This window comes from Suncus etruscus, chromosome 3, assembly GCF_024139225.1.
Source record: "Suncus etruscus isolate mSunEtr1 chromosome 3, mSunEtr1.pri.cur, whole genome shotgun sequence".
NCBI classification, from domain to species: Eukaryota; Metazoa; Chordata; class Mammalia; order Eulipotyphla; family Soricidae; genus Suncus; species Suncus etruscus.
The window spans coordinates 128,718,918-128,775,234 of NC_064850.1; the positions used below are offsets into that span (position 1 = coordinate 128,718,918).

The 56,317-nt window shown below is 53.1% G+C and overlaps 5 protein-coding genes across 5 annotated transcripts; 2 read left to right on the plus strand and 3 right to left on the minus strand.

Annotated features, from left to right (window-relative positions):
- Positions 1 to 2,067: 2,067 nt before the first annotated feature.
- Positions 2,068 to 11,333, minus strand: SPATA5 (spermatogenesis associated 5). Its single transcript, XM_049770025.1, has 16 exons — positions 11,112 to 11,333; positions 10,593 to 10,714; positions 9,912 to 10,069; positions 8,689 to 8,747; positions 7,942 to 8,520; positions 7,483 to 7,612; positions 7,255 to 7,311; positions 6,227 to 6,350; positions 5,870 to 6,125; positions 5,290 to 5,444; positions 4,669 to 4,878; positions 4,349 to 4,402; positions 3,915 to 3,994; positions 3,713 to 3,839; positions 2,436 to 2,600; positions 2,068 to 2,297 (listed from the first exon to the last, which is right to left on the minus strand). The coding sequence occupies exons 1-16, from the start codon at positions 11,236 to 11,238 to the stop codon at positions 2,121 to 2,123; spliced, it is 2,580 nt and encodes an 859-aa protein (XP_049625982.1). The 5' UTR covers positions 11,239 to 11,333; the 3' UTR covers positions 2,068 to 2,120.
- Positions 11,334 to 11,447: 114 nt separating this feature from the next.
- On the plus strand, positions 11,448 to 18,935 carry NUDT6 (nudix hydrolase 6). Its single transcript, XM_049770122.1, has 5 exons — positions 11,448 to 11,657; positions 13,289 to 13,492; positions 13,721 to 13,776; positions 16,577 to 16,631; positions 18,541 to 18,935. Exons 1-5 carry the CDS (start codon positions 11,456 to 11,458, stop codon positions 18,933 to 18,935), a joined length of 912 nt encoding a protein of 303 aa, XP_049626079.1. The 5' UTR covers positions 11,448 to 11,455.
- A 36-nt stretch (positions 18,936 to 18,971) lies between these two features.
- Positions 18,972 to 29,708, minus strand: FGF2 (fibroblast growth factor 2). Its single transcript, XM_049770184.1, has 3 exons — positions 29,476 to 29,708; positions 21,183 to 21,286; positions 18,972 to 19,157 (listed from the first exon to the last, which is right to left on the minus strand). Exons 1-3 carry the CDS (start codon positions 29,633 to 29,635, stop codon positions 18,972 to 18,974), a joined length of 450 nt encoding a protein of 149 aa, XP_049626141.1. The 5' UTR covers positions 29,636 to 29,708.
- Positions 29,709 to 36,327: 6,619 nt separating this feature from the next.
- Positions 36,328 to 38,478, minus strand: BBS12 (Bardet-Biedl syndrome 12). Its single transcript, XM_049770881.1, has one exon. It carries the CDS (start codon positions 38,476 to 38,478, stop codon positions 36,355 to 36,357), a length of 2,124 nt encoding a protein of 707 aa, XP_049626838.1. The 3' UTR covers positions 36,328 to 36,354.
- An 82-nt stretch (positions 38,479 to 38,560) lies between these two features.
- LOC126004454 (calcium-binding protein 2-like) lies at positions 38,561 to 41,408 on the plus strand. Its single transcript, XM_049770882.1, has 7 exons — positions 38,561 to 38,644; positions 39,245 to 39,412; positions 39,495 to 39,839; positions 40,345 to 40,491; positions 40,660 to 40,788; positions 41,011 to 41,148; positions 41,292 to 41,408. The coding sequence occupies exons 1-7, from the start codon at positions 38,561 to 38,563 to the stop codon at positions 41,379 to 41,381; spliced, it is 1,101 nt and encodes a 366-aa protein (XP_049626839.1). The 3' UTR covers positions 41,382 to 41,408.
- Positions 41,409 to 56,317: the final 14,909 nt, after the last annotated feature.

Consider the following 56,317-nt stretch of genomic DNA (forward strand, 5'->3'; position numbering starts at 1 on the left):
AGCACCTGGCAAAGGCTCAGACGGCTATGTAAGACCCGCATCTACATCCATTCAGAGCACTGAGGCACTAGGCAGGAAATGTCTGAGAGAGCAGGAGAGTGGGTGATGGTCCCACTAGGGCCGGAGCCACTCCCAGCTCACAGGTGGGCTCCAACCCAGCCTCCACCCTGCACTACCACACACTTCCTGCCTGTGGGGAAATGCACCAGGCACAGGAGCTGGAGCACTTCAGGGACAAGGAGCCCAGGGTGGCAGAACCACAAAGTGTCTTGGAACATCAATGCCAGACTCAACCCTGCAGAAGACACACCAGGGGAGCTGGAGTTGGGGGCAGCGGGGTCACTAGGTGCACCCAGGTGACCTTTATGGCTTATGACCAATATGGGTCCATAAGGAATCAAGAACTGCCACTGGTGGCAGCTTTCATTCCACCTTCCCCTTTGAAGAAATGCCAAAGGAGGGCCACCAGCTGTCCTTCTGTCAATGCCAACCAGTGTTTCACGTGATACCGTGATACCTTTATCCTGGGCAGGAGGGCATTTGCTGTGGTCTAGAATGAAGACAGGAGAAAGGACAGTAGGAACTTTTTTTTTTTGCTTTTTGGGTCACACCCAGGACATTCAGGGGTTACTCCTGGCTATGTGCTCAGAAATCGCTCCTGACTTGGGGACCATATGGGACACCAGGGGATCGAACTGTGGTCCATCCTAGGTCAGCATGCAAGGCAAATGCCCAACCGCTTGTGTCATTGCTCCGGCCCCGTGGGAACTTTTGACTGTTAATCTTCGCTCACAGGCCTGAAGTTTGATCTCTCCATGTGCTTCTGGCAGTAAAGCAGCTCTGCGCTCATGCTTCAGACTTGGCTGGCTGTGCCCCATCCTCCCAAGGCTTCTCTGGAATTTTCTGCCACTCACATTTCACTCTCAGTGAGGAAGGAAATCATTGTAGTGACTGGGAGACAGTTCTCTGGGATCTAGTGGCTACTTCTCGGCAGGGAGCCCCAGGTTTGGTCCCAGCACCCCAAAGTGTCTTCTATAAAATGTGTCAACTTTGTGATGTTCCAATAAAAAAAAAAAAGATCATTCCTAAGGTTTGGGTAAGATGGATATGCCCGTTGGTGGGGGTGAACATGTGCTTGCACATTAGGCTGGGAGATACCCCCCCACACACACACATCCCCCAAAAGCCAGGTGTCCCTTCTTTGTTCTCCTACAAGTGCTACTTTCAGGGCCAGGCCATGGTCATCGGAGAAGCAGCCTTTGGGTTTCCGTGGGCCTGCTTGGCACAGCAACTGCAGAATGGGCTCCCAAGCGCCACCTGGTGTTGACAGAGCATCACTGCAGGGCTTAGCAATCCCTTCCCAGGGAAATGGATCTTCATCTTGGCCTATCTAGAAGGAAATGCTGAGATGCAGGGTCTAGGGTGAGACACGATTCTAGAATGAAGGGCAGACACTGGTACTAGAGTGAAAAGTCTAGACTTGGGTTCTAGAACAAAGGATAGTCACTTGTTCTAGAGCAAGCAGACAAGGCTTAGGTTCTAGACTGGACACAGGTCTACAGTGAACAGCTGAGACTCAGGTTTTAAAACACAGGGCTAGGACTGGTTCTAGAGCAAACAGTTGAGTCTCAGGTTCTAGAATGAAGGGAGAGCTGAGATTTGGCTTCAGAAACCAGGTTTATTGTGGGGAGCTGCCTCATGTTCCCCAGGGCAAAGGCAGCTCGGAGATACTTGTGTCTCCAGACCAGGGTTCTTGGAGCCACTAAGAACTATTTCACATCCCTCGAGGTAAGCAGCAGGCAGTGCTGTGTAGCATGTCTAGACAAGGACCCTCTTCCCTTCTCTCTACCTTCGTCTTTCCCCCAGCCCTACACTGCTTGCCCACCTTGGGGAGGCCTGCCCTCCACACTGTGCCTGGATCCTCTGGCTTTGGCCAGGGACCTTATGGTGCTGAGATGGCACCGGGGCCCAGCAGCAAAGCTGCACACCAGCCTTCTGAGCTGGCAGCCTCAAGACTCCACCTCGGGAGCTGGGGTGAAGTGCAGGACAGAAGGGTACAGACTGGGCACACGCTAAGATCAATCTGTTCTACTCAGGCCCAGATCCCATAAGCGGTGGCCTCATGGTGCGTGCAGCCCACTCTGTGCACGGTAGTCCTCATAGAAGCGCTGGGCTGTGGCAGAGGTGCGTGGCGGCAGTGCGTCCAGGGCCTGGTTAAAGTGTCTGCAGAGGATGTGGGAGGCGCCCAAGTCCTCCTCCAGAGCCCGCAGACCTGCCTCCTGGCACACGGCCACTATCTGCAGAGAGAGACAGTCCTGTCAGGGCACAGCCACATCTCCGTCCAAGACAGAGAGGGGTGGGGACACGTGACCCGGTCTACCATTTGGGCACCTAGGGACTGTATGTGCCAGGACCCAATGGGTACCGTCCCTCACCTCTGCCCCTGAATAAGCCTCTGTCCGGGACACAAGTTCCTGCAGGTCCACATCGTCAGCCACTGGCATGTTGCGCAGACGCAGATGCAGAATCTCCCGCCGAGTGGCTGCATCTGGCAGCGGCACGTAGATGGCACTGTCAATGCGGCCGGGCCGGAGCAGTGCCTGCGGACCAGAACAGCTGAGGCCCTGGCCCACATCATGGCACAGGGCTCCAGGGGCTCCACTAGGGAGGGAGGGAAGGAGGAGCATCCCCAGGGACATCACTGCAGCCATTCACAATGCAACAACTGGTCCCACTGACCCCTACCAGCTGGGCAGTCACTGAGTCCCCACATCAGATGATACCAATGGCCCCAGGACTGCACAGCTGAGCCATCCAGGACCAGTGCTGGGAAAGTGAAGGGATGCCATAGGCAAGGGCCAAGCCTATCGGACACCAAAGTGGACACAGATCTGAGGACAACATGAAGTCACTCTGAGGGGCACTGGTGACAGGGGGATAATTGCCCCTTCCAAGGGGCTCCCTGGCATGTCCACAGTGGTCCCAGGGGCTCCTGCAATAATAGGACAGAAACCATACTCCCTGGGAAGATGGGGGTGAGGTGGAGACTGGAGCTCCTTGGTGCAGGCTCTGCCTTGACGTGTGGGACCAACGGCATCGCGAGACCATGAGGGACCCTGGCCCCAGTGCTTAGGAAAGAACGGATGCCCAAGACCCCACACAGAAGCCAACCTGAGACCAGGGGACCAGAGGGGTTGGTGTGGCCATGTGAGGTGGGAAGGTGCTTTTTACTTGGGTAGTTCTGAGACCCCATGGACTAGGACAACAGTTTACAGGGCCCTGTACACCCACTACCCAGCTCCAAGCCCCTTGAAACTGCCCGGTCTACTCCCGGGTCCACCAGCAGCCACTGCAGCCTCATCAGGCCCGTATCTAACGAGAACTCAATTGCCAGAATCCAAAATGTCTCCAAAGAATTAGAGGCCACACACGTCTTTTTTTTTGTTGTTTTGTTTTTGGGCCACACCATGCGGTGCTCAAGGGTTACTCCTGGCTGTCTGCTCAGAAATAGCTCCTGGCAGGCATGGGGGACCATATGGGACACCGGGATTCGAACCAACCACCTTTGGTCCTGGATCGGCTACTTGCAAGGCAAACGCCGCTGTGCTATCTCTCCGGGCCCGACACACGTCTTCACTGGGCAGCATCTCTGGAAGTTTCCAAAGGCCAAGTCAAAAACTGTGGGAGCTGCTCTCCCATCTCCCTGACTCACCTGGTCTATCCGGTCTGGCCGATTCGTGGCTGCCACAACAGTCACGTCCCTCAGCTGCTCCACACCATCCATCTCTGTCAGGAGCTGGGCCAGAACCCGGTCTGCCACGTCTCCTGCACCTGAGGATCTGAGAAGGCACACAGCACAGGCTGAGTAGAGCTCCCACCCATGCCGGGGCCATGAATCCTGGCAAGTGTCTCACCTGCCCCTTTCAACAGCCAGGGCGTCGAGCTCGTCAAAGAAGATGATGGACGGGGCCACAGCACGGGCTTTCCGGAATATCTGGGAGGCGCCATTAGTCCAGGTCAAAAATGACTGTCTCTATCCTCCCTGTGGCTGTCCTCCCTCTTGAGAACAACTCTCACAGTCCCCCCATCCTCCCCATGAGAAAGCACCATCCTCCTACCCTCCCAGGAAACTGGGCTGGCAAAGATATAAAGTGGGCAGCATAGTGAGTTTAGAAACAGTGTCTCACACACAATCAGAACTGCATCAGGAACAATAAACATTTGCCTAAAGAAACTGCAAACCAGTGAACAGCTCCCACCCCCACGGCCCCTCTTACACCCCAAGCATGGTGGAGCAGGCACAGGAGGACACACATGCTAACTTTCTGGCCCACTGGGCCAGTCTCACCTCTCGCACAGCTCGCTCTGACTCCCCGACATATTTATTCATTAGCTCGGGCCCCTACAAGGAAGACAGTGGCCTCAGTATCTCATCAGTGCCCCTTATCTCCTCCAGGGAGAACAAACTACACAAGGAAAAGGGATCCATGCAGCTAGACATGTTCCATCCCAGTACCCAACAGGGTCTGAGCCCCTCCTGGAGTGACCCCTGGGAACACCTTCCATCTCCCCTCACCTATCTCCAGGGCACAGCCCAGCACCCAGCTCAGGATCCCCAGAGGCCACCTACACCACAGTGATAACCCAGGAAACCCCGCCCTCTCCCACCTTCACAGCAAGGAAGTTGAGTCCACTCTCGTTGGCCAGTGCCTTTGCTATCATGGTCTTCGAGCAGCCAGGTGGCCCATACAGGAGGACCCCTTTTGGGGGCCGGATGCCCATGCGAATGAAGGACTCGGGGTGTTTCTGGGGCCACTCCACAGCCTGTCTCAGCTTCAGCTTGATCTCTTCCAGGCCTCCGATATCTGACCAGGACACCTGCAAATGAGGCATCCATATGCAAGTTCTGCTAATGGAGGGACAGAGAAATAGAACCCCATGAGGGAGAGCAGGAAGGACAGGCAGAACCAAGGCAGCGAGGACATGGCACTCCCAGGCATCTGTCCAGAGAAAACTCATGCACTGGCTCGAGCGTGCCCCTTCAGCAGTTTCACTGTGAACTGCCTCCGTGGAAAGCAGGGCTAGATACTCCTCTACCCCCACACCCTGTGACAGTAAGGAACAAACTGCTGGCAACAAGGTTGCCCGAGAAGGAGCCCCATGACTGAGGGGAAGTGACAGAATTCAGTCTTGGTCCAGACAGGTGTGTGGACAGATAGACATAGAGGGTCAGAAGAAAGAGCCAGTCCCGGGACAGATTCAGGTTCCATTCCAGGAGGAGGCACTCACATTGGGAACGTCCACGGCCACCTCTCTCATGGCACTGGGCCTGACCTCATTCATGGCCTGTAGGAAGTCCTGTAGGGTGACGGTCACTGATGCTGCCAGCTTACTGTCGGACACGTTCGGCCGCTTCCCCAGGGCCCGAAGCAAGGCACACAGACCTACAGTGACAAGGACTATAGCTCACTCTTGGCCACAATGCTGGCACCACCAAACATTACGAGCCTGGGAAGGCTGCAGATGGTCCCAGCTCAGGAGCAACAAGACCTGGCAGGGTGCACCCTGTCACAAGAGCCTTTCCATGGGGCTCACTCACCTGGGGGCCTTTCAGACTGGGGATATAATGTGTTTGCACATATGAGGAGGTGTGTGCAATGTCTGTGGCTGGTATGTGAGAGGACATGTATGAAGGTGTATGTGCAAGTCTCTGCGGTATGCATGTGAAGGTGTGTATATAAGTTAGTACAAAGGATGTGTGTTATGTTTGTGTATGGACAGTGCTCCAGCCTACATGTGGTCACTTGCATCCCTATAGGACTCGGCACCCGTCTCTGTCCCCATGAGAAGGAAGCACCACCTGCCTCACCTGCCTCATGGCAGAGGGCCCTGAGGTCGGCACCCACATAGCCATGGGTGCTGCTGGCCAGCTGCTGCAGGTCGGTGTCGCTGAGCTTATGGGGGACAGCACGGAGCAGCCTCCTCAGGATGTCTAGTCGGCCTTCAGCACTGGGCACACCGATCTCCAGCTCCTGGTCAAAGCGCCCAGGCCTGCGTAGTGCTGCGTCCAGTGCCTCGGGGCGGTTGGTGGCCCCCAGAACCAACACCTGCCCTTCACTTCCTTCCTGGCGAAAGGAGACCACATGCCAGCGTCCCCTCCTGCAGGAGTGGCCAGTCTCACCTGCCCCACACTGCCCACTCAGCCCCGGGTACTGGTGGGACTCACAGAGCCAATGCCGTCCATGAGCGTAAGAAGTGAAGCCACCACCCGCTTGTCCACATCGCTCTGAGCCCCTGCCCTCTGTGGGCACAAGGCATCCAGCTCATCGATGAAGATGATGGATGGGCGCCTGTGGACAACAGGCAGGAGATACTCTTTAGAGACCAGTGTATCAGGAGACTGAGGGGATCATCTCCCCAGACCCCAGCCACATGCAGAGCCAGGAGCAGACGCTGCAGTCAACCCACCAGTCACCGTTCAGTGTCATCTGCTGGCCTACAGCAGAAATGCTGACTTCAGACCCTACACTGGGTCCAGAGCCCCACACCCTGGCCTCAGGTTCCAGGACCTCACACTGTGTCAGATGAAACCACTGACAAAGTGGGGGCTGTGTAAGATGACACTCAGCTATCATCCCAAAACAAAGGCATTCACCCAATTTTCTTTTTTCACCTAGCCCTTCAATATGTAAAAGTCCACCTGGATCTAACTCCACCCTCACCCACTCAGTTGAATTGGTACTAATAAAGAAAAAGCAGTCTGCTTTGGTGTACTCGGAGACACCAAGAGAGAGAAGCCACTGACTCCATGACTCTGCTGACTGGTTTGGTGTATTAATTTCTCAACACTACCCTGCTTCTTCAGACTTGGGGTTAGAAATACAATATATGGGGTGATTTCACAATTTAGGGATTTTATAGAACTCCTTGGCTAAGGGGCATATCACCAGGGGCAGCCCAGGGCTCTCCCCACTAGCCCCACTCCTGACATGTATCATGCCTGCCTTGACTGATGCATCCTGCAAAAGCTGCTTGGAAAGAGTAAAAATGTATCCTGGGGATTAGGGCAGGTGAACATCGACTGTCCCAGACTGCAGAGGTGGACCCCCAAGGGCATTCTGGGCTAGGCACACCAAGGCAGCAACTCTGAAGTGGTCATTATTGTCTCAGGACAGCTGCTCAGACACCTATCTCCATGAATGAGGCCAATGAGCCGGCCCTGAACCCAAGCCCAAGCCCAAACCCAGCATGTACCTACGAGAGGCTTCTGCGAAGATCCGACGCAGGCTTGCTTCCGTCTCTCCATAGAACCTGTAACAAAGGAGACTCGAACCCATTACACGGCTTTGTACATAAAAGTCCATCTGACTTCTCCAATATTCCGAGACATTAAAACTCACTTCCAACATTTACCCCAAACCCAGCTCACATCCAGGCAGGCTTGAGCTCTGTCCAGTCCCATCTTCTCCCTCCAGCACTTACTTGCTTAGAATCTCAGGGCCGTTGATGACAAAGACAGACGCGCTGGTCTCACTGGCCACAGCCCTGGCGATCATGGTCTTCCCAGTCCCTGGGGGGCCGTATAGCAGCACTCCTCTAGGGGGAGGGACCCCTGCAAGAATGTCAGGACTCAACATACTGGCCCCTCCCTATAGCCCAGCCTGAGAGGTCAGAAGGACTCGCCTACACCATGAGCTTGTGTTTACAGCAAGAGGCAGCAGGGACAGTTCTCTCCCTTAAGAAAACTTGACTTCAGCTGGGGCCCCGCTGGCAGGAGCAAGATTATTAACAGGAGGATGCAGAGGAAGAGATGTGAGTACCATCTCCAAGACGCCTCTGAGCGGCTAGAGCAGCACCAGAGGGAGAGACATGATACAAGACAATCTGGGCCCATCAGGCCCCGAGGTGGCGAGCTGGAGACACGCTCAAGCCCTGACTCACCAAGTCGCTGAAACAGCTCTGGCTGTGTGAGTGGTAGCTCGATGAGCCTCCGCAGGGCCGCCAGCTGCGGGCCCAGGCCGCCGATCATGTCGTAGGTCACCCTGGGCAGGTCCTGCTCATGGGACTCCACACAGCCACGGCTGAAGTGGATGCGGGTTGTCGAGGAGATGAAGTAAAAGATGTCTGTGTTCCGCTTGGCTCCCAGGTCCACAGCCGAGCTCAACCACCCCTCCCAGTCCTCAGCAGCCCTCATGTCCAAGTCCAAGCTGCCTTCTGCAGGGTTCTGGGCCACATTTGGTGAGCCATTGTGCCTTGGCTCGGGCGTGCAGGGGGAGCTGATGGCCACTGGCGGACTGGGTGAGCCCAGCTCCAGCTGGCTGAGCTGAAGGGGTAGGTCTGTGGCGCTGATGTCTGTACTGGGGGGCTCAGAGGCAGAGCCCTCCGTTTCCTTGTCCCTGGGACTCTGGCGCACTCCTAGGACACCACCATCAGCCCCTTTGACCCCCAACACATGAAGCTCCAGAGGCCGGATATAGAAAGTGAAGTACAGGAAGTTGCCCGGCAAGATGACCCTGCGGTCTGGGAGGAAGGGGAAGGAGATAATGGTGCCTGTGAAGGGGTGACTGCACCCATCACTGCTCCCCCATCAGCGCCTGTTAGTGAGGAACCCCACACTCCCTGTCAGCACCTGTCAGTCGGGGACCCTCCACTCCCCGTCCTGCAGCTCACGCCCCAGGCTCAGCTTACCGAGCTTCCTCCGCAGACACTCGGCCAGCGGCTCCTCATCCAGGTCTGCGTCCACATCTCTGCAAGGTGGGAATAGTGTGAAGCCACCAAAGGGCAAACCCCACATAGCGGGGGCTGAGGCTACTGGCCTGTCCCTGGTGCCTTTGTGACCTTTAACATAGAAGTATGACTGACAGCGTGCACACTGGTGGATGGGGAGTGGGTGGACACACTCAAACCAATGGAAACTAGCTTTTAGTGGGGCATGAAGGGGAGGCAGCTTGAAGCCCCACAAAGCAGCTGTGAGCAGCGGCCCAACATCCCTGAGAGCACAGAAGCCAGAAGCCAGCAGAGCACTGCATACAGGATGCCCGGCCCAGTGCTGGAGGTGCTGAGACAACACACCCCAGCATAAAGGCTCAGCAAATGTGAGCACTGGACACAGGGCCACCAGTAAGGGCTGTCTCAGGAGAGACCCAGAGCAAGCATAGACTGAAGACGAAACTCTCTACCTCTGTGGGCAGACTGACTTCACACAACTCTTGAGCCAGGCACCTACAGTGCAAATTTACACAACTGTCAACTGTATGTACAGAAAAGAAGAGCAGAAGGGATGAAGCACACAGATCCCAGTCCCAGAAAATTTTAATCACTTCTGCCAAGAGGCAATTGGACCCAACATGGCAGTTCGTGGGCAACAGACTTGGTGGAAGTCAAGTTTATTTTCTTATTTGTGGTGCCAGGCAAGAAAGCAAGCCACGCTCTGGCACCCCATGCCTGTGCCCAGACTTTATGCCTTTTCCTCGGCCCCCCAAAGTACCTTCTTAAAATATAAACAATTTTGTTTGAAAAAGTTAAAGCTATCAAATAGGAGCAATAGCACAGCAGGTAGGAAGTTTTTCTTCATGTGGCTGACCTGGGTTCAATCCCCGCCATCCCAGGGAGCCCTCTGATCCTAGCAGGAGTGATCCCTAAGTACACAGCCAGGAGTAAGCCCTGCACACAACTAGGTATGGTCCAAAGTCAAAAGAGAACAAAACATTAAAGCCATGATGACACTTGGAGACACTAATGGAGAAAGGCTCTGAGGGGATTCACATGTCTCCAGGTCTCACAGGTTGTTTAATGACAAGCTCTCTGCTGCAGTGAGGACAGACAAGTTTGGATCATACCAGGCTCTCTGGGCCCCTCTGGCCTGTGCCCACAGCTGTGACACTTGGCTCACCTCCAGTGCCCAGACACACCTGAGGACCAGGTCCACCTCCTCAGCTGGCACCAGGGCGCCCAGAAGTGGCTGCACCAGAACGGTGCCGCCCACCTTCACGCCCACATTCCTCTGGGCGGTTTCACTCAAGCCCACCTTCCCGCTGGGAAATGAAGCTAGTGGCCAGGCTATGGCGACCTGCGGGAACAGAGAAACGAGTCAGCCTTACCACAAAGAAGACACATGGGCCTTTTCCAGAAACACGCCTGTCAGGCAAGAGGGAAAGACTTGGGTGTGAGCAAGTGGAAGACAAAGCATGGAGAAGTCTGAAGTTAGGTATAGAAACTCCAGTGTTGGGCCTGGAACACCCCTTAAGAAGGAGGCCCTGGACCACAAGAGAAACAAGAACAAAACATCCCAGTAGGGAGCAGGGTGGAGCTCAAAGATGCCAATTCCCTGGCCTGAAGCAGGGGAGAGGGAAGGACACAGGAAGGGAGGAGAGGGATGGGGAGGTGCCGGGAGAAGGGAGGCAGTAGCCCAGATGGGCTTGCAAGTGGAGGCTCCAAGCAGGTCCAGACATAGTGCAGGATCAGTGAGCAGAGCAAGAAGCTGTGGTCAGTGAAATGGAACCAGGGCCAGTGTGCCCACTAGATTATCCAGCCTGTGCCCTCTGCAGTGTGGCCATCAAGGACTGAAGAGCTGGGTCCTCTGAGGGCCTTACCTCTTGCTGGCCGCCAGGCCCAGTAAGCAGCACTGGGCGGCCAATGCACAGGCCTGCGGCCTTCAGGGTGCCCAGTGCCAGCTGCACCAGGGAGCTCTGCAGCCGTTTGGGGACGCGGACATCTGCGGGAGGGGAAAAGCATGGGTGTCCCATTTGCAGGGGTGATCTGGGACTATGCTGTGCCCCACCCCCAGTCCCACAGGCCATGGGTGGGGTACACGGGTGTCCCACAGTAAGGGGATGAATCTGCAGGTGAGGTGCAACGTGATCCCAGAACCCCACAAGGCACCAGCCCCACATCCCAGTCTTATCATGGCCCCACGCAGCAGCTGTGATTCTGCACTTGGAAGACCTCCAGTCCCCATCACACAGCCCCACTGAACCTCAGTACCAGCATCCCTGTCCTGCAACCACATGGATTCCTGCACCCCGAGAGGCTTCCTACGCTCATGTGGGCCCCTGCAACAATGTGGGTCCCTGCACCCCGAGGGTCCCTGCGCCCCAAATCCGCTTGTTCACCCTTGTCCTGAGCGCCGGTGACCGTCAGCAGCGCGGCCCCGCGGACGGTGCTGCAGGCGCCAGCGGGCGAGCCCGGGAGACTGTCCCCGCCGCGGGAGGGCTGCCGGCGGCCCTTGCGAGAAGACATGCGGACGAGCGCTTCCGGGGCAGAGGTCAGGCTCGGCCGCGAGCTCGAGGGAGCGGCAGGACCGCCGCGCGCGGCACGGGGATCTACAGCCCCGACTCGCCGAGCAGCGTGCGCGGCCGGAAGCGGAAGTACCGGAGGGGGCGGGACCTGGGCGGAGCGGGGCCGGAAGCGGAAGCGCAGGGGCGGGACCGAAAGCGGCCGGGGAGCGGGGCTGGCCATGGCGCTGCGGGCCGTCTCGCGCCTGCGGGGGGCGCTCGGCTGGGTCCTTCGCGCTCGGGCGGGCGCGTGTCAGGCGCGCGGCGCGGCGGGCTCCGGGCTCGACGAGCTGCGGGCCGAGCCTGACCGCTTCGGGGGCCTGTGGGTGCGGCTGGCGGCGCGCCCGTCCGTGGATCCCGCCGCCTTCCGGAGCCGCCTGCAGGGCAAGTGGGGTCGGGGACGGACGGGGCTGTTGGCGCGGCCAGGCCAGGCCAGGCCCGCTGTCAGGGTGTCAGCACCGGCCCACTCCTCGTCTGAGCTGCAGGGACACCCCTGCCCCCATCCCCGGGACCCCCGCATACCAACCCCACACATTCTGCCAGGCGGGGGTTGGCAGGTCTGGCCGCCGTGGTGGTTGACAGGTCTGACTGCAGCAGGTGTGGCGTGGGGGACTGCAGGGACCAGGCCCGGGCAATGCTTGCGGGGTCACACACTGAGGAGCTAGCGCTGTGAGCCTCCCCAGACACTGAAAGCGCCACACCGCACCCCTGTCAGCGTCCCCAGCGGTCCCTGACCCTGACCCGCTGCTTCTCAGCCTCCCACTGCGTCTGTCTGACTCGGGCAGTTTGGCCTGCTGGCATGCCCTCTGCTGGAGGCAGCGGGATCTTCCTAATGAGAGGCCCCAGCTGTGTGTTTGTACGTGTGATCTAAGGTCCCCCAATAGCTGCCGTGTTTGTGTGGCAAGCACGGTGCAACTCTTGCCAATGATGGTCCGCAGTGACTTGGGACAGAACAGGGGCCCATGTGTCCCACGTCCCCAGCGGGCAGCTTCCACTGCTGGCCTGATCCTCACCTGATTAGTGACCTCAGCAAGCCTGAGCTTCCTCGGGCAAACAGATTCTTCCCAACTTGTCCCTAAGTAATGAAGACACTTTAAAAAAGAAAGTCTCCCCTCTTTTTCAGTCTCTGATATGAGACCATGTGAGTGTCCAAGCCAGGGGAGTTCACAACTTAAATGGTTCATCCAAGAAGAGTTGCACCATCACTGAAACTATGTTCATTATAAGAATATTGGTGGAGGAGGGGGCTCAGTGGCGGAGCACCTGGCTGATGTGGGAGGCCCTGGATTCGATTCCTGGCATCGCGTTTTCTTTCAACACTGCCAGGTGCCACCAACTCCCATAAAAATCAATTTAATAAAACTATAAAACTTAAAATTAAAAAAGTTGTAATAAAAACATTTTTAAAAATACATTTAAATGTTAGTGGTGGGAGAGCTTGAGAGATACAGCAGATAAGTTGCTTGTCTTGCATGTAGCTGACCCAGGTTTGATCTCCAGTTTGAGTCCCACCACAAGTGACCTCTGAGCACTTCATGAAGTGGCCCTAGCCTCCTCCCCCTCCCCCAAAAAACATCAAGGATGTAAAACCCAGAGGTATATTGACAAATGTTTGACTTTTCTGTCTTCAATCTGGAGGAAAAAAGTTCAAAAAAGTTTAACTTTTCAAAATTTTTCTAGAACCTGAGGGTTATTTGGGAACCGAGTTGTTTTCCCACCATGAAATATGAAGTCTAGTGAGAGGTTGGAGATCATGGGCTGAGGGCTCAAACATGTAGGAGGGGCCATACGGGGGCTGAATCATGTGTGGGAGCCTCCCTCCAGCTACTTGGAGCATCCATTCAGTCTGGGGGCAAAGTCACAATCTGCCATGGTGGTTCCAAACTGTGCTCTAGATGAACCCACCACCACCACCAAATAGCAAGGAAACTACATTGTGGAAGAGGTGCCCTTTAGGCAAGCAAGACCTAAAGCCTCTCCAGGAAGACTTATAGAACATTTCTTCTGCATTTCAGCCATGCTAGAGAACTGGCGGCGTGAGGGCAGGATCGCGGTGTGGCTGCATGTCCCCATTCTCCAGAGCCAGTGCATCGGGCCTGCCTCCTCATTGGGTTTCCGCTTCCACCATGCAGAAGGGGATGCAGCCACACTGGCTCTGTGGCTGGCTGATGGGCCCAGCCGGCTGCCAGCTTTCGCCACGCACCAGGTCGGAGTGGCAGGTCTGTCAGGGTAACAGTATCACCCCTGCTGCCTTTTTGCAGCTCAGTCCTGCCCTGGCCTTGCTAGAACCTTCTGGCAGCTAAGGGGAGGTTTGAACATAGCCCCTGGGCCTCCCTGGGAACTGTGTGAGGGGAGGTTTGGAGCAAGGCTGGGGCTCTGGCGGGCAGAGTATGAGCATGAGCTCGAGGCTAGAGCTGAGCATCAGGTGAGCCCTGCTCTCCCCCCAGGAGCTGTGTTTGATGAGGACTCAGGGAGGATCCTGGTGGTGCAGGACAGACACCAGGTGAGCAGCGTCTCCTCCTGCTGGGTCAGGGTCGGCCCTGGCTGCCACGGGCTCCAGGAGGGCTCCCAGGCTACTCGAAGGGCCCAAGGCTCCTCTAGTGATCAGTAGTCACTGGGATTTCCTGATTAATGTATAAGGAAGAAATTACGTGGTCTCTGGGCAGGGATGTGGTATAGGTGACACTTCCTGAGTCCCTGGAGATGTTCCCGGCCCTAGATCCCAGTGGGAGAAGCTGCTTGTCTTCCACTGTGCTCACACACATGGTACATTCTCCCCTCTGGAAGCTGAGGTATAGGAGGCCCCATGGGTGGTGTTGGATCCACTTTAGGGGGCCTAGCCCATCCTGCACTGGCCCTTCCCTGGGACTTGCTACTGGCCCAGCCCACTTAGGTGGACAGGCTTAATGGCTATAGAGGGCATACAGGGCAGCTGGCCCATGTCCAAAGGCAGCCAGCGGCCAGTGCACACATGCTCTGGTGAATCTCCAGCCCCACCTTGCAGGCAGCCTCCCTTGCAGCAGTAGTTCTGGCTCTGATGCGAGGGACTGGTCTGTGGGGCTGCCATAGTGCCTGAGAACTGGAAGTCCTTCCACCTTGTCCGGCAAGGAGAGCTGGGCATGGCCTTGGGAGCAGCACTTGGCTCCCTTCACAGACTCCTGGCCAGGCAGCGCCAGCCACACCCAGGGAAGGGCCCAAAGCTCCTCTGAGGGGCTGGAAAAGCAGCAAAGTGGAGTCAGAAAAGTCACTTGGGCTGGAGCCATTGGGTAGTGTTTGGGTGTTTGCTTTACATATGGCTGACCCAAATTCCATCCTGGCATCCAATATGGTTCTTGAGCACTGTCAGAAGTGATACCTGAGTGCAGAATTAGGAGTAAGCCCACTGTACCTCTGGTATCGCCCAAAAACAAAAGAAAAGAAGACGACTCATCTTGGAAGCCCTTATGTGAACTTGAATAAAATTTCAGGGTATGCTCCCAGGGCCACCACCGCATGACATTCAGGATGGCTGTGGTAGTGGGCCAATGGTGGGACCATCGGGAGATTCAATGGAGCTAGCTCCTCCTCTCAGTCAGTCTCTAGTCGGCCCATTTCTTGGGCACAGTTCCTGACTTTAAGGGCCAGGGCAGACACCCTTCACTCTGGTCTTTCCTTTTTTATCCCCTCGCAGGCATGTGCCATGCGTACACACATATGTGTGCAGGCATGGGCAGTGGTGGATTAACACGTGCAGTTGTGCAGTGCACAGGTTTGTGATGTGTGCACATAGGTGTGTGCATACCTTGCTCTGCTGGCATGACCCTCCACGTAGGTGAGTGGGTGCTACCTTCTGCAGCATGTGCACCCTGGGGCCAGTCTCAGCACCCGAGCAAGAAGGTCACTCATGAGTCACAGCTGGCAGGCGTGTAGGTCACCTCCTGGAAGAATCTTTCCTCAGAGGAGTGGAAAGTTCCTACCTCAGACTGAGTGAAAGGTGCATGGAATTTTACATGTGAAACACAGAGCTGTCCTGTCCTCGGACGCCCGAGAACTAGGACGGGCAGATGTGGCCCTAGCTCAGCCTCGGGCCTGCCCTGGTGAACAGCGACCATGGGACCAGCCCTGGGACTTGCGGGTGTGCCACCAGAGGAGATGCTGGGATACCCCCAAGCTGAGCAATGCTGGAGTGTGCAGGACACGGTCTGAGCCCCCAAAGGTGCCCTCTAGCCCTCCTTGCCCCTGCCTGGGTGAATCTCACAACCACTGCACCATCAGTACCAGGATTCTCTTTGGGGGTAGTCAGGAGCACTGGGCCAGCCCTGCTGAGAATGGCCTGTCCACGTGAGACAGGAGACCACCAGGCCTGTCTGAGGTAGTCTGTGGGGCCTTGTCTGAGTTGCCTCTTCTTGCCCTCTTCACCAGTGAGAAGTAGCCTCTGGGCATCCACCTTCAGCAGGGACACTGGGGAGGTGGCTTCTCCCGGAAAGAGAAAACTGCACATGCTACTAGCTGACCCTGCGGGAGGGAGTACAGACCTGGAGCCCGTAGTCAACAGGGAAGTCAACAGGCCGGGAGTCAAGCTGGGAAGCTCTGCCTTTGAGGTGCTGCAGTTTGCCAAGAGGGTAGGGAGCCCAGGGCAGGGCAATTTCCTGGCACCATGCAGCACTTCCCCAGGACCTCTGGGCTCCCCTTCTATCCGTCTCCATCTGTCCCACAAGCACAGACACATAGACTATGATTCAAGCTACTCATTTATTCTCACCATCAGCTGAGCCATCTCAGGGGAACAGCACAGACCCGAGTTATTCTGTCCATTACCACTAGGTCACTAAATATACTAAAGTATAAGGAGTATAGCACTAGCGTACTCTGTTACACAGAGGGTAACATTACTGTGTTACTCTGCCTATTGCTATGTGGTGTATTATTACTAGAGGACTCTGATCAGACATAATACAGAAAATAGGTGTGGCCCCTCAGAACAGCCTGCCTTAGTGATTGGGCTCCTGATGTTCCCTACATTGTCTTTATAGCAGCATGGGAACATTCATTTTTGTTCATTTTGTATGATTTCATTCATCAATAGTTAACTAGCAGCACATTTTTAAGATCACACGTGCAGTAGGTGTTTATCTCTGCTCCTTCATTCCTGCGGAATGTACCACATTGACCAAAGCAAGCCACTTCTGCTTTCTGCAGAAACAGGTGGGGAAAGGTGGTCTAGGTTGCTGACCCTTCGAGGAGAAGGAGCAACAGGGACGGGAAGGAGCTCACAGGCAGGCGGGATAACGAGGCGCTGCTCACTCTTCTCATTCTACCAGCAGGTAAAGAACATGTGGAAGTTTCCGGGAGGACTGTCAGAGCCAGGAGAGGATATCGGTGCGTACCTTAAACTCAGTGGGATGGAAACTTGTGGGCTTGCTTTCTTGCACAACTGCTGAGAGTTCAGCTGAGCTCTCCCCAGGTTCAGCAGGTCACTGGGGTCATGCGTAATCAGTAGCAGACTCCAGCCATGGCACCACATCCCAGCCCAGTGACACCAATGGTACAGACAAGAGACAGCCTGGCTCCAGCTCTGCTATGGGCTCATCTGAAGTTGAGCATCCAGTGTCCGTGAGTGGGATTTGGCTGGAAAACCTGCTTTGGGCAGGATTGTTACTGAAATAAAACAGCCTGGTTGGAGCCGTGTCTTCAGTGTGAAAAGCGGCTCTTAAACTGGAAGGTTGCTGTCATTTCTGCAGCCAGGCAGATGCAGTCAAGTATAGCATCTGAGCTGCTCTGAGCTGGCACTGTCCAACGGGGCCCTGAGGTCAGGGCTGAGCAAAGACAGGAGCTGGGGAAACAGGCTGTGGGATGCACCTGAGGGCTTGTGGTAGCTGGTCCTGTACAGCTCTGTCCAACGTATCGCCCCCCCCCCACCTGCCCCAGCAGGCAGGCATGGACAGCAGCTGTCTTCAGAGCTCGGCAATTCTCTCTCACCCACCACAGCAGCAGGGAACAGTGTAGGGGTCAGTGCAGGGGTCAATACAGAAGAACCATGCCTACTCATTTTTCTTAGCAAAAGTTGCTTAAGAGAAACGACAGATGGGCCAGCCTCACTGCCCTTAGTTGGCCAAAGGAAAACTCAGTTTGAGGTCGGCGTATTTAGTGACCATCAAACCAGGTAGTAGAGAACACCCAGTCCCTGGTGTCTACATGCTGGGCTGAAGTCCACAGAAGATGCTCAGGCCCTGGCTGGGAGGCAATTCACCTGGTTCCCAGACCTCTCCAACTGGACCCTCCACCGTCCACAGCCAAGTCCGAAAACCAGAGCATGGAGTTCAGCAGAGCAGGAAGACACTGCGTGCAGATGAATATTCACTGCTCTTAGGAGGGTGGTTCTCTCCTACTTTCAGTTTGAAAATGAAATTTCCGCCTCCATGTCAGCCCCTACAAGTGTTGCCAAAGAAGGCAGCACATAATCCAAACACAGTGGCTCAGGTCCAGCATCCAAGCCCTCCTCAGTCTTTCCCAGAACTGCTTTCAGAAAAGGGCCTGGGCCTGAGTCCACGGCCTCACAGCGCGCCAGACATGAACACAGAAGGCTTTAAGGGCTGCATAGCGCGTGGCCGGTGTCCACAGCAGAGTTAGCCCAGCCAGGTGGGTGGGAAGAAGCTGTTCCTTGCACTCCCCAGAGACAGCAAGGAGCCTCCCAGCACTTCAGAAAGTTCACGCAGGGGCTAATGGACACAGAGAAACAGCCATGAAGCTATGTCCAGCGCACCACAGACCCTGCCTGGAAAGAGCGATGGAACATGGTAGTGCAGGGGCCATGCAGTGTTTTCAGGGCTGTGCACACCCCACCATCACCAGGAGAGGCCAGAAGACACAGGCGTGTACTAGGTAGGGGCAGTTCTAGGAGCCTTCGGGACGGTGCAGATCAGTGGGTGCAGGTTATCAGTGGGGTTCCAGGCACAGTTTTGCAGCAGAGGTTGCAGCTTCGCACCCCTACTTTCATCTTCTAGGAGATAGTAGAGGAAGACCAAGAAATGTGCCCCCAGCACCCAGGTGCAGCAGGTAAGGGTGCTGCCCAGTTGTGTGCTGGGAGAAGGCGGGTCTTCCAGAGCCCAGGCAGAGATGATGGAGCTCAGGAGGAGGTGATGGAGCCTAGGCGGAGGTGACACAGTCTACGTGGAGGTGATGGAGCCCAGTAAAGGTGACATGGAGTCAAGCAGAGATGGCCCAGTGTGCTGAGCTCTGTGCCAAGTGCTTGCAGGGACAGGCCTGGTAACAGCCTCTCTCTCCACAGGAGACACAGCAATCCGTGAGGTCTGGGAGGAGACTGGCATCCGGGCCGAATTCCGGTCACTGTTGAGCATCCGGCAGCAGCACTCCAGACCCGGCGCCTTCGGCAAGTCTGACATGTACCTGGTGTGCCGTCTGCACCCACTGACCTTTGCGCTCCGCCCGTGCCCCTGGGAGTGCCTACACTGCCAGTGGATGGAGCTGGCCCAGCTGGCAGCCACGGCACCCGCCACACCCATCACCCGCAGTGTGGCCCGGTTGCTGCTCTATGGGTACCGCCGGGGCTTCCATGAGGTGGATCTGATAGTGCAGGAGGACCCAGCCCTGCTCTCCGGTCCGAAGTTGTACCACCGGCAGGTCCCAGGCCCCAATGGGACCCCGTCCTCGATGCAGGCCTAGGTGCCACAGGGCAGAGCAGCCCACCACCTCAGCCTGTCAGCTCCTGGCCGCCATGGGGAGGAAGAGGATAGCCTTCTGGCCTGGGCCTGTCTTGGGGCCCAGCTTGTACTGCCCTGTGCGCTTGAGAGCCACATACCAGCCTGAGTACTTGCGCGAGCGGTAGGTGTTGTAGTTGTTGGACTCCAGCCGCTCCAGGAAGAAGCACTCGTCTGTCACACCTTTCTGGAACACAGAAAGAGCTGCTGCTAGGGACACCCCTGCCAGGCAGGCGGGGGAAATAAACCTGTCTGGTTGCAGGAGTCTGTCCACCCCGGCCTGAGGGTCCCTCAGACAGCCCAGACCCCTCCCTGAGTCTTGTCAGCAGGGCCTGTTGTACTCTTCACAAGGATGTGCCCAAGGGTTCAGACCCACATTTGAGGGTGAACTCAGGAAGCTGGCCCACTCTGAAGCCCCAGCCAGGAAGAGCCAACTGCACATTTGTCAAGTATAAGCCCCTCCTCCCCAGAAGCTGCATCTCTCCGGGGCTTTTTTTCTGCCCCCTCTTAATAAAACGCATTAACACCTAGCCCTCTCCCGACATTTCCTTTCATGGGATCACACCTGTCTGGACAGACCTTTCCTCCAAGGCTCTAGGATTGGCCTGCCTTCTCTGCCCCACCAGTAAGATGAGGTGGGTCTGGTGGTGCTCCAGCTGGACGGACCATCTCCTCCTGGCCCCCATCTCTACTCTGCCTGCCTCCCTCTGCCCCAGTACTCTGAGCTCAGCCCAGTCACACTCTGCTGCTTGCATTGTTTGTCCTTTTATGGCCCTTTGATGGGGCAGTTCTGGCTTGTGAGTAAGTTTGCGCAACATGAATTCAAAACTGCCTTTTCTTACACCACCTCCAAAATGGAAAACAGACACATTGTAAGTCCCAACAGCGACCTGGGAAAGTCGTCTGGCAGCAAAGCGTGTGTCAGAGCTGGTACTCAGAGTGGGTTGCCCCCCTCCCGTCAGGAGTGGAGACGCCCCATTCCCTCAGCTAAGGGCCCCAGGAAGCTGGTCTGTGGGCTGGTCCCAGGGGCCAAAATGGGTCCCATGAGAGACTGGAGAGCCCCCACATGCCTCCTGTTTGCACAGACAGGCTGCAGCAGTACAGGAACCTGTGTTCCTCCTGGGGGACTGCCGCCCCATTCTGAAGACTGCGGCCTGGCCATCTTCTCGGGGGCACCTTGTAGCTCTGGGGAAGTGCCAGGCCTTCCTTGGGGCAGGTCATTTTCCTGGGTCTTTCTTCTCTCCTTCAGACAGAGAAAATCTCTCACATTTTCTCTTCTCCGCCTTCTCCACTGGGGAGACTGGACTGGAGGTGGCTCTGAAGAGCAACACTCACACTTGCTTGGGCCTGGCCCTGTGTCTGGAAGGTGAAACAGGCAGACTCAGCCTCAGACTCTCATCTGTGGTGCTGTGAGTGACTGGGAGAATGTGGCTAGTTCCCGGTTACCTGTATCTGTCACCCCCTCATGATGGAGCTGCAACCCAGGAACTTGTTGGCTACTCACTGCTGGCCCTGTTTCTGGGTGACCAGCAGCATTGGCACCGGCCCCAGTGGGTGCCTGTGCTCAGCTGCTCTGCTAAGCCAACCCTGACTACAAGACCTAGCAGTGCCTTGTTGCATCAGAGCACATGATCCAAGAAGGCAGAGACATCCCACAGGCACCATTCGTTGTCTTCTGTACCACCCGCCTCACCCAGGTATTGCAGAGTCCTCAGCACCCAGGCTCACAGGTCCTCCTGGCTGGGCACTGCTCCCAGTCCTGCCTGGGCTGCTAGGCAGCTCTCTCTTGCAGCCTTGGTCTGCTCCACCCTCAGCTTCTAGAAGCTTCCTGACTTAGCACCCACCAGTCAGATCGAGCAGGTGGCTGATGGGCCTGCCTAGCTCCCCCTCCTGTGCCAAGGGCCTTGGGAGCTGCCTGCCATCCACAGACTGTAGAGCCTGCCCTGAGGCTATGCCATAGCTGATCTGCTAGGCCCCAATACAATCTAGCCTCTCCAGGTTTATGCACAGTTCTAGGCCAGAACCTAGAACCTTGGCCCCTCACAGAGTCCCTGCCACAGATTTGGACTTGGCTGGGGTATGGGGCACCATGTGGAGAACCCTGGCAGAGCTCAGCACCCACAGAGGCAGGACCTGCAGAAGTGGACCCCAAGCGTGGCCCCTTGGAGCTGTGTGGTGAGTCACTCACACACAGGAAGAACCCAGTGCTCACCAGAGCCAGCAGCCGTCCATCGTCCTTCATGGCCAGGTAACGGTTGGCGCTCACACCCTTGATGGACACGACCCCTCTCTCCTCAGCCTGCAGCTGCAGCTTGACTGGAACACACAGAAAACAGCCTTTGGTGTTGGGGCAAAGTGTATGTGTGTGCTTGGCCACACACATGACACAAGATGACACACATAGACACAACATGACATACAATACTAATGCACAATACATGACACACATGGGCAGACACATGACACATACACGATGCTGATGCACAGGTACACACAATATGATACATTCATGCACATGGACACACAACATGACACAGATGTGCACATTTGTACACATAATAGTGATGCACATGCATGCACACACAGTACTGATGTACAAGGAACACAACGCTGACACATGGACACAATTCTGACGCACACATACATACACACCATCACCCACAAGTGTGCACACACAGTGACCCTTATAACACATATATACATACAACAGCACACAGGTGATGAGTTTTGGCCCTGGAGTCACTGGGAAGCAGAGGGCAGGGACAAAATTCTGCCCCTGCAAATGTTCCTGCAGTAGCCCCCTCCCTACCAGGATGGTCCCAGCCCAGGATGGAGCAGGGTGGCTGGTCCGTGAGGGCTGTGTGGGTCCAGCTCTGCCCCTTCCCATCTGGCCAGCTCAGCATAGCTGTCGGGGACACACGTGCTCCAGGCAGGGGACCCCTTTGTGGACTGACGCCCCACCATGACTGGTAGGGGCTCCCTTTGCCGAATGACACCCTCACCACAGCTGGTAGGCTCTCTGGAAGCAGCTGAGCAACCCAGAGAGTGTGTTTCCCGCACACTCCTCCCTGCTTCTCCATCCCTGGCCAGGACCCAGATCCAGGAGGCCACGCTGGGGAAGCTCTTCCAAACCCTGTGTCTGCCTGCGGGGAGGGTGGCCTCTGCAGTGGGGAACAGATGGGCGGTGACAGCAGAGCTCATCAAGGGCCCCAGGGTCTGTGGCTCAGCATCCCACTGACCCCCAACTCGGGGCTATTTTTGTCCTCTGCCTGAAAACAAGCAGACTTCCAAGAATGGGAAAGCACGGACCACCCCCTGGCCTGTTTTTCCAACATCCTCCAACTCCAGAGGCCCAGGGTCTGGGTGAGGAGCTGCTATGTGTGCTCAGCTGGGGGCTCCATCTTGCAGAGGAGGCTGCTCTGTGCAGAATCAGTGGCCCACCTCTGTACCAAGGGCCCCTGCTATGAGCTCACAGTCTTCAGGGCAGCCTGGACAAGAGTGCTCTGACCTGCATTCACATTCAGCTTGGGCACAATCAATCAGGGCACCTATGGGACCATCAGGTTTCAGAAGAAGCCAGGAGCACCATCAGGGCCCCAATTCCAAAGTTCGAGGCCTCCAGTCCTCCCGGCTGATTCTTGGAAACACAAGAACAACGGTTTTCTCCCTGCTGCATACCCTCCATACCAGCTCGTTTCTGCCCCATTGTCCCTTTGCTGTCTGTCCCGCCACCCACGCTAAGGTGTGTTCTGTGCTTCCACCCACCATCCAGCCAGCTCCTCATGTCAGCACGATGGTGCCACCCAGACTCTGTTCTCTGGTCTCCAGCTGTTCACTGGGAGTCAGCTCAGATCTGTTCCTCCTCTTGCCCTACTCGGTGGGGACAGATGTCAGAGGGTAGTGGATGGAGCCACAGACAGGACCTAAAAGCTTCTGAGGAGCCGGTGGCAGTGAGGGCTGCATCACAAAACTCAGAGGGGAGATACCCTGCCTGTAGGCCCTGTCCCAGGCAGTTCTGCCGCTGCACAGAGTGGGTGGTACAGACCCAGAAGTGCAGGAGGACAAGGACCAGAAGTGAGTGTGGGATGCCTGGAGTGGGACTCCCGTGAGAAGTGGGAAAGCCAGGAAACAGAAGCCCTGACATGGGTCACCTGGAGCTGGTCCGACAGGGATGCCATGTCCGCCAGTCAACACTCGTGCTGGAGCAGTAAGGCCCCAGAACATAGGCCAGTGGGACAGCTAGGCTGGCTGAGGTCCCCAATCCCCCATGTGCCAGCTCTCATGTCCCTGAGGATCCTGTCCCTCATGGGGAGGGGGGCCCAGGGAGAAAGGAGACATCCTGTATCTGGGCACAGAGCCTGCTTTAGGACTTTATCTCTGCAGCTGCTCAAGAAATTCTACCTGCATAGGCGAGGAACTGTGTGGAACATGAGATGCCCAGTTGGCTATGTTGGGTGACTAGAGCAGCACTGTGTGCAGAGGGAGCTACAGAGAGCGGCTCCATCTCACAAGTTGAGGAGCAGCTCAGTGAGGCATGGAGAAATGGGGTGACCTGTCATGGCTGTGCAAAGCCAGCCCCACTGAGCCAGAGCCTAGCACCTGTTGCCAGGACCAGAGGGGGGGCGGGATGAGTTGAGGCAGTTTGGATCATGCATAGGAACTTCTGCCTAAGCCCCGAGGTACCCCCAACTCTACCCAGCAGTGCAGTAGCCCTGAGCCCAGCTGCCAGGGCGCTGAGACCTTGTCCATTCCTGTCTACTTAGAATCGAAGGGACATGGTACTCTGGCCACCTCCAGAAATAGGCTGTGCCACTTGACTGGTGATGCCAATGCCTTCTCCTCTCCATTCTTTCCCCAGAAAGGATACCAAGGGCCTCCCTCTGGATTTGAGTGAGGCAACCAGAATTTGGCCCACAGAGAGCCTTCAGCACAGGCTTAGGGGTTGGGACGAGGAAACTGGTGACCTGGAGTCCCACTGTCCTCGCCAAAGCTGGGAAGGGCAGGAGGCTTCCTGTACTCTGTATGATTCCCTGTTCAGACCTGCAAGGCCACTCTCCATGGGGTCAGAAGCGAACGCTGGTCTCTGGGCTTCTTTGGGGGTAGCCACACTTCCAGCTCTTGCTGCCAGGACCTGCTGTTTGCTTTGCTCCTTCTCCTTGTGGCTCTGGAACAGTTGTCCAGGAGGCGCCAGGAGCCGTGGCGCCCAATTACTCAGGAGTCTAGGCACCAAGTCTTTCCAGCCCAGCCTGGCCCTATGCCTGCTTTTCGCTCCTGGCTGCCTTGTCTGTTTCCTCACTTAACTGTGTCCCTGCAACCTCCCACAGACTCGCAAAGCTCTGGACAAGCAGCAGACACCTTTCATGCGGCGCCTCTCAGCAGACAGACTTTTGCCTTCCCGCAGTCACCTGACTGATATCACCTAACTGATAGTGTGAGAAGGGCCCAGGGTCAGGCCCTAGATCTGCGATGGTGAACCTATGGTACGCATGCCAGCGGTGGCACGCAAAGGCCTTGCAGCTGGCATGCTGGAAGGTCCGCATATGTGGCATGTGCCGCATAGTTTTTAGATACTACAATCTTATTAAAGTTTAATTGATGTGCTGACACTTTTAAGGAAATTCTTTGGTTTTGCACGGCAGTTTGGGCATGCGGGCTCAAAAAGGTTAGCCAGCATTGCCCTAGACTTTTACTACTTAAGATTCATGAAAGTGGGACTCGGAGAGATAGCACAGTGGCGTTTGCCTTGCAAGCAGCCGATCTAGGACCAAAGGTGGTTGGTTCGAATCCTGGTGTCCCATATGGTCTCCCGTGCCTGCCAGGAGCTATTTCTGAGCAGACAGCCAGGAGTAATTCCTGAGCATCGCCAGGTGTGGCCCCCCCCCCAAAAAAAAAAAAGATTCAAGAAAGTGAATTGATTTTGAATAGGTTTGGGGGTATCCTCCAACTCCAGGGATCTCCCATTTCTCATGTTTTAGGGGAGCACCTTCCTTCATGAGTCATGGAGCATGAGGTAGGCTTAGCCAAACCTGAGCCTGATCATTTCTGTGAAGGTTCCAGCCTGTGTCTGTGTCTGATGGTGTCTGAGGGTTCTAGCCAGCCTGTCTCCCATCTCAGAACCAAACCCTGTGTCAGAAGTGAGGGCTCTTCCAGAAGGAACATTTGACCTGCAGGCAGGCTGTCATCCTGTTTATTAAGGGAGTCTGACTCCACATTGTTTGCTGTTTGTGAAATGATTCACCCAAGATTGGAGGAGGAAGAGGAGAGGGAGGAGGAGGAGATGGACCTTGAGGGTTTCCCTCCCACCAGACAGACATCACATCACACAGCCATCCCTGCAGATCTCCCAGGTTGTGACGCATGCCAGTGTTCTTAGGTCAATACTTGGCATTCCCAGGCCAATAGTCTTGTCCTTTGCTTGTAGCTGGCACCAAACCCCCATCTCAGGCCTTCAAACCCACTCCAGGGTGTTCCTCGGCCACAAGAGAGAAAGCCCCGGAACGAGCCCCTAGTGGATGGCTGTGGCTCCCTGAGGCAGTGTGAGGGGTCTGGGAGAGCATGCCAGGAGGCCCACTCAGCATCCATCCTTGGAGCCCCTTCCCCACATTCCACAGATAGTCCCCAGCACCTCACACCTTGATTGTCATTCATCTGCATGTCAGGTTTCTCAGCAGAAATGAGGAGAGTGGGACGTGTGTGACAGGGGAGCATGTGTGAATGTGTGAATGTTATACACTTCCTCTCAGATGCTCATTTATATGCACACTGAGTCACAGTTAGACACTTCCTCTCAGACACTCATTCACAGAATCAGACATTTCCTCTCAGACACTCATTCATTCACACACTCAGATATTCATTTCCTCTCACTCACACACACACTCCATCAGTCATACTTCCCCTCATAAACTTTCACACATAAGCACACTCAACACTGTCACATACTCCCATACTTGTGTGCTCACATCACAATCTCCTGCTGACTGTCTCTCACTTTCACAACACCTTACTTTCACTCACTCACACTCCTATTACTCTCACTTTCACTCACACACTCGTTTACACATACTCAACACTCACTTTCACATTCACTCTCATATTCACTCATAGTCTCACATACACTCAGTCACACTTGCACACATAATCCCAACACGACACTCACTCTCATTCACATGCGGTTTATATTCTTAATTACGTTTTCAATTTCACTTGCACACACACACACACACATGCTTATTTCCACACCCATTGGCTCAAACACTCACTTGTACATGCTCACTTGCAAACTCACCTATCACTCGCACACCCTCACTTGTACTCCATCTCTGTGAAAGATGTGTGAGGACTCAGATTCCACCCACAGCCCCATGATGCTGTCCAGAGCCAAGACACGGACAAGGAGAACCTGATATCTGTTGTATATGAAAATATTTCCATACGATTATTCTTTGCCTGTTGTCCCTCCTTGACCTTCCAGGTGGGGGCGCTGTGGAGAGCCGAATAAATAGTTTCGAGCGAGGTGTTCAAGGTCATTTGCCAGAGTTTGCTGGCTGGCCCCAGGTGTGTTTTGGAGCTAGCAGCAGGCTGACAAAGGACACTCTTCGCCCAACCTTTTACCCCTTAACCCTCCTGTCCATGTGAATTATTTGCTGCAGATAATTATTACCAAGATCTCCCCCCAAAAGGGGACAAGAGGATGGGAATCAATTTCTCATTCTGGGAGCTCTTTGTAGATACACAAACAACCAACAAAGGAGTAAATGGGACTCAACAAATGGGGCAACAAATGTCCACTGGCCTGCAGGTCCAGCTGTCCCCAGCTGAGCATCCAGGAACCACAAGGCTCATGTAGTCCCAACCCCTGAACCCAGTCACCTGTCTGTGACTTCAAGGATGTGACAAGCAGCTTTGCTAGGAAGCTAGGAAGCTGCAGCCCAGCACTACACGGTGAGCCCTGGGAGAGGCACTGTCCTTGCTGAGGCCTCCCTGAACCTTCGGCTTTGCTGTGTGACTGTTGCATAACCACTGGGGCAGGGCAGGGTGGGCCCAGAGCTGGGGCGCACCCTTTCCTGGGGTGCTGGCAAACGGGGATCCTCAGGAGCAGCACATGGGCCATGGGGTGACAGCAAAGACAGCCTCGCAGAGAGGACCACTGGAGCTCTAGAGCTCTGCACAGGGCCAGTGCCTTCCCTGTCCCCACCTGGTCCCTCCCAGATCCTCCATCCACCTCCCTGTCCTCATTTCCCTCCCTTGCATTCAGTTCCCTTCAATGTTTGGGCACACGGCTCTGTGTTTGAGTCTCTGCTTAGCCTGTCTTGCTGCTGGACATGACACATGACAGATGGAGCTGCCTAGTGGCTGAGTCCATGCCTGCCTGTGCCATCTCAGGGAGGGAAGCTGTGAAGACCCTTGTCAGGTGCTCTAGCATCTTCCCAGGGACACTGGGACACGTTAGCAGTTGGCAAATACCTTTAGCTATGGCAGGTCTAGCCCCTCATTACTGCTCTTGGAAACCAATCTTAAAATCTGTTCCCCCTCTCCTTGGCCAGTTTCAGTCTGGCTACAGAGTCCTACCCCCTTGCCCTAGGATCAAAGCACTGCGTGTGCAGTAAGGGAAGCCAAGGAGGGCGAAGTGAGCCCTAGGCTCTGCTAAGGTCACAAATGCCGGGAGCCCACCAGATCCCTGAAGCTGAGGAGAGCTCCTTTCCTGCAAGAGGAGGTGATATTTATTGAACCCTTGGCAGGTCATGCAACAGACAGACCAGGGGGCGCTGTGAGAGACACATGTGTCTGTCCTGTCCTCCACTGGAGATTGTGGTCAGGAGAGGCAAGGCTGATCCCCTCTGTCATGAGAAAAGAGGTTAGAAGCTGCGTGTTGTTCACCAAAAGACAGAAGGATGCCTCTCTGCTTTCCCAAGAGCATTCCCTATCTTCCCACCGTGCAGAGATAGAAAGCACGTAGGACCAAGACAAAGAAGCCATTGGAAAGCGGGGAGAGAAGCTGAAGAGACTTCAGGGGAAGTCACAGGTGGACACAAGCCTAGGAAAGAAGGTGTGGCTGCATCGATGATGTCAGGGACACACAGGAAATGCAACAGTTTAAATGAGAGTTGACTCAAACACCCTTGGCCCCTTGGCAAGGAGGAAGAAAGAAATTGAGTGGAGGAGGAGAAAAAGAAATATAAGATGGGACCAGTGGCTAAGTAGTTTCAGGTGTATTGGTGGTGTTACTAAAGGACAGAACTAAATATCCAAGCCAAATGCAACAACAATGGAATCAAGAGACCCACACTTTATTAATCTAAGCTGAAAATGGGCCTATTATACTGGCAGGCTGGGGGGCAGGAAGTGGTGGTTTGGGATGTGCTTGGGAAACACTGGTGAAGGGAGGAGGACACTGGTGATCGGAATGGCCCTGATTCATTGTATGTCTGAAACCCAACTATGAAGGGCTTTGTAAAGCACAACGGTTTCAGTAAAATAAAATAAAATAAATTCAAAATAACAGAACCAGTCACTCACACCGGTGGGAAGGGCCTAGATCAAAATATCTAGAAACAAGCAGGACTGGCAGAGGGGTGGTGAGACACTCATTGATTGACTGCGGATGGGAAACAGCATGGAGGCTTTCCCACAAAACTTAAGTGAGAGCTTCACCAAAATGCAGCCATTCTTGTATGCAGTACATACAAGAGCATAAAAACACAAAATAGTTTCAAAGACCGCGCAGGTGTGTTCACTGCATCACTGTTCACAGGGACCAAGACCTGGACACCACTCCAGGGTGCAACCAGGGATGGGCGGGAGGATGCGTCCTGGGATGCTCCTTGCCTGGAGCATCAGCAGAGGCAAGTCTTGCTCTTTGCTACAATGTGGATGGAGGTAGAGAGGGTGACACTCCTTGAATGGAGTCAGAGGAAGAAGGCAAACAGGATGTTCTCTCAGGTGTGGGTCTAAAGACAATCAGGGGGCAGGTACTAACTAACAAAGCGCAGGGGAACAGCCCAGGGCAGAATTGAGGCCCCTGTGGGGAGGGCTACTCCAAAGCGTGTGAGGAAGAGGAGTAAGCTTGGTGCCATAACACAGTACCCTGAAAAAATTAAGTATGCTCTGGTTCTAGATGACAGAAAGAGTGGGCACTGTCCTTGGCATATCCCGGGCAGGCCCCGCTCCCATGGGTGCATAGTATGGCTCCAGTTCAGCGTCATTGCTGAAGAAGGTCCCGGGGGCCCTTACAGCTTGAGAGGGTCTGATGATGCTGCAGTTTGAGAAACGGGGCTCAAGGCCAAGATACCGGCCTGTATCTGCAAGGCCCAACGCTTGGCCTTCAGCTGGACACAGGGACTGAACCCGAGTGGGAGCGAAGCCCCCAGAAGTGACCATGACCCGAGGGACCTAAAGCGCAGGACAAGGAACCCAGAAACTCCCCTAAGTCTCCCCTAAGTCCCGCACTCAGTTTGGGGACTGAGACCTGGAGAAAGTCCCTGCGTGGCCGGCCGCGCACTCACCGTGGGGATCGCTCTTCTCGCGCACCCCGTCCACACGGCCGTCGGGGTGAATGCGCAGGAAGAAGCCGCCGTTCTTGCAGTAGAGCCGCTTGGGGTCCTTGAAGTGGCCGGGTGGGAAGGCGGCCCCGTCGGGCAGCGTGGGGACTGGCCCCGAGGCCATGGCCCCGCCGGGACCCCGCGGCCCCTCGGGATCCCGAGGCGCGCGGGGAGCCGCAGCCCCCCGGCCTCGGGCCCGGCCTCGCCCCCGGCCCCCCAGCCTCAAGCCTCTCAGGTTAGCGAGCCCTGCAGTCCCGGAGCCGCCTCTGCAGCGGGAACGGCTGGCTGGTCAGCAGCTCCGCTACCCGCCGGGCCCCGCCGTCCGCGCGGCCCCGCCCGGCCAGGCTTGGCCCGCGCCCCCCGCGCCGCCCCGACTCCTCCGCCTCCGCCTCCGCGCCGCTCTGCGCTGGAAGGACCCGCGGGCCTAGGGGTGGGGGCCGGGCGGGGAGGACTCCCCGGGGGGCCGGTTGGGGGGCCCCGGGAAGGGAGGACGGGATGGGGCCCGTCTGGGGGCTGAGCCAGGGGCGGGGCCTGGCGAGGGGCATGTGGGGGTGTGCTCAGAGCTTTGCCTCTTGAGGGGGTGTGGGGTCAGAGCTGTGACCAATTGTCCTGGAAACCGCACTCAAGGAGTCCTGGGGAACTCGAGGGCAAGACAGGGCAGGGCAAGGCAAGGCAAGGAGGGTTCTGTGGGACCCTGAGATCTGGATGGTTCAGAAAGTCCACCCTAGGGGGCCGGAGAGATAGCACAACAGTAGGACATTTGCCTTGCACGGGGCCAACCCAGGACAGACGGTGGTTCGATCTCCTGGCGTCCCAATTGGTCCCCGAGCCCGAGAGGAGCGATTTCTCAGCGCAGAGCCAAGAGTTAACCCCTGAGGGCCGCTGGGTGTGACCACCCAAAAACAAACAAACAAAACAAAAAAACAAAAGTCCACCCCAGGCGCTGTGTGAAGCCTCCAAATGATGACGCAAACCCCAGCCCCTGACCGACCTGCAGGGAGACAATGACAGTGACATTATAGGGGTTGCTGCTGACAGGGGCAGGCCATGTCCGGCCATGTCCGGGCTCTGTACTGAAGGCACCTCCATCTCCCCAGCCACACTTTCTCACCCAGACCTGAGGTGCTGCTTCTCAGCAGGGGACCCCAAGGCTCAGCCAAGTGGAGATCACAGAGACCACAGGGGAGGGACCACAGGGAAGAGACCACAGAGACCACAAGGGAGAGACCACAGGGGAGAGACCACAGAGGAGAAACCACAGAGACCACATGGGAGATACCATACAGACCACAAGGGAGAGACCACAGAGACCATAAAGGAGAGACCAGAGGTACCACAGCACAGTGACCAGAGTTGGTTCCACAAACTGATACCTGAGAATGCATTTGTGGGTCATGAATTTTCTATTTGCAAGATGGTGTCTGAGTCCCTTCAAGGGACAGAGCCCAGTTCTGTGCCCCCACCTGGGTTGCAGTGCAGAGTGGGGCGAGGACTAAGGCTGGTATCAGGAGTGCAGCATAGACGGTGGTGCAGACAGAAGGCAAGTTCCACATCCAAGTGTCCAGTGCAAATTGATGGACAAGGACAGTGAGATGGGAAGAAAGTAACCTAAAACAATCACAGGAAAGCTAAAGACTCGATTGTCCATTGATCAGAGAGCCAGTGAAGGAGTCAAATCTCAGTTCAATCTCTGACACTTATTCAGTCCCCGGAACCCAGAAGAAGTTGCCCCTGAGCACAGTGGAGTGTGACCCAAATCATAATAATATTGAAAAGTCAGTGGCCTGATCCCAGCTCACCACCTCTGATGAAAACATGTGGGAGAAGGGAATAGGTCATGTCTGGGCCAGTCACTCCAGGGACATAGCTTGGGACATGCTGGTCATGCTCAGGGATGGCAGTGAGGGGAACACCCAGCATATCAGGGCAGAGCACCCACACCTCTGTGCTCATCCCCAAGGGCTCTCTCCTCCCTTCACCTGCTGTCTAGGGTCCGAAAAGCCCCTCTGACTGCCAGTGTCCCTCCATACCAAATCACAGTTTTCCTTCCCTGGAAATGCCTACATCAAAACCACACTCCAAACATGGCCACTACAGCTCCTAGAGCCCCACAGATAGGCTGGCAGCAGCCCAGCAGCCAGAGCAGAGGGCGGGGCCCATCAGGGCACAGGATTCACTCTGTCCCCTAGCCAGAAGATGACTCTGACCGCAGGTCTGACCTCGGGGTGGAGGAGACAGTGAACTCATCACTGGTCATCCGGGAAGAGCCTTGCTTTCATCTCGAACACACACAAGGGCTGGGCTCCTCACATAAGGGAAACAAAGCATTAGAATAAACCTGATGGAAGAGCTGGAGTGAACTCCAATTCTGTGTTTTCCTGCTACTATTTGGCCTCTTAGCCCATCAACCTTCTGCAGAGTACTACACAATACTCAGCATTATATAGTACTCCATAGAACACTACTTAGTACTACTCAATACTAGAGCACTACTCATGGTACTCTGCAGAGTACTAATCATGACACTACTCACAGTACTCTGCAAAGCACTATCACAGCTACAGGAAGCCCCGGAGGAACCAGCTAAGCTGGAGTGTGCTTTGTCCCTGTAGTGGCCTCACTGACCAGGAAAGCATATGGTGATGCCTGGAGCATAGTTGACTCACTCCAGCTCTCTGTCCTGGAGTACTCAGGGACCAACCTCACTCCACTCTCCTGGGCCCCTCACTTGGAAGGAGCCAGACCACAGACCTGTTCCTCTCAGAACCACTGCATGTGATGGTTGCCTGTCAGCCATCCAGTCCCAGACCAGACAGTGAGCCTGTCCTCTCCAGGATTGGGGGCCCTCATTTCTGTCAAGCCCAGCAGGCTGGGAGAAGATAAAGTCCTGTGGAGCCATCAGAACTGTAGATCCAAGTGTCCCAAAGCAAAAATATTCAGCTGCTTGAAGTGGGGCAGAGCAGCTGGAGGAGAGGGACTGCATGTTTACAGAAGTGCCTCCAAGACATCAGAGGAGAGACCAAGCCAAACAAGTCAGGGTCCAGATGTGGAGAGCACTGCTGGAGGGTGGAGCCTGGGCGGGGGTATCTAGTTTCAGGTGCCTCTATGTTCCTAGAATGAAGACTAGAGCCTGCAAGGAGGTGGTGACTGACCAGGCTCCTAGGGCTAGGGTCTCTGCTCCAAGACAGTAATAAGGTTATCTAATCATTTCAGGGTCTCTCTTGTTCCCACTGCATGATAGTTACCTCAGGGTATCTGCTTAGCTCAAGGTGTTGTTATCTCAGGTTCTAGTTATTTCTGGGCTCTAGTTACCTCAGAGCAGCTACTTAGCTCAGGGTGCTGCTATCTGAGGTTGTGTTCTAGTCCTTCTGAGTCTACTCATCTTGGGGTGCCCATGACTTGTGAACTTCAGTAGCTGAGGTGGAAAATGTGCCCTTTCCAGGCGACTTTCCTTCAGTGGAAGCATGTGGTTTTTCATTAGAAAATAACAGCTCAATTTCCATTTTTTTGAGGAATCTCCATATTGTTTTCCATAAAGGCTGGACTGGATAGCATTCCCACAGCAATGAATGAGAGTTCCTTTCTCCTCACATCCCTGCCAACACCAATTGTTCTTGTTCTTTATGATGTGTGCCAGTCTCTGTGGCATGAGATGGTACCTCATTGTTGTTTTGATTTGCATTTCCCTGATGATTAGTGATGTGGAGCTTTTTTTATGTGCCTTTTGGCTATCTGTATTTCTTCTTAGAAAAAATACATGTTCATTTCTTCTCCCCATTTTTGATGGCGTTAGATGATTTTTCTTGTTAAGTTCTGTCAGTACCTTGTATATCTTTGATATTAGCCCCTTATCTAATGGGTATTGAGTGAATAGTTTCTCCCATTCCAATGGGTAGCCTTTGTATCTTAATCAGTTTCCTTTGAATTGCAGAAGCTTCTCAGTTTAATGTAGTTCCTTTTGTTTATCTCTGCTTCCACTATTTGGACAGTGATGTTTCCTCCTTGAAGATGCCTTGACTCTTAAGGTCATGGAGTGTTTTTTTTTTTTTTTTTTGTGGGGGGGGGTGGTCATACCCGGCAGCACTCAGGGGTTACTCCTGGCTCTACACTTAGAAATTGCTCCTGGCAGGCTCAAGGGACCATATGGGATGCCAGAATTCAAACCACTGTCCTTCTGCATGCAAAGCAAATGCCCCACCTCCATGCTATCTCTCCAACGTCATGGAGTATTTTACCTTATGATTCTAAGTCTAATTGAATTTGACCTTTGTGTGTGGTGTTAGATGGAGATCTGAGTTCGCTGTTTTGCATGTGGCTGATCAGTTGTACCAACACCACTTGTTGAAGAAGTGTTCCTTACTCCATTTTGCATTTCTTGCCCCTTTATCAAAGATTAATTTATTGTATGTCTGGGGAAATTGTCTGAATATTCACGTCTATTCCATCTATTTGAGAGTCTGTCTTTATTCCAATACCATGATGTTTTAATGACTATTGCTTTGTAATACAATTTAAAGTTGAGGAAAGTGATGCCTCCCATGTTCTTTATTCTAAGGGTTGCTTTAGCTATTTGTGGGCATTTATTGTTCCAAATGAATTTCAGGAGTGTTTGATCCACTACTTTGAAAAATGTTATGGGTATCCTTAGAGAAACTGCATTAAATCTGTACAATGCTTTGGGGAGTACTGCCATTTTAATGTTAATCCTCCTACTACATGAACAGGGTATGTGTTTCCATTTCCTGTGTCCTCTTTGCTTCTTCTTTTTTTGGGGGGGGGGGTTGGGTCACACCCAGCAGCGCTCAGGGGTTACTCCTGGCTCTATGCTCAGAAATCGCTCCTAGAAGGCATGGGGGATCATACTGGGTGTTGGGATTCAAACCACTGTCCTTCTGCATACAAGGCAAATGCCCTGCCTCCATGCTATCTCTCTGGCCCCATCTCTTTTATTTCTTGCAGTGTTTTGTAGTTTTCTTTGTATAGATCCTTCACCTCTTTAATTGACTCCAAGGTATTTGAGTTTCTGTGGCACTACTGTGAATAGGATTTTTTTTTTAAAGGTCCATCTCGTCTTTATCATTATTTGTATATAAGAAAGCCATTGAGTTTTGCCTGTTAATTTTGTAACCTGTTGCTGGAAATTGAGCTCCCATATGAGTCAGCAATACCACTCCTAGGTATATACCCTATTAACACAAAAACACAATACAAAAATGCCCTCTGCTGGCCTATGTTCATTGCAGCTCTATTTACAATAGCCAGAATCTGGAAATAACCCAGATGCCCAACAACTCATCAACAAGATGAGTAGCTAAAGAAACTGTGGTACATATACATGATGGAATACTATGCAGCTGTCAGGAAAAATGAAGTCATAAAATTTTACTATACATGGGATAGATATGGAAACTATTATGCTGAGTGAAATGAGTCAGAGAGGGAGAGATACAGCATAGTCTCACTCTTCTGTGAAATTTAAAAAAAATGACAGTATGGTAATAATACCCAGAGATAATAGAGATGAGGGCTGGAAGGACCAGCCCATGATAGGAAGCTTACCACAGATTGGTGAGCACAATTAGAGAAACAACTACACCAACAACTATAATTACAATGGTAGTGAGAGAAATAGAATGCCTGCCTCCAGGACAGGCAGGGTATGGGGGAGGAGGGGATGGGGTGCATTGGTGGTGGGAAGGTTGCATTGGTGAAGGTGTACTTTTTTTAATTTTTGGCTTACCTGGCAGCCTTCAGGAGTTACTCCCGGCTCTGCACTCAGAAGTTGCTCCTGGCAGGCTCAGAGGACCATATGGGATGCCGGGATTCAAACCGGAATACATCCTGTGTTGGCTGCGTGCAAGGCAAACTCCTTACTGCTGTGCTATCACTCTGGCCCCAAGGGGGTGTACTTTTTATGACTAAAACCCAACTACAGAATGTTTGTAACCATGGCACTTAAATAAAGATATTAAAAAAATAACAGCTGATGTGAGGGTGTCAATGGAGGGAGGAACTACTGAAATAGCAGAGAGGGGAGCATGGCCTGGTGAGGACCATGAGAACTCGCGAGCAGTGGTTTCATGGTCTCCTCAAGGAATGCCCTGAACAGAAGAGGATGTGGGCCAGTGGGAGTGGATAGGAGATGCCACAGAATAGGCATCTTAGATAGAACTGCCATTGGCGGGAAAGCTGTGGGCATGTGCTCCAAAGGCCCCCCAGGAGCAGCAGCGGGGAGGAAATGCTGCTCCTTATTGCTACATGGAAGGAGACACTTCCCAAAAATTCCCGATATTGTCATTGGGAACTTGTGAGCAGAAGTTAAGAAACAGTCTGAGGCAAATGGGTGAGAGGCAGGAGTCTGTGGGTTAGATTAGCAGCAAGCTCCCAGATTCCAGCAGGTTATAGTCCAGGAGGGATGATATAGGTAAGGACAGAGGAGGGGCTATGAAGGACCAGCATGGAGTGTGCAACCTGGTCCCTGCTCACGGCCACCTAGGGCAGGGCAAACAAAGGAGGCACCAGATGTCCAAGGTGGGTTCATAAGCCTACATCTGCACTATGTTCTGAACGGCCACCTGATGACTTAATTTGCAAGAGGGTGTATGAGACCATTTACTGAGACCAGTATCACATGAGCATCATAGAAAGCTCACTGGTCACCCCCACACCAGGGCACCCCTCGAGAAGCATAAGCCTGACATGGAGCAGAAAGGGACACAGGCTTTGGTGTCAGCATAGGAGTGGCTGGTCCAGGGACATGTGAGCCACAATTGCTTGCAGTGGGATTTGGCTTAGAGGCATTTATTAGCAGGACAGAGCACAGGGCTCTGTGGGCCACTAATGCTACAAAAATATCAGGTCTCCAGACTCCTGTGAAGTTAGTTGGGGAGGCCCAAGTCCAGTGTTGACCTCATAGTCCGTCTGGAGTACCAACAGCACCAAATCTAGTGCTCGGCGCCAAGCCTCAACCTTGGGGGTGACTAGGTCGAACACCCTGGGAACCTGGTCTGGCTGGTTCAAAGACTCCACATTCGATGCCCCACAACCAAGCTGCCCATATTTTCCCATAATATAGGCGGCAGGAGCTCCCGAGCTCACAGCCTCCTGTACTTGGCGCTGAATGCAGATGCTGGCCTCAAGCTCTGTGGGGTGTGTGGTAGTGTTGACCAGGAGGGCACACAGGTACATGTGCCAGCCACGGGCCAGGCACCGGAGCACCGCGGGTCTGTATAGGGCCTGAGTGGAGGCCAGCCAGGAGGCCGCGGCAGGCAGCCATGGCCAGGAGGTGTGGTCCTTCCTGGAGCCCTGCTCAGCCATCGCATGCAGGTGGCTGAGACATAGCAGCTCCACAGCACCACCCCCCAGGAAGACCTGCCCATCCTGGAGCGCCTGATGCAGTCGGTGGGCACATGTCCAGAACCCGTCCTCTCGAATGGGCAGCCGAGCAGCCACTGGATCAGCAAGCACAGCCGTGACCATGAGGCTGCCTTCTGCCTGCAGTGCAATGGTCACCCTGCCTGTCCTCTCCTCCGCTTCCCAGGGCCTGTTTCCTGCAAAGGTTACTCGCAGCCCTGTGCCCACGCAGTGCTGCTCCACTTGTGTGACATAGGCCAGCGGCACGGCCCCGGAAGTCTCTGCCAGTGCCTGCATCCCCTGGCCACTGATAGAGCCCAAGGCGAGGCAACCACTGTTCGTGCAGCGCTCCAGCAGGTGCTCAGACACATGCCCATGGGCCAGGACCAGGTTCACATGGCATGAGGTGAGCACCTGTAGCACGAGATCCTCCCACAGCTCCTCTGAGCCACCCTGGAGATCCGCCCCACTGACTAGCATGGTACAGGGCCATGCAGGCTCACGGAAACCCGGGTGGCGGTAATTCACGGTGAGGTCCCCCTCCAAGAGAACCACACGAATAGGCTGGGCTTGCAATTCTGCCACCAGAGCCGCCTGAGACAGCAGACCAGTCACGACGAAGCCTGGGCAAACACAAGATGATGATTTCGGAAAACCCAGCAAACAGCATGTGAAGATTTGGGAGAGGTCCAGGGAGAAGGGTGCCAAGCTGGTGCCTGGCTGCACAGGGGTGCTATGCCACTGCCAGCGTGCCACCGCACTCACCAGCTCCATGCTGCCTGGGTCCCCATGACTCAGGCCTGCTTCCAGCTCTGCCAAGTCCCCCAGGACCTCACAACTGTATATCCAGGGATGGGCCCTAGGGGCTGTGTCCACGCTTCTCAGGCCTGCAAGGTGGTGTATGTGGGGGGCAACCATCCTACGCTCTCCTGGAGTCCCGCGTGTCCTGGCAAAATGCCTGCTGTGCATCAGTGTCAACCTCCAGGGGCAGGGCTCTGCAAACAGGCCCCCCTCACTGGCCTGTGCTGTGGTCTCTCCAACTTCACCTGCCTGGACTCTGAGGGTGGGACAGGATTCAGCAGTTTTCTCAGCAAGACAAGCAGCTGCAGTTCCTGGGACATTGTCTTTCTGAAGAAACAGGTAACTGACTGCAGGTGTCCAGGAGGCAGAGGGTACATGAGTGCTGGGGTCACAGTTGGGCATGCTGAGGGGCACATGGAGGGCAGGAACCTCTTGAAGGCAGATGCTGAGGCCCTCAGACATGCCGGCTACTAGTGTGGGGATGGGCACACCCAGCTGCAGGCACTCCTCGATGGCACGGCTCCAGGCTCCCACGAGGAACAGGAGGGTGCTGGTGCCCACATGGTGTGCGCTGTGTTGGGCCTCCACTGCTTCCCACAGCAGCTGCCCCACAGCACTGCTGAGATCCAGAGCACCCAGCAGCCTCCGTGCTGACCTCACCAGTTCAACCTCCTGGCCCTCAGCCCCCATGACAAACTTGGATGCTTTGGCCGGGCCCAGAAACGTTCGCCCTGCCTCTGCCAGCATCGACAGTTCCTGAAGCCCCCGGTGGCGCCTCGGGTTAACAACGTCTCTGTGGCCACAGGCCGTCATCTGTGGGCCACAAGGATACCGCTGCTCACAGTGCCCAGGAGGGAGTTCGGCAGAAACATTGAGCTGAGTCCTCACAGCACATATGCAGGAGCCTAAAAGGAAGAAGGAGAAGTGGGTTTGTGGGCAGACTGGGGGACAGAAGGGTGACATCACGGAGCCCAATGTGGTGGGTGCCAAGGGAGGCTATGGCTGGAACAGGCACAAGTCTGACAAAAGCCCAAATGGGCGGCTCTTGCCAAGAAGACTTTAGGAAGCTGATGTCCCAGGAGCATGTGGACATGAGCAGCCCTGCTGGAAACAAAGGTGGGGTTCAGAGAGAAATGACAGGGCAAACCTACATGCGGAGGTTGCTTCAGTGAGTTCACTGAGACCCGAGCAGGGCTGGGAGGAGGGAGCTCAGGTTCCTTGGGCCAGTGCTCTGGGCAGGTCCAGTTCGAGGAGTCATCCTAGCGGGGCTTTCCCACAGTATCTCAACAAAAGAGGTAGGAGGATGGGTGGAGCTCAGGGAAAACAGGTGTTTGATGTGGGTCCCAAGGAGAGGTTGTGTCACAACTTGGTGAGGCCTGAGTTGGTGTCACTAGGTGTTGCTGAAAGAGACCAACATGCATCCTGGAATCCACATATTCAACGGCCAACAGGGATTGGATTCCTGCGTTTCTTCCAGCCCAGCCTTAACACCGAAGATGTTTCAGGAAGCCACCTTGTCCGCCCAGTTAGGTTGCCGCCCCAGGCCCACGCCTAGCGCTGCCCCCAGTCTCACCCACAGGTCCAGGTCCGCGCCCACCTCCCAGAGTTTGCGTGTGCGACCGGAGTAGAAAGTGGGCTCGAGCTCATCACAGACCTAGGGCCGCCTCTGCGACTTCCGCGTCCCGGCGGCGAACGGGTCCGGTCTCTAGGCAACTCCGGAAGTCCCGCCTTATGCTCGGGAAGAGGCGTTGAGCACCCTATTGGCGGAAAGTAGTGAGAGGGCGGGTCCTACTTCCTCTCATTGCTCAATACGGCTGTCAATCCTACAGTGGGGGCGGTACCGAAAGTCTCTGGAGAACGGCCTAGCAACGGCTAGGCCTAGAGTCCTTAGCAACGGCCCGAGCGTGGGAGACGTTGGGCCACAGTTGGCGGGGGGACATGGTGAGCGGCTGCTGCGAAGGGCTGGACGCGGGGGGGGGGACGCGACAAGGGACCGGGAGGCGGTGAGCGGGACAGGACACAAGATCCCGCCGAGTGGAGCCCGGACGGTGCTGGTGGTACCTGCAGCGACTGCCCCAAGGCGCAGGTCCTTAGAGAGGCTGCTCGCAGGACTGGAGGAACAGGGGACACTTGGTGACGGGCAGGGCGACCAGAACCGCACACTGCTCCCGCCTGTGTGACAGAGACTCAACCAATCTCCGGGTGTTGATGCATTGAAAGGTGCATGACTCCCTCTCAAATATGTCAATGACAGTGCCCAGCTGAGAGCCCACAGTGCTTGCCCAAGGGGAGAGAGGACCCAGTTGGGTTGGCCCTCAGGGTCTTGCCCCTACACTGAGGTTCTCACGGTTCTGCTCCTACACTGAGGGTCCACTCTCGTGGTTCTGGTCCACACTGGGTTGGGTTGACCATCAGGGTTCTGGTCCTGCTTCGAGTTAGGTCCACTCTCGAGGTTCTGACCCTACATTGAGCTGGGTCTGCTCTCAGCGTTGTGGGTTGACTGTCAGGATTCTGGTTCTACTTTGAGCTGGGTCCACTCTCAGGGTTCTGACCTTTCACTGAGCTGGGTCCATTCTCAGGGTTCTGGCTCTACACTGAGCTGGGTCTGCTCTCAGGGCTCTGTCCTGTTGGCCACCGCAGGCACCACTCGCTTCCCTCACCTCTACTCATTTCTCTCAGGCCTCCCGCTGCCGCAAGCTGTCCCAGCCATGGAAGGAACGCGCAGTGGAAGTCGAACTGACGGAGTCGCAGAAGCAGGAGATCCGAGAGGCTTTTGGCTTGTTTGATATGGACGGCTCTGGCACCATCAACGTCCGGGAGCTGAAGGTTCTGGAAAATCCCTGCTCAAAGCACCAGCACCACACACTGCTTGCCCTCGGCCTGTCAGCTTTGCCCTGGTGGCTGCAAGGCCTATGCCAGGCAGGCACCACATCAGGTGGGAGCAACTATGCCTGGACTGTTGCCTCTGATTGTGTGTCTGTCTGTCTGTCACAGATCGCCATGCAGGCCCTAGGATTTGAGCCCACGAAGGAGGAGCTCAGGACGCTGGAAGCTGAGCTCAACGTGGAAGGGAGCGGCTCCATTCGCTTTGAGGACTTCCTCACCATCATGAGTGTGAAAGTGGTAGGACTCTGGAGGGGCCTGACCTTCCCCCACTTCCACTGAGTCTGGGCAGCAGGGTAGGGTGGGCCTTCAGCAACCAGAAAAGGGGGAGGACAGCCTCATCCCCGCCTCTGGGGCAAGTTCTGGCTGCTCTGCCTATTCCCAAGCATCCTCTGTCCTTGGCCCAGCACCCTGGCACGAACCCACAAACCGAATCCAGGGTATGAGATCCAATTTCCATAGAGTCAGAAAGATGAAAAGGAAGAAATGCTGAAAGCTTTCAAGTTGTTTGACGATGACTGCACTGGGACCATCACCCTAACTAACATCAAGAGGGTGGCTAAGGAGCTAGGGGAGAAGCTGACGGAGGAGGCAATTCAGGTAAGGCCCTGTGCCACACCTGTAGGAGGCTGGGGTCTTGCCCCTTAATCAGAAACATGTGCTCAGTGTGTGTCGGTGCTTGTGTCCTAGTGCCACTTGCTTCCTATGTATATTCATGCATCGTATGTTATTCTGTTTTGCAGGAAATGCTCAATAAAGCCGATTGTGATGGGGATGGAGAAATAAATGAGGAAGACTTTTTGAAACTGATGAGGAAGACATCTTTGTATTAATAGGGTTCTTTTTTCCTCCTTTCTGGAAAGCAGTTTCCTTCTGAAAAGTATATTTCTACATACCTATTCTGCAGTTCTGCAGTTCTGTACCATCGTGATATATTTACACTCCATTTTCAGAGTGGTATCTCCTACATTTCAAAGATAAGTCACACCTCTACATTAAATTGAGAAGCAAAGAAAAGGTAATTTCCTCTGATCCGTGGATCCAAGAGCAGTATTAATTTCTGCAGCACTTGTTACAGTTCCAGAACCCAGGGGCTTTGTAAAGGGAATTAATTTGGCCCCACAGCCAAATATATCTGCAAACAAGAGATCATTTTCCTTTCATGCAACTTAAGATATGGACTGGATGTTTGATTTTTAGTCAGCTATTTAGATGTGTTATCTATTACATAAACGTTTCTGCAACTACATTATTTTCTGATTTTCTTCTGGATGTGAAGAAGCAGAATGCAGCCCTAAAACTGTTCTCCAGGGTTTTGGGAACTGGACCTCTACATTTAGGCTATTAACTCTTAATTTGTGGTTACTAATGTGTTTTTATTGTCCAAATTAATGAAGAATGTTACCTGTTGCTGTTTAATAATGATCCCTAATGTCAGAAATTAGCATCTTTACAACAATTTGCCAATACATACTGAAGCTTCTCCTTGTAATTTGGGGGCAGGTCACACACCCAGTGATGCTCAGAGCTGACTCCTGACTCTGCTCAGCCAGCATTCCTAGAAGGACTCAGAGGACCATATCTGGGGCCAGGGATGGAATCTGGAGTCCAGATTAACTCCAAGTAAGCAAGTGCCTTACCTGCTGTCCTATCTTTCCAGATCCGTATCTTTGCATCCTTGTAAGTTTTTTTTTGGGGGGGGGTACAGCAATCCTGTATCTGTGCTTAGAAATTATACCTAGCAGGATTGGAGGACCATATGGGATATTGGAGATAAAACATGGGTAGGCTGCATCAAGGAAAACGCCCTCCCCACTGTGCTATGGCTCCAGTCCCATCCTTGCATGTTTTTTAAGCACATCTGAGAATTCTTGGATGTCCTTCCTTTAGGAGTTCTTGCCCCCTCCTTTGAATATGGCTGTCCTCGTGACTTGCTCTGGTAGGAGAATGCAGAAAAGGGTGGTGAGGTCTGCTTGGTTTTGTTGTGCAGTGATACCATGGGAACAAGCCACATACTCTTAAGTGGGGGCTCTTGGTGAACCTGGGCCAATAGCATCTGCTCCCAGCAGGTGAGCTGAGAAGCCTGCAGTAGGCGCCAACACCCAGCCTTTGAGCTGGCCAGGTGGAGGTGAGCATCTGGTACCCAGGTCCCTGCTCTGGAGTTTCCTGGGAACCTCTCAGAATGCCTCAGATCTGCCTATAGCTTTGCCTCATGCTTCTCATGCCCCATGAAGCTTCCTGCACCTCATTCCTTGGTACCTCCTGGTCTGCACCCACTCGGGTACAACCCAATTCCCACCATGCCCTGCCTGAAGACTTGTCTCTCTCCAGGACAAGTCCTGGACATGACCCAAGCTCCTCTGGTCTGATTTTGCTGCCCATGAGCTGCAATTTGGTAGTTTGGCTCCCTAAAACCCGTGTGTGGGTGGAATATGGGGTGGGGTCTTTGAGCTCCCCAAGGTCTCTCTCCTCTCAGCTGTGCCAAGCACAAATACCATCCAAGCTTTGCAGGTAGTAACTCTGTCAGCCTTGCGTTGGCAGCCTGCACAGCTCCAGCCATGGGAGCTCGCAGGGTAGCTCCACAGCCAGGACCGCACAGGTTTCCCTGGGTACTGCCTTTCTGCCTGCTCACCCAGCCCTGCCTGCCGGGACCAGCAGACTCTCCTCCCACTCACCCTTGTTGCTGTCCACTGAGTCCTGCACACACGTGTGGTCCGGCAGCATTCCTGTTCCTCTGACCTATAAAACACGATGCTTGGGGAGTGGCTGAAGCACACACTGCCCAGAGGCTCCTCTTTTTCTTGGTCTAGGCTACTGCCTCACTGCGGCGTTACTTTGATAGAGGTCAAATTCTCGTGGCCCTGAGCTAGTTTGAGGACATGCCTGAGAGGGAATAGTGTCCTGGTGTCAAAGGCTCAAGGAAGGCAGGAGGCTGCACTGAGCGATGTGGTGGGAGGTAGGGAGGGTCTGTGCAGGTTGAGATTTGGTTCTTATTTTTAGTCGAAAGACTCTAGATGGGCAGTCAGTTCGGCTGACCAGGTGACTGGTTTAGAATCCAGGATCACATCATTTTGCAGCAGCAAGGACTGAGGGCCAGGAATCCCTTACTAGGGACCCTGCGTGGCTGCAGAAGTCCCCAGCAGAGGGCGCCCAGGCCCAATCCTCCAGTTTAACTTGAGTTAGAAGTAATTTATCAGCTTGAATCAGAGCAGGTTAGAAGTAAAGTTGTCATTTGCCTGATGCAATACAGAGGAAAAGTTATGGAAATCGTTTATATTTTAACTTTCATTTAAAGACCTAAAAAAGTGTTTCTGGGGTTCGGAGAGATAGCACAGCGGTGTTTGCCTTGCAAGCAGCCAATCCAGGAGCAAAGGTGGTTGGTTCAAATCCCGGTGTCCCATATGGTCCCCCGTGCCTGCCAGGAGCTATTTCTGAGCAGACAGCCAGGAGTAACACCTGAGCATCGCCAGGTGTGGCCCAAAAACCAAAAAAAAAAGTGTTTCTGGTGGGGCCGGGCAGTGGCGCTAGAGGTAAGGTGCCTGCCTTGCCTGAGCTAGCCTTGGATGGACCGTGGTTCGATCCCCTGGCGTCCCATATGGTCCCCCAAGCCAGGAGCAACTTCTGAGCGCATAGCCAGGAGTAACCCCTGAGCATTACTGGGTGTGGCCCAAAAACAAAAACAAAAAAAAAAAAAAAAAGAAAGAAAAAGAAAAAGAAATGTGTTTCTTGGATGGTGTGGAGCCTGAGCCTGGTACATGAAAGGCCTTGGGTTTGGATACTAAGTGTGTGCGCAGCATGTTCCTGAAGGGCCTTCCCATCCTTCACCTCCTGACCCTTTTGACCCCTCCCAGCCTCTCTCCAGGGATCCTTTCTGCCCCCAGTACTGTGGGCCTCATCCTGAGCCCATGTGGGATACCTGCAGCTCCACACTCTGTGATTGTCTGGGACAGTGGTGCTGGCAGGTGCTGGGTTCAGAGTGTGCAGCTGTTTGAGTGGAATCAAGAGAATAGTCATTGAATCACCAGGTGAGAGCATCCAGTGAGGCTGGGGAGAGAATGGGAAGAAGCTTCAGTCCAATTTTCTCAAATATTTTTTAACCAGGAGCCAGTAGCATAGTGGCTACAGCCTTGCTCTCTGTGGAGGGTCCACTGGTTTATGGTCACCAGAATCCCAGGGTTTATCACAAGGCTCTGAGAGGCAGCCAGGACATGAACCCATTGATGTCTTCCCAGGGTAAGGGTCCTGGGCTCCCCAGAGGCGTCAACGACTCTGCTCTCAGCATCCCCTCTGGCCACAGGCCACATTTGTCCCAAGAGGAGTGGGAATGGGAGTGAGGGCCTGAGAGGCTGAACAGAAATGCCTCCTCTTACTCCAGATACTGAAATTGGTGGGCCTCCACCATCAGATAAGCAGATAACTCACAACCAGACACAGAAGCAGATAGCAGTCAGCTTTGAGCAAAACCAGACCTTAACCACAGTCCCACCAGTGTGTGTATGCACATTTCTGTTTGCAAATATTAGTGTGTACCCACGTGTGAGTGCATCACAAACACATGTGCATTGTTGCTGTGCACGTGTGCACCTGTGTGTGGATGTGTTTTTCTCCTTGTGAGGCTGTTCAAATTCAGTCTCTCTGTCACTATTCTCACTGTCCCCAGCCCCCAGCTCCACCATACCCACTGTTTACCATTGTCCCCATCAACCCCAGTTTGGCATCCTTCCTTGAGGCCAGAGAAGGACTCAGGTCTCCCTGCCCAGAAAACATCAGTGTCGGTGTCATTGTCAGGGCCATCAGCAACATCAATGTGAATATCATCGCCAGCATCAGTGTCATTGTTAGTGTGTCAGCTTTAGCATCAGTGTTACTGGCATTGTCAGTCAGTGCCAGCATCATTGTTAGTGTCAGCATCACAGTCATTTCATTCAGCATCAGTCTCATTGTCAATGTCAGAGTCATTGTCAAGGTCAAGGTCATCTTCAGGGTTGGAGACATTGTCAGTGTCAGCTTTAGCAACAGAGTCATTGTCAATATCAATGTGTAAGCATCATTGTCAGGGTCAGAGTCATTGTCAGGGTCAGGGTCTTTGTCGGCATCAGTGTCTATATAATGCCAGTGTCGGTAGCATCTTCAGTTTCAGTGTCTGTCACTGTCAGCGTCAGTGGTCTATGGTCTGTGTGTGTGGTCCTCGTTTATCTTCAGGGTCTGTGTTCAGGTCCATGTTCAGCAGTGTGCACCCAGCTCACACGCCTGTGCTCAGTTGAAGCATGTGTCTGCGATTGCCTGTAGAGACAGACTTTAAAAGCAGCATCTAATATTCTTCAGAAACGGTTGAAATGTCCTTATGACCCTATTTTCTCCTCCTCTGGCTGTGTGATTGATCCCAGGAAGAGACTGTGGATGGGTGTGTGGGAGGCCAACTGAGAAGCAGACGGTGTGAATTAAAGAGACTTTTCAGAGTCACTCTATCCACATTTCCATCCCATGTGGACACTCTTATCAGGTATTTGGGGTGGGGGGTGCTCTGCAGCCTTGACAGGAGCCCCTGAATCCTGCACCAGGAAGTGGCTGTATTTACCAGGGTGCCTGGCCACAGGAACTTGCTTTCAGTGGGAATCAGCAGAGGAGCCGGCTGGAAAGCCCCTTCTCTGCAGTTTCAGGGGTCAGGACTGCTGAGAAGTCACTGGAAAAGTACCCTGGGTAGCTGCCCCTGCCTTGGAACAGGGACTTTTCTCCTGTGTGTCACTGGCTCCCTCCTGTGGCCTGTGTCTTCTCTTTGGTTCTTGTCTGTCCGCTGCCCAGCCAGCAGAAACTAGAGGCTGAAATATGTCCACTCCTTGTGTGGGTGTGGGGTACTGAACCAGTGAACCTGGCCAGAAAAGGGGAGGTCCCACAGTCTGAGTACCCCTGCGGTGGCTCATCTCAAAGATGGAATGCTCGCAGCCTGCTGATAAGACTAGTGATCCAGCTAACACTTGGGGATGATGTGGCTCACTCCTGGTTCTGAGGGGCCATGGATCCAGGCTGGGGGATGCTGGCACCCAGAGAAGATGTATGTCAGGCCCTACCTAGTGAGTCCCTGAGCTTCCATCCAGGGGAAGGTCACTCACACTGCTCCCTCAGAACTGCCAATGTTCCCAGGATCTCACACGTGGGAACAGAGATATTTTCTGAGGTGGGTGAATTCCAGGGCCCCATGGTTGCCATGAGAGAGCACTGAGATCCTTGGAGGCCCAAAGGACATATCTGACAGTGGCACTGAGACCTCTCAGGGGGTGGGAGAAGGAGAGTGTCCATCCTGTGTTTGTGGGGTTCAAGTCCCTGTTAGATCATCGGGTATTGATTTCTTATTATATGTGCCATACATTATTGGGTTATTGGTTTCCTATCATATCATGTTCCAGAATTATTGCTCTCTGAGTGGCCATCAATTGTAGACCAAAATATTACTCTGTCATGTATGATACGATTTCCTATTGTGTCATATTGAAGTATTGATTCCACATCTGGATGCTAGGAGTGTCCCTCTCCTACTGGGTCATATGTGTTATCATGGCACTGATCTATTCTGCCACATGACAATCTTGCTTTTGCTTGGTTTCTTGGGTTGGCAGGGAACATTATGGGGGTGTATCTTGTGTGAGGAGGTGAACTCAACACACCAACCTGCCCCAGTAGCCTCTCAGAGGCACCTGCATGCAGCAGGTGTGGCTCTCATTGGGAGAGTGGGACTGCACTGGGCACACACACATATATAGGGACTGGTTTCCTCAGAAGTTGTCACTGCTCACCTGCCTTTTCTAGAGTTAGAACATGCATGTGACTGCTGACTGCATGTTTGTACTATATACATATACATGTATATAGTGTGCCCATATACATGCCCACATGTGTGTCAAAACACATGTGCAACAATGTACACACTTCTGTGTGTGCTAGTATTTGTGTGTGTACATCTGTGTATCTGAGTGCATGCCTTTGTGCCTATGTATCCAAATACATGCTTGTGTGTTTGCACATGTCTGTGTGTCTCTGTATCTGAGTACATTCCTGTTTGTCTTCATGTGTCCAAGTACATCTGTTTGTGTCAAAGTACATGCCTGTATGTATCTGAGTACATGCCTGTGTGTGTCTGAGTATAAGCTGTTGCAAATCAACCCTTGATGGGCCTGACTGATGGAGGGATGGAGGATGAGGTCTTTCTCCTCCAGCTTGAAGCACGCATCTGTCACTCAGTTCAGTGGCGGTTCTGAGGTGAATGCGGTGGGTAAAAGCTAACAGGCAGTCAGGCTTCAGAAGATATCAGCTTTATTCGTGGATATGGATGAAGCCAAAAACCCCAGAATTAGCCCTCGAAAAAAAGCCCCCGCCTTCCACAGACCCTTGCTCTTATACATCAAAATCAGGTACCATCACCCTAGGGTGGGAGCAGAATCAGGTAACACCCTAGGGTCGGAGCACAATGCCAGGTCACACCCTAAGGTAGGACACAGTCACCGATCAGGGTAGGATCAGTAACATAATAATCCCATGGAAATACACAACATGTGCCTGTGTCTTCATGTGTCCATGTACATGTCTGTGTGTCTCTGTGTATCTAAGCACATGCCTGTGTGTATCTGCATGTGTCCAAGTACATGCCTGTGTCTCCCTGTGTGTGCATGTGTGCCCGTGCATGTCTGTGCCTGCCCGTGCATGTGCTCAAATGTTGGTGTTAGCCCCTCGGACCTGTTTCATGCTGTGGGCGCAGGAAAGTGCTTGTCCGGGAGGCGCTGCCAGTCTGCGCTGCTGCTCGCCCCCACATGACTCACTGAGGCACTTCCTGCCCTTGCTGGAGCTGCGCTGTTACCAGAAGCCTCTGGGGAGCCACCTCAACAACTCGGCCTCTGCTGCTACAGAGATGACAATGGGGATGAAAGGCAATAGGGACCGAAACAAAGAAACGGGATTGTTTTTCATGCTTCCCCTCAGTAGCTTGTTTGAATGTGGGTGAAACCATTCAAATGCTAACAAATTTAAATGAGAAAGTTTTCACCTTGGTTTCCAAAGGAAGAGAGGTTGTACCTGACAGAAATGGGCACAACAGAGCTTAGATCCTAAGGAAAGTTTGGCTACACAGAACAATGACTCATGCTTTCTCTCCTGCCCCTGGAGCCAACTCAGGCCACAGCTGAGGGCACCGAGTGCTTCTGTGGGGGCCCAGAGGCAGGAGAGCCACAGCCCGTCCCCCAGGCAGGGACCCATAATAAGGACAAGAACCTCTAGCTCAGACCTGGACAGGTGAGAAGGTGGCCTTTGGGCCTGCTGAGGGACCCCAGAGATTGGACCTGTCTGCTGTGGAAGACAGGCCTGGGTCACAGGCATCACAGGTGAGGGTGTGGGGCCTGTGAGGTCAAGAGCACCAGCCTGCTCTCCCCTCAGCTCCTCAGACACTGAGCAGCTCCTCTAAGGCTGAGGACCTGCTCTCCAGCAGAAAATAACTAGGGTCGGGGTCAGAGAGATAGCATGGATGAGGGCGTTTGTCTTGCATGCAGAAGGACAGTGGTTTGAGTCCCGGCATCCCATATGGTCGCCCGAGTCTGCCAAGGGCGGTTTCTGAGCGTAGAGTCAGGAGGAACCTCTAAGCACTGCCGGGTGTGACCCAAAACCAAAAAACAAACAAACAAACAAACAAAAACAGGGCCCGTATGAGAGTCGCCAGTTCCACACTCCTCCTGCTATCACTCCTAGGACCTCCTGGGGAGGCACCTGATGCAGACCTTGAAGCTACACCTGGAGCACCTGCATTCAGAGCTACTTCCACACTCCACACAGGTCACACCTGTGAGTATATGTTTATGCACATGCAGGAGCATGTGAGTCCATAGAAGCATGTACCACCACACATGTACACACCAAGCTTGGGCACAATATTTATCTATGCATGTGCCATGCACATATGAACACTGGCTCATATAGCTGAGTACTGCAATGCATTGGCACATACATATACACACATGTGAGCACATGTCTCAGGGCACCTATGTTACTCATGCTTAGTGCCGTGAACGTAACAACTTTTCCCCAAACTCTCCATAAGTTGTTTCTGACCACACTGAGACAAACTGTTCAGTCAGTGACAGGAGAATCACAGATAGGACAAAAAAAGGACCCAAAAGAGCAAGTGTTAGCTGAGATTGTAAAAAGTGCTGTAATCTTTGGTACATATACACAATGGAATATTATAGAGCTGTCAGGAGAGATGAAGTCATGAAATTTTCCTATACATGGATGTATACGGAATCTATTATGCTGAGTGAAATAAGTCAGAGAGAGAGAGAGAAAAACGCAGAATGGTCTCACTCATCTATGGGATTTAAGAAAAATGAAAGACATTCTTGCAATAATAATTTTCAGACACAAAAGAGAAAAGAGCTGGAAGTTCCAGCTCACCTCAGGAAGCTCACCACAAAGAGTGATGAGTTTAGTTAGAGAAATAACTACATTTTGAACTGTCCTAATAATGAGAATGTATGAGGGAAATGGAGAGCCTGTCTAGAGTACAGGCGGGGGTCGGGTGGGGAGGAGGGAGACTTGGGACATTGGTGATGGGAATATTGCACTGGTGATGGGTGGTGTTCTTTACATGACTGAAACCCAAACACAATCATGTATGTAATCAAGGTGTTTAAATAAAAAAAAAAAGTGCTGTAATCAGGAGCATATTGCAGAGGCTTGTCAGCTGGGAGCCCCTCACCTCAGACCCTGTCAGCTGGGAGCCACTCACTTCAGATCCTGTGAGCTAGGTTTTTTCTCTCAAGTCCCATGAGGTGAGACCCCTTTCACCTCAGGGTTCTATGAGGTGGGAGACCCTCATCTCGGACTCAGGTGGGAGTCTGTCACCTCAGATCCTTCACCTAGGTTCTATAACGGGGAGAGAATTTTCACTTCAGGTCCTAGAGGTGGAAGTCCCTCACCTCAGGATTCTCAACTCAGATCCAACAAGGTGGGAATCCCTCTCACTTCAGCATTCTGTGAAGTGAGATGTTTCTCATCTCAGGTCCCAGGAGATGGAAGTCTATTGCCTCAGGATTCTAAGAGGTGGAAGCTTCTCAAATCAGATCCCATGAGCTGAGAGTCCCTCACCTCAAGGTTTTATGAGGTGGGAGGTTTCTCACCTCACATCCCATGAGTTAGGAGTCCCTCATCTCCTGGTTCTAATGAGGTGGGAGGTTTCTCATTTCAGGTCCTCATGTGAGGTGAGAGTACTTCACCTAATGTTCTGTGATGTGGGAAGTTTCTCACCTCAAAGCCTGTGAGGTGAAAGAAACTCCCATCTATAAGGTGGGAGCTCCTCACTTTAGGCCCTGTGAGGTTCCTCCAAGGTGAGAGGTTTCTCCAGGTCCCATGAGGTGGAAGTCCCTTACATTAGGGCTGTGAGGTGAAAGTCTCTTACCTCAGGTCCTCTGAGATGGGAGGTTTCTTACCTCAGTTTCTGTGAGCTGGAAGATTACTCCAGGTTCTGTGAACTGAGAGATTTTCTCACTGAGTTCTCCACTGAATTTCTTTTCTGGACATGAACTTCATTTTTTCTCATTGTAAAAGCTTAGAAAAGCTTAGTGATGCATCATGATTCACAGAGGTATTAATATTAGTGTTCTGTGACTGTACTTCACCACTACCACCATTATCACCATCCATCATCTGTCCAGGTGGTCCCCTGCAACCTCCTTGACTGGCCCCACTCAGGATATTACACTTTGTGCACATGGATATTGCCTCCTCCCTTCCTGTGTTTCCTCAGACTCATGCATGAGCTTCCCTGGTTCTTGGCTCCAAGCTTCTGTCTTCCTTTACTTGGCAGGACCATTCAGGGTGTAGTGAATGGTAAGATACTCCTCCTTCTATCTCACAGCTAAGCAGTTTCCATCAGGGACTAGAGCTCCATGGCTTTCTCTATCTTCTGTGCTTGGACACTTGGCTTGTTCCCAGACTTGGAGACAGTGAGCTGTGCTGCTGTTAACATAGGTGTGCAAATATGTTGTCAAATTATTGGCTTTGTGCTTTAAAATTTCTCCCCCTTACACATAATTCATCATGTTGTTCATAATACAGTTGTTTCAGGCATTAATTATTCAAACACCAGTCCCACCACCGTGTGACCTTCCCTCACTAGTGTCCCCAATTTCCCACCCACCACCCTAGCCAGCGTCCATGCAGGCACAAACACATTTCTTTCATATTTCTTTTTTTTTTTTTTTTGGGTCACACCCAGCAGCACTCAGGGGTTACTCCTGGCTCTATGCTCAGAAATCGTCCCCAGCAGGCACAGGGGACCATATGGGATGCCGGGATTTGAACCACCGTCCTACTGCATGAGAAGCGAATGCCTTACCTCCATGCTATCTCTCCGGCCCCATTTCTTTCATATTTCTTGTTAAAATACAAAGACAAATGAAATGACAGATCAAAACTACCAATTTTAAATGACTTGCTTTTTTCTCCATTGTGTTACTGAAGTCAGTGTCTGAGGATTTACTGGTCTGTGGTTGGTATGAGTTGAACCTTTTGTGTTGATCTTGGCAGATTACCATGGTAGATTACTTGTATCAGATTTCTGTGATATAACTGGGCTGACACCACTATAAGATATTGATGTGTCCAGGATTTATAGATTTAAAACAAATTTTGTGACTTAAAAGTTTTCTATGGTTAAGTCTCAGAGTTGGGCCCCTTCTGTTGGAGGGTGCAGGGTGTGGTGTTGGGCTGCTGTAGTTTATGCAGAAAAGGAAACTCTGTTCCCTCTCTTCTGAGAAGGCCCCAGAGGGATCAAGCAGGACTGGACTTTCTGAGAAATGTTAGAGACCATTATTTTCTCTTGGACTTGGTGGAGCAGAGCTTTTTTTTTTTTTTTTTTTTTTTTTTGCTGGGAAGATGTCAGTGATAACAGGTTGAAATTTCTGCTTAGATGCAGAAGCATGATGGTTCGAATCCCGGCATCCCATATGGTCCCCCAAGCTTGCTAAAAACCCAAAAGCTCGGGGGACAAAAACAAACAAAAAAAGTAGAACAAGAAGCACAACCACTAAAATTCTACCCCATATGGTCCCCCGAGCTTGCCAGGAGCGATTCCTGAGCATAGAACCAGGAGTAACCCCTAAGCGCTGCCGGGTGTGACCCAAAAAACAAAAACAAACAAAATAAGTAGAACAAGAACCACTAAAATTCCTGGACATAGATTCTTTCAGGGGTCATTATTTTCTCCCATAATTAACACATCCACACACACATTTGTTTTACTTTCAGCTAATTAGCACCAATGATTTCGTTTGCCACATCTTTGTGGAAAGTCTCTATATAGCTGCTAAATAAAACAGGGAGGTTGTGCCTCACAGGCCCCTTCAGGTTGCCTCAATCCACTCAATTCAATTCTTTATTTGGTGACAAATAAAGACCTCAAGGGAAATAAGGTCCAACTGGGAAACAGCAGTCAGCACCCTGGAGAGGAACTTCTCTGTGGAAATCCATAGAACATAAGGTGTTCTATGGGTTTCCACAGAGCAGAGGGCAGGGGTGTACACAGAGCAAGGGAATACAGAGAGTAGAAAGGTGTGTAGAAAGAAAAGCACAGTGGTGTGTAGAGAGGAAAGAGCAGGAGTGTGGAGAGGAGAGAGCAGGGGTGTAGAGAGGAGAGTGAGGGATGTAGAGAGGAGAGAGCAGGAGTGTGGAGAGGAGAGTGCCGGTGCCTCCTGCACACAGAAGCCAGTACAGGGCTGAGGGCCACCTGTGGAGGAGAGTGGAGGCCACAGGGGCTTGGCCTCTGACCACAGCGACTGTCTTGTTCAGATGCCTCTTCATGGCCTTTGACACCTGAGTCTCATTCTCACACCCTGTGCTGCCAGCTGCTGTTCATGTCAGCATGTGCTTCAGAGGGAGTGCACCCCTGAGAACTGCACTTGCACCTATCTCACTTCTCTGAAGAACCCCCAGAACCTACACCAGGGACCAAAGTGGGGTGCTGATGAGGAAAGGTGGGGAGCCCCTGGCCCAGCTCCAAAGTGTGTCATACTGGTAGCAGGATGCAAGGATTCCGATGATGACGCTGATGAGAACAGACTATGCTACCTCATAGGCAGTTTCCAGCACAGGGCAGCCACGGGGATCCCCTTCCCCTGAGGAAATGGCACGAATGGGACTTCTCCCACGCCGCCTGGCTGGGATGGATAACAGAGGTCAACATAATATTCATTGGGTAGGTTGTAATGTTTCTAGTACAGAAGGCTTTTATGGTCTAATCCTTAATACTCCTGGGGGAAAAAAAGGAATACCTGGTGAAGGAGGAAGCAAAGGGGAGGAGGAAAGAAGAGAAATGAAATTAGCCCAGTGAACAATCATAGGCCTTCAAGACAAACTAAACCCAAATGCAACATTTGTGTAGATGAATCAACAGGTGGGACAAACCCTTTTCTAGGAAAATGAGATTTAGGTGTAAGAAAAGCAACCACAGAAGGTTTTTTCTTACTCTCTCTTCTTAAAGAAAAAGAATTTTATTCACGGTTTTTACATGGTGGACTTTGAAGTCTCCCCTCACTACTTTTCATGAATCACTCTGTGTATATATTCTTAGTAACGGGGAGTGAATCACTCCTGGGAACCTTTGAAGCCGCCCTTTCCAATCGCTGTCTATGAAGGCTTGAGTTATCCAGGTAGTTCGAGCATGTTCTGGAGAAGGGTCACTCCGTGAGCTCTGAGGGCTGGAGTGGGGCGTGCAGGAAGCCAGAGCAGGTGGGAACAGAGGGGAAGAGAGGGGTCACAGGCATAGAAGGAAGGGGAGGACTGAGGGTCACAGACACGAAGCAGAAGGCTGAGCACGGATGTGACGGAAGTCCCTGGACAGCCTCTGAGTATCTTCAGGAACCTCAGGCAGGCCTGTTTGATCCTTAGCATGTTGGAGACTAAACAGTGGTTAGTGAGTCCCACATGAAGTTGATCTGTACATGTGGCACAGGACAGACACCTGGAGGCCTGATCTAGTTGCTGTGTGCTAAGGCAGCCAGACACCATATCTGGGCTGTGCAAGACAAGGGAGAGCTCAGAGTCCCTGGCCATCAAGGCATGACCTCTCAGGCTCCCCAGTCTGGACTGGGGTCCATGCTTTCTCCGTGGCCTCACAAGACCTGAGCATGAGTATACTCGGTCTCTTGCTCCTTCTTTGTTGTTTGTTTCCAAGCCCTTCATGCATATGCTTGGCATCCCTCAGTATGTCAGTGAATCACTTGACTTTCTCTCTATTAAAAATACTTTAAAAGATTTAAAAAAAAAACTGTTCAGGGACACAGTTACAACATGTGCAGGTTTGAGTCTGAGGTACTAAGCTACCGCATCTGTCCAGCAATGTCAGATTCCAAGGGGCCCAAACCACAGCCCTCCTTATACCCTCATCATTTGTGGATACAAAGCTGCTCTGCAACGAGGGCAGTGTCTGCTCATGGGACCAACAGACGTAGCTGGACCTGAACCTGGCACGTCCTCAGCGGGCTCCAACACCATTGCTGCTCAATGCAGTGAGTTCCACAGAGCATGAGCAGATGGATCACGCACAGACCTAGGCACCTTCCCTGAGGAGGGATGCAGGGTTAGAGCAACCCTGGGTCTTGCTCCTGAGGCTTTCTTAGCCCCTATCCCTCGACAGTGCAGTTCTTTATCTCCCTCTTCTCAGTAGCAATTGTTTTTCTTTAAGGTGCTTTGCAACAGCGCTGTTGTCAGCCAGCCTCATCGGGGGTTTTGAAGTGGTTTCCTCGTGAGCTGCCCACGCCTGAGAGACTGCCTTCCCCAGAGCTTGGGGACTGCCAGGATCGTAGGAACAGGGCCACCAGTAGGTAAATGAAGCACAGCAGGGCTCCTGGGGCCCCTTCAGGCCCTGGCCCAACTCCTCACCTGGCCCTGCCTGACCCACACTTTCTCTCTCTAACTCTGATGGCTTCTGTCTCAATTCAGGCCAGCACAGGGAGGCGAGGGTCCACTTTTCATGGGTGCTGCTTTCCTCACCTCTACAGATCTGTGGACAAACATGCACCAGGCAGAATTGGTTCTGGGCCAATGGGCTGCCCTGGGCCCTTTCTAAAAGAGAAGAAGAAAAGAAAGCTTGGGTCTTATGCTTTTCATGAAATCTTGTTTAGGGATAAAAGGAGAGTCTAGAGCATTCTGTCCCTTCAAATGCCATATTTTTTATTAAGGCACCATAATTTACAAAATTACTCATAGCTGAGTTTTAGACATACAATGGTCCCATCACCCATCTCACCACCAGTGCCAACTTTCCACACCAGTGTCTCAGGTTCACTCCCAAAACCCTCTCCCAATGCCCAACTGCCATCTTGACAAGAACATTTCATATATTCTCATTTTTAGTGTGATATTTTCAGTAAACTAAAATTGGGTCATGTTGAACTTTCCAGAATATTGTACTTAAAATCTGGTTGACACTGATTATCTCCATAATGTCCATATGCAGAATTAAGAATAATCCTCACCATTGAGTTTTTCTTTCGATAAAAGCACATTGATTGCAATGCCCAAGTTACTCTGAAGTTAGAATAGAGTAACCTTTTAGAGAAACGTTAAGGAACAAAAAGGGATCTGAGGATATGAAGCTTCAGTGTTATCACTTTATCAAGTGAAAACAGCCAAGTTAAGTGCTACTGTGATAGCGAGATATAAAAACTCATGTTAGAGGGGCCGGAGAGATAGCATGGAGGTAAGGCATTTGCCTTTCATGCAGGAGGTCATC

Coding starts and splice junctions, on each gene's coding strand:
- NUDT6 (XM_049770122.1), top strand. CDS start 11,456: ATGGCGCTGCGGGCCGTCTCGCGCCTGCGGGGGGCGCTCGGCTGGGTC. Junction 11,658..13,288: donor CTTCCGGAGCCGCCTGCAGG/GCAAGTGGGGTC, acceptor TCTGCATTTCAG/CCATGCTAGAGAACTGGCGG. Junction 13,777..16,576: donor TGGTGCAGGACAGACACCAG/GTGAGCAGCGTC, acceptor TTCTACCAGCAG/GTAAAGAACATGTGGAAGTT.
- FGF2 (XM_049770184.1), bottom strand. CDS start 29,635: ATGGCCTCGGGGCCAGTCCCCACGCTGCCCGACGGGGCCGCCTTCCCA. Junction 21,287..29,475: donor CGAGAAGAGCGATCCCCACG/GTGAGTGCGCGG, acceptor TGTGTGTTCCAG/TCAAGCTGCAGCTGCAGGCT. Junction 19,158..21,182: donor ATGGACGGCTGCTGGCTCTG/GTGAGCACTGGG, acceptor TCTGTGTTCCAG/AAAGGTGTGACAGACGAGTG.
- BBS12 (XM_049770881.1), bottom strand. CDS start 38,478: ATGACGGCCTGTGGCCACAGAGACGTTGTTAACCCGAGGCGCCACCGG.
- LOC126004454 (XM_049770882.1), top strand. CDS start 38,561: ATGCAGGAGCCTAAAAGGAAGAAGGAGAAGTGGGTTTGTGGGCAGACT. Junction 40,492..40,659: donor TCAACGTCCGGGAGCTGAAG/GTTCTGGAAAAT, acceptor TGTCTGTCACAG/ATCGCCATGCAGGCCCTAGG. Junction 40,789..41,010: donor CCATCATGAGTGTGAAAGTG/GTAGGACTCTGG, acceptor CAATTTCCATAG/AGTCAGAAAGATGAAAAGGA.
- SPATA5 (XM_049770025.1), bottom strand. CDS start 11,238: ATGTCTTCTCGCAAGGGCCGCCGGCAGCCCTCCCGCGGCGGGGACAGT. Junction 8,521..8,688: donor GTGTCTGCGGAGGAAGCTCG/GTAAGCTGAGCC, acceptor CCTTCCTCCCAG/ACCGCAGGGTCATCTTGCCG. Junction 2,601..3,712: donor GGCCAGACCGGATAGACCAG/GTGAGTCAGGGA, acceptor TCTGGTCCGCAG/GCACTGCTCCGGCCCGGCCG.